The sequence below is a fragment of the Ursus americanus genome, chromosome 5 (genome assembly GCF_024610735.1).
Source record: "Ursus americanus isolate L20-20 chromosome 5, mUrsAme1.1.p, whole genome shotgun sequence".
Taxonomy (NCBI): domain Eukaryota; kingdom Metazoa; phylum Chordata; class Mammalia; order Carnivora; family Ursidae; genus Ursus; species Ursus americanus.
In genome coordinates, this window is record NC_142131.1 from 46,717,690 (window position 1) to 46,789,778 (window position 72,089).

The window sequence follows — 72,089 nt, forward strand, 5'->3', positions numbered from 1 at the left end:
GGTTCAGCTGATGGAGGGCACTGGTAGAAGATTCAAAGGGAGAGAATGGGAGAAGCCAAGCTATTTCTCCCTTTATCTGCTTTGGGACATATCTTGACCAGTGTCTCCATCTTCTCTATGGCTCCAGCTCTTTCCAAAAAGGCCCTGTGTCTGTGGTCCCACCCAAGCCAGGCCAACCCACCATTGTTCCAGCTTCTGCAGCATGGCCTCAGCAGCTGGCCCCAGCTCCTCACTCTCTGACTCCTGGCCAAAGAGCAGTAGCAGTTTCCAGCATTTTCTAATATCTGGATTGACTCAGCTCCCTGCTTCCTGCTTTAATTGCATTTCTAGCACCTTGTAAAATATTCTCCAAGTTAAATTCTTCCTATTTTCTCACCTGGTATGGTCTTGATTTTCTGGCTGGTATCTGCATAATTTGTATAATAAAATATTACAGAGTTTTTGTTAGAAACAGATCTTTCAGTTTTTAAACAGAGGTTATCTCTCTCACAAGTGATAAATTGTAGGTCCACGAGGGGCAGGGCCAAGACTTCTCCAAGAGAACTATAGCACAAAGTATACACACGAAGATGCTTCTCTCTTCCAGCCTCTGAGGTGTCTGGTACTGTCTTGAACTTGTCTGCTGGCCTGACCAGCACGACTTCTTCTCCAGGAAGAGCTGTGTGCTAGATTCTGATGGGCCTATCAAATAACCTGCCAAATGTGCAGTTTGGGCTGAAACCAACCAGCAGACATGGCTTAGACTGAAGGCTGGAACCTGCTTCATGCAACACACACACACATTCAGCAACACAAATACCCACAATCTTACACATGCATGAACAGTCATATGTGCCTATACACACCATCAAGTACTACTGTTTTCACTCACTCGTTCAAAATGCTTATTGATCATCCTGTGTGTGTCAGGAACTAGAACTGGAGCAGTAAACCAGACAAGGAAATTTCTTGCCTTCTTGGACATGACAGTGTAATGGGATAAAGAAGAGAATGAACAGGTAAGCAAAGAAAGAAGCAGTAAGTGGTAAGAAACAAAGAGGGTGCTGTGATAGGGGACAAGTGGATTGGGGGTATAGTCAGACTTGAAAAGAAACTTGGACTTGGCTACTTCCGTGCTTCATGAGTTCAGAGCCACTGCATTCACTGGATCTTTTTATTCCATATTTTTGATGCTTTGAGATCTTGGGGCCTTGCTAACCTTAGAGGTACTGCCCTTCCCAGGACTAGCTAATTCCTAGAGATAGTAAATAATTCACTTGGGAGTGCCCCTTTCATATGCAAACCAACCAACCTAGAGCCCATACTGCCAATCACCTCCTTTGTGGAACTCATACTCTGAGCCACTACACCCCTACCCTAATCACCCAGGGCCAGGTACCAGACAACTAGAGACAGCTCTTACAGCCTAGAACCAACAGAAATTATTCAAACCAGCCAATCCTGCTTACCCTGCTTACCCTGTCTCATCCGTCCCTTCTAAAAGAAGCAGTAAGGGCTCATGCCCACTTCACCCACAACACACACACCCCACCTTATCACCCTTCTGACAGATCTCATTCTTCCCTTGAGCCCCTACCCCCTGTGATGTGGCCACAGGGATCTGTGTTACAAACTGTCTTTTCAATGGTAGTCATCTCCTGATCTGTTGCCCTGAATAATAAAACCTGTATTTTATTTTATTTTATTTTTTTATAATTTTTATTTTGTTACATTAGTCACCATACAGTACATCCACAGTTTTTGATGCAATGTTCCATGATTCATTATTTGCGTATAACACCCAGTGTAAAACCTGTATTTTAAAACAGGAAATCAAGTCTTTTCTTATGCCTTTGTGATGCTACTGATACTGTCTTTCTTGCAGTGTAATTATTCAATTAATGTTTTCTCTGCCAGTACTAATTTGTAAACATCCTGAGGGGGTTTATCTTGTTCACACTTGTATCCTAACACAGAGGCTTACACACTTGATATTATTAGGAACCGCTAATCACTGCCAGGCACTACACTTTGCATACAGTATCTACTTCATCCTCACAAAATCCCTGACCATAAGAGGTTTTAGCCCACTTTACAAATGAGAAGTCTGAAGACAGAAGCAATGAATTAATTGCCAAGATTACTTAGAAAATAAATAATGCAACCAGAATTTAAGTCCTTCTTCTGATTTCTATTTCTTTACTTTTAAACAATATGCACTTCCAGTAAGCGTTGGTAAAATGAATTAATTCACTAAGAAAAATGAAATGAAAAAGAAATAAGTGCCAGTGTTTCTAAGTTCATTTGGGTTGTGCTTTTTGAATGCATTGTGTGTGTGTATGTGGAGATTAAATTTATAATCAGGAATGGAAATTCCATTAGCCTTTCAACAATGATTTACTGAGCATGTTTAGTATTTTTGGCTCTGTGGTAGATGCTAGGAATACAGCAGGAACAAAACAGGAATGAATCTTGCCTCATTTTAATATATTAAAGAAAATTGTTAGAAGCAAGTCGGTAAATCTTTTTTTTTTCTCTGTAAGAGGAATGACAGTTATAATGAAGCCAACTGAATGTAGATGCAAGACACTGATCAGGAAAAAGAAAAGAATCAGCCTGAGATTTCATTTAACACACTTCCTTTCAGCTGCAGAGGAGACTGTCATTGGGAAGTTAACGCTGGAAGTGTCAGACTAGAGCTTTTTATTTTCTCTCTTCTACTTGCTACGATAGGAGGGTCAAACATTGCCTAAACTCTTATATGGGGGAAATGGTCTTAAAATTTGCCTTTAAAAACACAACCACTTAGGGGTGCCTGGGTGGCTCAGTCGGTTTAGCCTCTGCCTTCGGCTCAGGTCATGATCTTGGAGTCCTGGGACTGAGCCCTGGGGGGGGGGGGGGGGTTCCTGCACGGTGGGGAGTCTGCTTCTCCTTCTGCCCCTCTCCGCTGCTCGTGTTCTCTCTCAAATAAATAAATAAAATCTTTAAAAAGCACAGACATACACAACCACATAAAATATAATCAAATGTCATAGCCCAGTATGTCAACCTCGTAAAGATTGTAAAAAAGCAAAAAAATCTGTTCCTGGCTCCTTTCCATACTGATTGAATCCTATTCAGTGAAAATCAGTCCTTTGTCATTTGAGGCTAACTTTTAGCCCCTTTCTAGGCACTGCAAGGAACCCCAAATGAACGTGAGCTCAGGATGATGAACCACAGGAAGTAATCGGTAAACCAAGACCAGCTTGAAGCAAAACGTGGGGAGCATCAGAAGGGAAGCTAAGTGGGGCGCCTGGGTGGCACAGCGGTTAAACGTCTGCCTTCGGCTCAGGGCGTGATCCCGGCATTATGGGATCGAGCCCCACATCAGGCTCCTCCGCTATGAGCCTGCTTCTTCCTTTCCCACTCCCCCTGCTTGTGTTCCCTCTCTCGCTGGCTGTCTCTATCTCTGTCGAATAAATAAAAAATAAATAAATAAATAAAAATAAAAATAATTAAAAAAAGAAGGGAAGCTAAGTGATTTGTCCAGGGGTTGATTTTTCAATGGAGACTGCATGAATTTAAGTGGTTCTTAAATTCAAAGATATGAATAAACAGAGAAGAAAAGAAATAAAACTACAATTTACAATGTTTCATTTTAGAAAGCAACAAAGACGATTATGTGGGCCAAAAAGAATGAAGTGTGAACAGTGTCTCTTTTACCTTTCCACACCTAGCACTGCTCATTCACAGTGCCTCACCAAGGCAGATTTCAAACAAAAGCTTTAGTTCACTATTAAACAGTGAGTTGTGCCATGTGTTCAATGAGAAGGTATGGCTAGAAAAGACTAAATGCTAATTGCCTGAATGAGACTAGCACTTAATCCAGCAAGACTTTTTTTTCTTTTGAAGTATAATTGACATGTGACATATATTAACTTCACGTGTACAACATAATGACTCAGTATTTGTATATATTGCAAAATGATCGGCACAATTAAGTGTAGTTAACATCCATCACCATACATATAGAATTTTTTTCTTGTGATGAAAACTTATAAGATTTATTCTCTTAGCAAATTTAAATATGCAATAGAGTATTATGAATTACAGTGGCCATGCTGTACATGACATGTGCATGACTTACTTTATAGCTGGAAATTTGTACCTTTTGACTCTCTTCACCCATTTTGCCCACCCTCACTCCTTACCTCTGGCAACCACCAATCTGTCAATCTGTTCTCTATTATGTACGAGCTTGGTTGTTTTTTTTTTTTTTTTTAAAGACTGCACATATAATTGAGATCATACAGAATTTTGTCTTTCTCTGTCTGGGTTACTTCATTTAGCAATGCCCTTGAGGTCTGTCCATGTTGCTGCAAATGGCAGGATTTCCTTCTTTTTATGGCTGAATAATATTCCATTATATATACACACCATATTTTCTTTATCAATTCATCTTCTGATGGGCACTTAGGTTGTTTTCAAATTTTGATTATTGTAAATAATGCCACTATGAACATGGGGGTATGTATATCTTTTTGAGTTAGTGTTTTCGTTTTCTTTGGATAAATACCCAGAAGTGGAATTGCTGGGTCATATGGTTGTTCTATTTTATTTCTTAAGGAAGCTTCATACTGTTTTACATAGTGGCTGCACCAATTTACATTCCTACCAACAGTGCCCCAGGGTGCCCTTCTCTCCACAATCTCACCAACACTTGTTATTTCTCATCTTTTTGATAGTAGCCATTCTAACAGGTGTGAAGTTCTATGTCTTTGTGGTTTGGATCTGCATTTCTCTGATGATTAATGATGTTGAGCATCTATTCATGTACTTGTTGGCCATCTGTATTTTATGTCTTCTTTGGAAAAATGTCTAATCAAAATGACTTCACCATTTTTTAAATGGATCGTTTGGGGTTTTTTTGGTATTATGTTGAATGAGTTCTTTACATATTTTTGATATTAACCATGTATCAGATAAATGATTTGTAAATATCTTCTCCCATTCAGTAGGTTGCCTCTTCTTTTTGTTGTTGGTTTCCTTTGCTGTACAGAAGCTTTTCATTTGATGCAGTCCTGCTTCTTTATTTTTTCATTGCATATCTGGTAAGACTTGCTCAACAGTGAGAAATATGGATTCTTATGCAGAGGAAAATCTGGTCATAAGAATTCATAAGCAGATTAGTGGAAGGGGAGGCAGAAAGATCTCTTAGTGACCAGGAGGACTCTGGGCTCAGATGACCACATACTGCCAATCTATGGTCCACTCCCACATTCATAGTTAATGTCACTGTCTTTTTAGGGGACCAGGAGAGCATCTGCTACACTTTACTTCCAGCAAAAATGTGAAGCCCTCACAGAAGATAGCTCTTCAATGTCCAGCATGCATTCTCCACACCATGATCTTGTCCTAAGTCTTGCTTTCCAAAAAAAAAAAAAAAAAGTCTTTCCTTTCAAATGCTCTTTGTAGAGGAATGACTTCACCATGGTACCCTGGAAACCTTGCCACTCAGGCAAAGGATCAAACTGTAGCTTATGTGAGTCTTGGGGACACCTGTGATTCTCTTGGAACCTGAACCTGAGAGGTGGGGGGCCTGTTGGAGCTACTGTGAGGTTATCTCCCACTCACCCTTCCATCTCCCCTGGAAGGCTGTCTTAAGACATTCCTCATCTCCTCCCAGGTTCTATGAGATCTAAGACCTCCCACTCTACCCCTCTCAGAAAAGAGCTACAGAATACAAAACCAAAACCTCTTTGCTGTAGTCTAGAATGGACACTCAAGTAAGAGGATACCCCACAATTCATGCTGTAGTCATCCAACCCCTTCTTGGCTGGTGTCATCCTTTTTGCTGTATGGGACAAAGAGGACAGGGAGCCGGCACTTTGGGTTTATTCTTCTCTTTGCTGTCTATGTAAGTGATAAACTGCCTGATTTAAAAGGGGTTCCTGTCTCTTCAGCAATTGAATCAATCAGGCTTAGACTTGGGGCACCTGGGTGGCTCAGTGGGTTAAGTGTCTGACTCTTGATCTCAGCTCAGGTTTTGATCTCAGGCTTGTGAGTTCAAGCCCCGCATCAGGCTCTACTTAAAGAAAACAAAACAAAACAAAACACAAAAAACAGGCTTAGCCTTGCCTTGTCTTAAATGTGTGTGCTTGATACCTTTCCAGTGAAAGACAAATAGCATGTACACCATGTGGGTGCAACCTGGAAAGGAACATGAAAACTTCACAGTACACTTTGCCAAGTTTAGGTCCTCACTCAGCATCTCAACTATAAATCATTTCCCCCATTCCAAATGTTTACACTGTGACTCTAGTCTACTGACCAGCAGTACAGTTTGCAGTGGCATTTTTACTAAGGTGTGTGGGCCCCTGGCAAGCCTGGTACAAATGTGCACTATAGATGATGTTTTCTCAACAATGTCTCCACCTTCTCCAAATCCTTCTAGTGTTGCAACTGCTCTTTTGTTCCTTGAATGCCCTTATTCTTCCTTTAGTGATTAAGAGCACAGGTCCTGGGGCTAGCTGGTTTTGGATTCCCGTCCTAGCTCCTCCGTTAAGGAAGTTATGTTCTCTCTCTAGGTATCAGTTTTATCAACTTAGAAAATAAAGCCAACAAAATGAGTTCCTTATGGGATTGTTAAAATGAGTAATAAGTTAATGCATGCAAAATGCTTACAAAAATTAGTACCTCAGAATGGGCACTCAATATATGTTAGATATTACTATTAACATCACTACCACCACCACCGTCATCATCACCTCTCCATCTCTTTTAGTTTTCCAGCCTCTTAACCATAACTTCAAACACAGCATCCACCATGACCAACAACTTCATGAACAGTACTCATGTATTTAATTTTGAGTAATATTTAGGAAGTGCTGTTTACAATCTTCTCTTTAAGGAATTCCATATTTCTTTAGCTTGCTACAAAGAACAGGAGGAGAATAGATAATCACTGTATTCTGTAAACAAATAAGGGAGGTTTTTTTGGTATACGGTTTTGAATTTGAGACAATTTCAGACTTACAGAAAAGATCTGAGTACAGTACAATTTTTTTTCAGAACCATTTGAGAGTAAACTGATGACCCGATGCTCTCTCGCTTGCAAATATTAGTGCATACAAAGACATTCTCCAACATGACCATAATCAGGAATTTAACGTTTATACATTGTTACCATCTAAGAGTTAGATCCAATTCAAATTTCATCAGTTGTCTGAATAATGTCCCTTACAGTGAAGGATCCGGTTCAGAATCATGCATTACGCTCAGCTGTCAGGTCTTTTAGTCATCTTCAGTCCAGAAGACTTCTCAGTCTCTCCTTGACTTTCACGACCTTGACATTTTTGAAGATTACAGGCCAGCTTTTTTGTAGAATGTTGCTCAGTTGGGTTTGTCTGATATTTCCTCCTGGCTACGTTCAGGTTATGGAAGAAGCCAGACTGTGTTCCCAGTGGATCCCATGTAAGTTGGGCTTGTCCCCTTACTTATTTATGTTGTTTATCTCGATCACTTGATTAAAGCGAAGTCTGCCAGACTTCTCCAGGATACTTTTTTCCTGCTGTAATTAACAAGTATTTTGTGGGAAGTTACTCTGAAACTATGTAAATATCACATTCCTAATCAAATTTTCAATTTATCATTTAAATATCAAAATGGACTCATGGTTTCCTACTTTGTTAAATGGATTATGATCCATTACTCTAAAGTTTTACTTGAGCCCCAAATTTTGAGCCCCTTCAAGCTGGCTTCTTTGCCTTTGTTGATGTCCCCAACATTCTTCTCACACTGCCCTGTTCTCTGGCACTACCAGATGTTTCAAGCTTGTGATCAAAATTCTCTGCCCCCAGCTCTGAATAAACACCTTTTCCGAGAAGTGACCCTTAGTACTTAGTATAAGAGTAATCTTGGTGGACCATTCATGTAGTAGGTTGCTCATTTCAACTGGGGTATCCAAGGTCTGATCTTATCCTGTATTCATGCCTCAGTTTACTAGCTCCATCCACTTGTATTGATGATGAAATAGAAAGAACAGTTGACGGGGGTCAGAGAAGTTTTAATCAAGCCCAATCTCTTTCATTTAATTCCTATAGCAAATCATTTCACCTTTCTGACTCTCAGCTTATTCATCTATAAAGAAGGATCACTAATGCCTACCATACAGGGTTGTGTGGATTAATTTAGATGGTATATGTTCAGTCCCTTGGTTTACAGTTGGCATTACAATAATGAAAATCATCGTTCTCATTCCATCAAATCTAGAAAAAAAATTCAGGCCTCAATCCTTGATTGCCAGAAGAAGGAACTGAGAAATAAGACATAAGGTCAATGGTCTTTCTTTTTAAGTCAACATGAGCAAAAAGTGTTCAGGTCTCAGAAACCATTTAAACTCCACATGTTATGAAAACACAGATGTAAAAATCTACTAGAATTATCTATGAATGTGCTATCAAAATCAAAGAAGAAAAAAGCTCATTTTATTACTGGTTATTATTCACAGGCAACCTATTTAGAACTGAATTCAACACTTTGAAGCCATTTGCAAAATTCTATCAGTTATTTCAGGCAGCAAAACAAACTACTCCAAAACTCCAAAACAAATTACTCCATAACAAATTACTCCAAATAATAAACCCCAGTTTATTATTTTTCATGATTCTTGAAATGACTGCATTATTCTTCTGCTTCATGGGTATTTACTGGGGCACTGGAATGGTGGACATACAAAATACTGGCATTTATGGTTTGCTTTGGCTAGGAGCTCAGCAGAGACTGTCCACAAGAAGTCTTCGTTGTCTATAAGTTCAAGAAAGTGCGTTCCATGAAACATGAGAGACTATGGACTATGAGAAACAAACTGAGGACTTCAGAGGGGAGGGGGGTGGGGGAATGGGATAGACCGGTGATGGGTAGTAAGGAGGGCACGTATTGCATGGTGCACTGGGTGTTATACACAACTAATGAATCATCGAGCCTTACATCGGAAACCGGGGATGTACTGTATGGTGACTAACATAATATAATAAAAAATCATTAAAAAAAAAAAAAAGAAAGTGCATTCCAAGAAATGAAAATTGCAGCTGTAGATGTTTTAATGTCTTAGCCTCAACAGATATACAACATCTTTTATGCTATATTCTGTGATTGCAATAAAGCCATAGGACCAGTCCAGATCTGAGGGGGAGAGGAAAAAGACTCTTTGGTGGAAGTTATTGCAAAAACTACATGGCCATATTTAATCCACAACAAACCCATATTAAGAAGGGTGTCCAAGGCTTTCAAAGGATCATATGAGAGACAGTTAACGAATATGGTAACATCAGCCTTGAGATAAGATGAATCAAGGAGACCTTAAGATGCTATTCAAATACTTGGAGGGCTATCTTAACAAAAGAAGAATAGACTAGGATATAGTACAAAATTTGAGAGTTTTTTTTGAAACGTGATAAGAAATTACAGGAATGTACCGTTTAGTATTTCAGTACCGAAATCAACAAACACTGGTTCGCTGAGGCTGTATTTACTGTAGAAAGGTTCTTATAATAGAAGAGAAGATGGATTACATCATCTTTAATACCTTTTCCAATTCTATGATCATAGATTCTAACAGCTTCCTTAACCTGAAGCTTAATTCAAGAAGAAACCATTTTAGAATTGGTGAAGCTTCTCATCTGCCATTTCTTGGACTCTATCACAAGCAGAATTCCTCAGCACAGTAAATGTTGATGCACAAATTATTTTTTTCTCTGGGTTCCATCTTTTTTTAAAAAACATTTTGGCTATAAGATAAATGAGACTATAATAATTTAAGTCAAAAGCAAATCTCCCTCATGTCCAACACCAATTTAAATACTTAAAATATTTCTCTTTTGAAATATTTAAAATAGCTTGCACTGTCTCACCAATACTTTAAAGAATGACACTTTGACAGATCCTGAGAGCTGGGGCTTTCAGGTTGACCAGCTGAATTAGATTATGTGAGATACATTACTCTGCTCTAGAAGTCCCATAACTGTACATTTTATTTCTTTTTTCTTCTCTCTCTCTCTCTCTCTTTTTTTAAAGATTTTACTTATCTATTTGCCAGAGGGAGAGCACGAATGCACAAGCAGGGGAAGTGGCAGGCAGAAGGGAGAAGCAGGGTCCCTGCTGAGCAAGAAGCCCAACATGGAACTAGATCCCAGGACCCTAGGATCATGACCTGAGCCGAAGACAGACGCTTAACCGAATAAGCCACCCAGGTGTCCCTGTACATTTTATTTCTGCCAGGGCAGAATAAAAGGAAAAACTACAGGAAACCATGGGGTTTGTGAAATTTGAAACGAATCATTTTAAAAATGGTCACCAGTGCCCTCTTCTGGCCAGTTCAGAGATGGCGCTACAGTTTGTCCCAAAAACAAAACAAAGCAAAGCAACAGACAATAGGTTAGTGAATATCTTTGTGCTAGGCACCCTGCTAGAGGAAGATAAGGAATTACAAAGTTAAAAAAGGGAAGGGAGGGCTTATCGTTTCCGGTTTTGATCTACTTCTCAGATGATAAGCCAGCTAAAAGAAACATTATCTTAAATGTAGGAGAAGGTGTGGAAACTATTACAATGGATTTGGGTGTGTGTGTGTGTATCTGGGGGAGGGGTTGTACATGGAGTGATGGCAGAGAATCAAACTGACCAATAAACTTGGAAGCCTTGCAAGTCTCTAATTCTCAGAGATTTTTACAGCATCCCTAAATATTTAGCAGTGTAGAGGGAGACTTTCAAGATTTGTAATGCCAGAAGCGTGATAAACAAGGAGACTTTCTGCAGAACACAGGCTGCATTAATATTCAATCCTCTGCATTTCTTAGCATGGATGCCAAATCCAGGACTTCCAAGACATTATCATTAACAATAGCAGATAGCATTTAGAAGGGACAGAGCTGATTCGGGTTCCAGTGTTAGGAGCCGGCAAGTTGCCATTCTGTCCCAAAAAGTAAAAAGCTGAACAGACTGAAAAATCAACAATTCTTCTTGGATCTGTCAAACTGCTGCTGCAAAATTGGACAGACAGCCAGGCAATTTCAGGCAATCACGCACTACCAGAGCAGAGGCTCATCAGTGGAAATTGCTATGGCACCCCAGTACTGGGGTAGGAAACCCTGAACTGTAATTGATGAATTGCTGGAAGCTTTGTGTGGACAAGTCTGAGAGTTAAAAACTCCAGAAGACTCCACAATATTGTAAGATTTATCTCCAGGGGCTTGACAGGATTCCTACAGTATATACAGAAAAATCCTTTGGGCTTCCAGCAGAGGAAAGGGGAAAAGGCACCATTTCAAAATGTGCCAGAGCATTCTGTTCTTTTTAACAAGGCATGCTGTTAGGGGAAACTTTTTAACTACAGCCTACCAACTGGGGTATTATCAGAGCCTAACTGATGTGGGGAAGAGAAATACCCAGCTACTACAGGCCATTTAGCCATCCTGTCCCATCTAAGTGGGGAGAACAAAAACTGAGAAACATTTGTGAAGTTCATGGTCTAGAGGTGTTGGCTCACTAGGACTGAGACCTAATCATAAGGCATAGAACACTTTCCCTCCCTCTCCTCACCACCACATTACTAAAGGCCACCTTATAACAGTCCCTTTTACCTAGTACATCATATCCAGGTATTAAAAAAAAAAAACGTAAAAACAAGGCATCCAAAGGCAAAAAACACAATGGGAAGAGATGGAGAAAGCATCAGAACCAGACATGGAAGTGATGTTGGAATTATCAGACCAGGAATTTAAAACAAGTATGACTAATACGCTCAGAGCTCTAATAGATAAAGTAGACAGCATGCAAGAAGGGCAATATAAGCAGAGAGATGGAACTCCTAAGAAAGAACCAAAAAGAAATACTAGAGATAAAAAAAAAACCCACTATAACAAAAATGAAGAATGCTTTTGATAGGCTTAGAAGTAGACTGCGCATGGCTTAGGATGGACACTCTAAACTAACTGATATAGTAATATAATCCCTGAAAACTGAAAAGAAAGAGAACAAAGACTGAAAAATGACATAGAATATCCAAGGACTTTGGGACAACTACAAAAGGTATAACATGCATTTAATGGGAATACCAGAAGGAGAAGAAAGAGAAAGGAACAGAAGAAATATTTGAAACAATGACTGAGAATATCCCCAAATTAATTTCAGACACCAAACCATGAATACAGAAAGCTCAGAGGACACCGTGTAGGATGAATGCCAAAAAACCCCTTCACCTATGCATAACATTTTAAAGAAAGAAAGAAAATCAAAGATAAAGAAAAACATCTTGAAAGAAGCCAGAGGAAAAATACCAGCTCACCTATAGAGAAACAAAGATAAAAATTACATCTGACTTCTCAGAAACCATGCAAGCAAGAAGAGAGTGGAACACAATAATTAAAGTGTTGGGAGAAAAATCCCACCAACTAAAATCCTTAGTGTATATATGTATATGCATATGTGAAATATCCTTAATGAGTGAAAGAAAGATAAATACTTTTTTAGATAAAAATTGAGAAAATTTGTTGCCAGTAGACCTGCCTTGTAAAAAGTGTTTTCAAATAGTACTTCAGAGAGAAGGAAAATAATATAGGTCGGAAACTTGGATCTACATAAAGTAAGGAAGAGTATCGAGGAAGGAATAGGTGAGGGTAAAATAAAAACTTGCATTATTTTTATTCTTAATTATCTAACAGTTCAAAATAATAATAGCAACCATGTATTTGATCATGCATATTTATGTATATGTATATATTATACATGTATTTATGTATGCTTATATATGAGTGGAATGAATGACAGTAATGACACAAGGAACAGGAGGGAAGAGTTGGGATTATTTTGTTATTATAAAGTATTCACACTACCCATGAGGTGGTATAGTGTTATTTGAAAATGGACCAAATCTTAAATGTATATTGCAACCTCTAAGACAACCACTAAAAAAAGTTTAAAAAGTATAACTGATATGCTAAGAAATGAGAGAAAACAGAATCATACAAAACGTTCAGTTAAAATCCCCAAAAGCAGGAAAGAGTAGAAGACAAAAATAAGAACAAAGAACACAGCCAAAAAACCAGAAAACAGCACTGAACACGGTAGATATTAATCCAACTATATCAATAATTACTTTGAATGTCAGTGGTCTAAATGCACCAATTAAAAGACAAAAGATTGTCAGGGTGCCTGAGTGTCTCGATTGGTTAAGCGTATGATTCTTGATTTTGGCTCAGCTCATGATTTCAGGGTCATGGAATCGAGCCCCGCAACAAGCCCCAAGTTGGGCTCCATGCTCAGCGTGGAGTCCACTTGCTCTCCCCCATTCCCCTCCCCCTGCTCGTGCTTGCTCTTTCTGTCTCTCAAAAATACACACACATATGCATATACATATATACACAAAAAAATAAGAGATTGTCATAGTGGATAAAAAAAAAACCACAACCCAGCTGTATATTTTCTACAAAACAAACAAACAACAACAACAACAACAACAACAACAAAAAAACCAAACACCCTCCTTAAATACAAAGACACAGATTAAAAGTAAATGGATGGAGAAAAACATACCATGTTAACAGTAATCAAAGCAGCTATATTAATTTCAGAAAGAACTGACTTCAAAGGAAAGTCATAAGAAATAAAGAAGAGTATTACATAATGATAAAGGGGTCAATTCTTCAAGACCACTGCCTTAAAAGTAATGAAACTTATTTCATTCCTCACTTCTATTTGCTAGCATAACTTATATCTGGGAGTTGATTAAAATTCACATAGAATTTTCACAAACCTACCTCACTGCATTCAAACTATTAATCTGTAAGGATTTCAAATACCCATTTTTCAAATGAGGACACTATGGTTAGTTGCCATTGTAAAGATCATAATATTATTCATTCAGTGTAGTTTATTCAGAGCCTACTACCAGGTGGACAGAGCACTAAGGAAATGCATAGAAAAGATTTTAAACCCATGTCTGGGGAGTTGGGATGAGTAGAAGATGGCTTCCCAGAAGAAATGAAATCTACACTAAATGAAGGTAAGTTGGTTCCTAGTGGTGAGGGACAAATTACAAATGAGCAATTATGCATTTTATTGTAACTACAAAAGGGGTCAATGAAAATGGTTAAGAGAGTTATGTGATCATTCTGCTTCCGAGTGAAGAACAGATTAGAAGATTAAAAAGCTGGCAGGAGAGAAATGACTGATTCTAGGGCTGACGCAGGCAAAATACAAGATGGCTCACCAAATATCTTACAGTGACTGAAACTAAGGAACTGAGCAGAAAACAAAAGAATTAGAGCATGCTGCAAGGCTACAGGAGCGGAAAGCACTCCCCTTGGCAGAAACTGGAACAATTTCACTAAAAAAATACACAATGTAGTACTGAATTATAACCAAAACCAACAATAAATATCCATGAAACTTTGTCCTTCTATATTGATATAAATAAATTATTGGATACATGAATAAATAAAACAAGAGAAGAGACAATTCTTCCTTAGAGAATAATTCAAAATAATTTATATAGATTCTCCACGCTCGAGGAGATGGAGCTTAACTTCCCTTCTCCCCTATGTGGGCCACATTTACTGACTTTGTGCTAAATAATAGACTGTGAAAAGGGATAAAAGATAACTCTGCAGTTGAGGAAACTAGCAAGTACTACTTGGACCAAGTAACAGAGTTTAACACCATCATGGCAAGTCATATGAATAGCACACACCCATGGTATATGGCGAGAAGGGTGTCTTATTTTTGTGATGCTCTCTCTCCCCATCCAAAATCCTCAGCTCCAGTCTACCCATGAGAAAAATATTGAACAAATCCAAACTGAGGAGATATTCTAAAAATGGCTAGTGCTCCACAAAACTTGTCCAGGAATAAGCAGGGTATATTAATAAGGAATAAATGAGAAAGTGTCACAGACCAGAGGAGACTAAGGAAGCATGACTAGTAAATTCAATATAGTATCCTGGATTAGATTCTGGGACAGGAAAAGGACATTGATGGAAAAAACAGTGAAATCGGAATCAAGTCTGAGGTTTAGTTAATAGTAATGTGTCAGTGTTGCTTCCTTAGTCATGATAAATGTACCAAGATAATGTAAAATGTTAAGAGTAGGGAAAACTGGATAAGGGGTATACATGGACTCTCTGTATTATCTTTTCAACATTTCTATAAATCTAAAACTATCCAAAACTCAAAAGTTTGCCTAGGATAGTAAGAGGTAGTGAGAGCAGTTAGGAAACTGTTTCAAAGAGTAAATAATGGTCTGAATTAGGGAAATAGACAGACACTATATCAGAAAGAGAACAGAGTCCATATGTTGAAAGTATGCTCAACATGACTTGGTGACTGTCAGGGGACAAAGGTAAGTGGTGAGGTACAGAGAGGAGACAGAGAATACACTATTGGTGAGTGGTCAAACCAACTCATAAATCCAGGTCCTCTGCTTCTTTGACCATTTGATGCACACTGTAGCACACAACAGAGCCCATCTGAAAGAACACAGGGAAATGATCTGGGCATGGGACAGAGTGGTGGAAGAGGAATAGAAACAGGATGTAGATTAAAAGATGAACTAGGAAAACTGGTGGTTGGTTAGATCTAGGGCCACAGAAAAGTAGCCACAAAAGATGCCTCTAGGCCTAAGATCCAAAATAATGATGATGCTCTCAAGAAAATGGGAGAAGTCTGGAAAAGAAGGATTGACATAAGAGATAATCAGATTTGTTTTATCAAGTATGTCTGAAAAGATTTCAAGGCCTCAGTGGAAACACCCCATGGTAGAATGAAAGCAGGTAGAGTCTGGTGACGTATACTATGTATCTAGAGATGTGAGAAAGACTAACAAAGGATCATTAAAACCAGCAAGAATGAATTCACTAATAAAATGTGAGAAGTTAGTTTAAGAGCAGTAGGGCCAGGGGCACCTGGGTGGCTCGATTGTAAATTAGGCGTCTACCTTCAGTGAGGGTCATGATCCCAGAGTCCTGGGATAGAACTCAGCATCGGGCTCCCTGCTCAGCGGAGAGTATGTTTCTCCCTCTTCCCCCTGCTCTTGCTCTCTCTCACTCTCTCTTTCTCAAATAAATAAAATCTCTTTAAAATTTGTTTTAAAAAGAACAGTAGGGCCAGAAATCAAAACCTGTTCCATTTATTTTAACTTTCTTGACATCCTCTTCCTCTTGCTCTGTTTGTTCCATACTCATCCTGTACTTCCTTATTTGAAATGTGGTCAGTTGCATATTGATCTTCTGTGCCCAAATACAAGCTTCTACCTTTGGCTATAAAAATTTTTCTTTGTTCTCATATGTCATAAAAATATTTTCTTTTCTTTCAGTAAACATTTATATTTGCCAACTGGAAGGCTTCCTTCTCCCCTGCTTAAACTCTTAGTTAATAATTCCTGTAAAGGAACCAGTGCCAGTCTGGGAGAAGGCAAAGCTGCTGGAAAGTGAGACTCAGGACTCTGTCAATAGGGAAGCAAGAATGGGAGGTGTTCACAACCGTGCTGGGTCTAACGGAGGTGGTCTGCAACACTGAAGGCTTACTGCTTAAAAAAAAAAAAAAAAAACTTAAGATAAAAGCAGTTTGGAAGTTTTCTATAAATTAAATACACAATATGGAAAGATTTTTACCAATAAGAGGGAAAAGAAATGGCAGGAAGTTGATCCTAAGTTTAACACGAGCTGGCTGAAGTAGGGCAGCAGTAGTAATAATAACCATGTATTAAGCCTTTAGTGTCATCCTCTTTATGCCCTGTGACAAGCCCATGAAGTAGATATAAGACCACAATCTCTAATTCATCATTCCAAACCCTACAGACTTCTGAGAACTGGAGGTTTTTGTCTGGTTTATTTTGTAACTCATTTGATAGCAAAGCCTATCAAGAGATGACTTAAGGCTATTTATTTTCTTTATATTTTTGTTTTGCTGCAGAATTACTACTGTGTTTGACCAGACAGTGCTACCCTAGACACCATGGAGTTTTCTGTAATAAACAGTATGAGCATCAAATGACTTTTCTAAAATTGAGAAAATATCTGAATTCCAAAACTCATCAGCACCAGGGATGTTAGAGAAAAGACAAAAAATTGAGGGTCATAAATGTGAAATTTTGCTGAGAGTCACACAGGTAGATCTGAAATTAGGTTGTTCTTCAAAGACTGGGCCTTCAATTATTATGTAATGTGCTGGAAATGTTATTAACTTAACAGGTGGCACCAGAATTTATCTTGGGGAAACTTCCATCTTTATTGGGAAAAGACCCTGAAAAAAATGATCTAGGTGTGGTATCGAGGACCTACATGTCACTTGGCTCCGTTTTAGATAAGAAAAGAAACTGGTTGTTTTATTCTTAAGTGGAAGGGGTAGAAAAGAAGAAAAAGGAAAAGGAGCAACCAAATATTTGCGGGCTTGGCTTCAGCTTGGGGGTGAACTGACCGAGAAAGACTACATAAAAGCGGCTCTAAAGGCAAACGTTGCTAAAGATTCTAAGGTGTGGTTTTTTCAGTATTTTGTTGTCTGGTATGTGATGTTATCTCTTCCGCCATTTCTTTGTAAATTTATTAAAGTATACTGTGCTCTCAAATGGTTAGGGTGAATGGATTTTTCCCATTTTATCGGGTACCTTTTTTTGTTGTTGTTTCTTTATTTAAATTCTAGTTAGTTAACATATAGTGTAATACTGGTTCAGAAGTAAAATTTAGTATCAGGTACCTTTATATTGAACAGTTGTGCTTGACTCCGGAGATGAAAAACAAAAGGTCATGACCTCTAGCAGTTTAGTAGAAGAGAGAGAGAAAAAAAGTGAAAAAATTAGAATTCCCAGTTTAACATTCTATACTAGAAGCATGCATAAGTGCAGGGTTTGCAAAGATAAAGGAGCAACTCCATCTGCCTAGCAGAGTCTCGTTATTCTTCCTATGGATCCTCAAGTGCAGCCAAGCCAGAGAAGACCATCTCCACACAATACTGAAACGTGCTTCTTTAGTAACTGTTATTTGGAAATCCACTACTAGGATCCCTAATGCTAGAAATTTCCCTCTTGAGCTCTACAGTTGCTTTTGCTATTTCTTAGCAGGACAAAAATACATTTTCTCAAGGTGTTTTCTTCCTTTATTACCCCAACAGGGATACTCATCACCTGTCTTTTATGTGTTGAACTCTAGAAAGCTCTAAGGAGGGTCTATGACATTATTTTCTTGCCACTCTGGTGAATGACTAAAGGAACTCAGAATTTTGAGCCTGAAAAAAAAAAGTATTTAGAATGGGCCTGACAGTTGTCTTCATAAACCTTTATTTGAAATACATCACTTCGCACCTTAAAACTCCTTTTAATCCCATGTCCACCTCCAGCAAAGACTCTTATTTCTCACTCTCTTCAGAGCAAAACTTCTTGAAACAGATGTTGTTCTTTGTCTCCAACTCCTCACATTTTGTTCACCTTCCAACCCACATATCCCTTCTGCCAACACCTAACATATAATAAGTCTATACATGTATTTGTTGAATGAAAAACTACATCAGTTATAAAATTTCAATGTGCTCTGAAAGCAGTGAGATTGAGGTACTTCCCCATCTGGCTTACCCCAATGAAGTGACAGGCTGAGTGCCAACAAAAGAACAGACACAAGAAAAGAAACTTAGCAGCATCCTATGAGGCGGGGAAAGAAGTACTTACATTTTGTGTGATGAAGTGAAAGTGCAGCTTTGAGTCAGAAGATAATTAATGAGATTTTAGACCTAATTACTAGAGTTTTGTGCACTGAGTGAGCAGGAGTGGAAAGGTGTGGGGGAGCTAGCAGACCTCAGGCCACTGCGGTGGTCAGACGGTCCTGGAGTAGCCTTCCAGGTAGTTCTTTTTCGAAAGCACAAAGACAAAATGGAAACATGCTGAGGAGGGAAAACTTGAAGCACTATCAAATGAGAAGTAGTTGATGGACTGGATTATTTGGCAGAAAGAAAATTTAAAGTGGACTAGAGATGTTATTAACAAACATTTGAAGGAGGATCATGGAGATAGTAAAGTAGAATTATTCTGAAGTCAAGGATTAAGATAAATTAATTGAAATTCCAAGAGAGGTTTCAGCACCAGTATAAGCAACTGCTGACCCTGATCTATCACCTGAAGGATTTAAGCACTGACTAGATAGATGCCCACTAATAGGTGAGATTTAAACACAAGAGTTAAAGTTGGAACAGATGAATGTTCTTCCTAGTCCTGTGAGGAACATAGTTATTCCAGAGAACAATTGGAAATCTTGGAAAGGCATGTTGCCACCTGACATTTACTTTGCCTTAAAGCTGTGTTGATAATAAAATAGTATTTACATTCCCTAAGGTTAACTATGAGGTGCTTGTGATGATGATGTTACCGGAATCATGAGGAACTTTGAATCTCAGTACCTCATTGACACTTATATTGCAAGTGCTCATCTCCACTATTGTCAACATTCTTTGACTACCAAAAAAGCAAGCCCAAGAAAGAGAAGAATATTTCAACTCCAGTTAGAGTCTTAGCAGCATTAAAGACCTATTTCAATGAGACCAAAGTGGTCCAATAGACAGGTCAGGGTGGATTTTCCAAAGCCATAGGATGGGCCTCTACAAAGTGAAGAAACATCATCCAATAGGAAAGACAAGAATCATACAGGGGAAGCCTGCATATACTGTGCAAAACAGTAAACAAAGTTAGTGCATCTATGAGGGCCAAATAGGTGTTATATAGAAAACCACATTACATATAAAGTTCAGTATGCAGTCTTTTCAAAAAACAGTGCTGGAATAATTGGATATTCACAGGTAAAGAATGAAACTGGGCCCACTGGATCTTAGACCACTCACAAAAATGAACTCAAAAGAGATTAAAGACTTAAATGTGAGCTTGAAGTCATGAAACTCCTAGAACAAAACATAGGAACATAGTTCCTTGACATGGTTCTTTGTAATGAGTTTTTGGACATGACACCTAAGGCACAAGCAACAAAATAAAAAAATAAATAAATGGGACTACATCAAACTAAAAAGCTTCTCCACAGTGAAAAGATAATTCTTCTTTTAACAAATATTTACAATATTACAAGTCTTTACAAACCATGTATCTAATAAAGGGTTAATATCCAAAATGGACAAAGAATTCATGCAAGTCAGTAGCAAAAAACCCAGATAACCCAGTTAAAAAAATGAGCAAAGACATTTCTTTGTGAATAGACATTTCTGCAAATGTCTGTGAAGAGATGCTCAACATCACTAATCACTGGGAAATGCAAATGAAAACCACAATGCAATATCACCTCATGCCTAGTATAAGGGCCATCAACAAAAAACCAAGAGATACTAAATGCTGGCAGGGATGTGGAGAAAAGGGAACCCTTGGGCACTGTTGGTGGGATGGTAAATTGGTGCAGCCACCATGGAAAATAGTATGGAGGATCTTCAAAAAATTAAAAATAGATCTACCATATGATCCAGCAATTCCACTTCTGGGTATTTATCCAAAGACAATGAAAACACTAACTTGGAAAGATATCTGCACCCTCATGTTCACAGCAGCATTATCTATAATGGCCAAGACACAGAAACAACCTAAGTGTCCACCAAAGGATGAACGGATAAAGAAGTGGTATATACATATATATATATACACACACACACTCAGCCATAGAAAATGAGGAAATCCTACCATTTGCAACAATATGAATGGACCGTGAAGGCATTACGCTAAGTGAAATCCATCAGACACAGGACAAATATCATATGATGTCACTCACATGTGCAACCAACCAACCAACCAACCAACCAACCAACAAACTGAAAAACAAGAACACGAACTCATAGAAAAAAAGATCAGACTTGTGGTTTCCACAGGCAGGGAAGGTAGGTAGGGGGAATCGGAGAAAGATGGTCAAAAGGTACCAACTTCCAGTTATAGAAGAAAGGTGTTAGAATCGATCCTGAGAGTTCTCATTGCAAGGAGAACATTTTTTCTCCTTTATTCTTTTCTTCTTTCTTTTCTTTTTCTTGTATCTATATGAGAAAATAGTTGCTAACAGAATCTATTGTGGTAATTATTTCAATTACAATTATTATTGTAAATATATTTACAGTATACGTAAATCAAGCCATCATGCTGTGTGCCTTAAACTTATACAGTGACATATGTCAATTATTTCTCAATAAAACTGGGGAAAAAACATGGTGCCTGGGTTGTTCAATCAGTTAAGTGTCTGCTTTCAGCTGGCTCAGGTCATGATCCCAGGGTCTTGGGGTTGAGCCCCACTTCGGGCTCCCTCTCCCTCTACCCCTACCCTCCCCACCCCTTGCTCATGAGCTCGATCTCTCTCGTTCTTTCTCAAATAAATAAATAAAATCTTTTCAAAAATGGGAAAAGATATCCCATAAGGCATATGAACAAGGATAGAAAAAAAGAATAGGATACAGAAACTTACCACAATTATGTGACCAACTAGTTTCTGACAAGAATAGCATTGCAGAGTGATAAGGAAAAATGGTAATTTCAATAAACGAAAATGGGTTGACTATCCACAAATCCATGTTTAAAAAACTGAATTTTGCAACCTACTTACATCAGCCACAAAAATTAATTACAATGGATTGCAGAGCTTCTAGGATTACATAAAATATCCTCACAATCTTGGGGTGGGAAAAATTTTCTTAAATATGATACAAGAAAGACTAACATTAAAGGAAAAGATTGCTAAACTGGACTCAAGAACATTTTTTCCATCAAAAGATATTATTAAGAGGATTAAAATGTAAGCTACTCAGTAGAAGTTAACTATAACACATATATCTAAGGAAACTGAAGCTGGCAGAGTAAAGAGACCTTGCAAAAACTTCAGACAGATTTTCAGTAGCAGGTGCCTGGGTGGCTCAGTCGGTTGGGCATTTGCCTTTGGCTCGGGTAGGGATCTCAGGATCCTGGGACAGAGCATCGCAGCGGGCTCCCTGCTCAGTGGGGAGTCTGCTTCTCTCTCTCTCCTCCTGCCCCTCCACCCCCTCAAATGAATGAATAAAGTCTTTTTAAAAAAAAAGAAAGAAAGTGGGGCTCCTGGGTGGCACAGCGGTTAAGCGCCTGCCTTCGGCTCAGGGCGTGATCCCGGCATTATGGGATCGAGCCCCACATCAGGCTCCTCCACTATAAGCCTGCTTCTTCCTCTCCCACTCCCCCTGCTTGTGTTCCCTCTCTCGCTGGCTGTCTCTATCTCTGTCAAATAAATAAGTAAAATCTTAAAAAAAAAAGAAAGAAAGAAAGAAAGAAAGCTTTTCTGCCCATGGACTCCGCAGAGTAAGCATCATTAAAATCTCCCCTCCCACTGACGTCATGTCTAAGTCAGTCCCCGAAAAGCCTGAACAGCTGCGGAAGCTCTTCATCAGAGGTTTGAGCTTTGAAACAACCGATGAGAGTCTGAGGAGCCATTCTGAGCAATGGGGAGTGCTTACAGACTGGGTGGTAATGAGCGATCCAAACACCAGGCGCTCCAGAGGCTTGGGTTTGTGGAGGAGGTGGATGCAGCCATGAATGCAAGGCCACACAAGGTGGACAGAAGAGTTGTGGAACCAAAGAGGGCTGTCTCAAGAGAAGATTCTCAAAGACCTGGTGCCCACTTAACTGTGAAAAAGATTTTTCTTGGTGCCATTAAAGAAGATGCTGAAGAACAGCATCTAAGAGATTATTTTGAACAGTATGGGAAAACTGAAGTGATTGAGATCATGACGGACCAAGGCAGTGGCAAAAAGAGAGGTTTTGCTTTTATAACATTTGATGACCATGACTCTGTACACAAGACTGTCATTCAAAAATACCATACTGTGAATGGCCACAACTATGAAGTACGGAAAGCCCTATCTAAGCAAGAGATGGCTAGTGCTTCATTCAGCCAAAGAGGTCAAAGCAGTTCTGGAAACTTTGGTTGTGGTTATGGAGGTAGTTTTGGTGGGAATGACAACTTTGGTCATGAAGGAAACTTCAGTCAGTGAGGTGGCTTTGGGGGCAGTCAAGGTGGTGGATATGATGGCAGTGGGGATGGCTATAACAGACGTGTAATGACGGAAGCAACTCTGGAGGTGACAGAAGCTATAACGATTTTGGCAATTGCAACAATCAATCCTCAAATTTTGGACCCATGAAAGGAGGAAATTTTGGAGGCAGAAGCTCTGGCCCCTATGGTGGTGGAGGCCAATACTTCGCCAAACCACAAAACCAAGGTGGCAATGGTGGTTCCAGCAGCAGCAGCAGTATCCACGGCAGTAGCAGAACGTTTGAATCACTGCCAGGAAACAAATCTTAGCAGAAGAGGAGAGCCAGAGAAGTGACAGGGAAGCTACAGGTTACAACAGATTGGTGAACTCAGCTAAGCACAGTGGTGGCAGGGCCTAGCTGCTACAAAGAGGACATGTTTTAGACAATACTCATGTGTCTGGGCAAAAAACTTGAGGACTGTCTTTGTGACTAACTGTATAACAGGTTATTTTAGTTTTTGTTCTGTGGAAAGTGTAAAGCATTCCAACAAAGGGTTTTAATGTAGTTTTTTTTTTTTTTTGCACCCATGCTGTTGATTGCTAAACAGTTTGATCATGACCTGAATAAATGTATCTTTAAAACAAAAATAAAAACAAGAGACCACTAGAGAGCTGACAGACCTGGTTAAGCATCCAACTCTTGATTTTGGCTCAGGTCATATCTCAGCATCCTGAAACGGAGCCAGGAGTTGGGCTCTGCGCTGGGCTTGGAACATGCTTAAGTTTTGCTCTCTCCCTCTTTCTCTCTCCCTCTCCCTACCCTATGCACGTGCTTCTCTCTCTAAAAAAGAAAAAAAAAGAAAGTCATGAAGTTCCGCAAATAATGAAAAATAAGACGGGAGTGTTACGATATAGCTAAGTCAGAGATCTTCACATGTCAGGCTAAATATGTTAGGCTCCATGTCACTAGTTTCTGTCATTTCTCTTACCAGTCAAACCTTGGGCACAGGATGTGAAAATCAACAGGTGCTCAAGCAACATCCCCATTCCAGCAAGTATTATCAGCACCCATTAGAACAGTTCTCTTAAGTTTTGTCACCACTCTTTATTCAGGTGAGTAATGAGTCCTTGAAACAGAAGGGAGTAGGTCATAGTATGTTTGCTGAGCTCCTGAAGACATGCACACAGAAATATGTACACAAAGAAGAAAAGAAGACAGATGGAGAGATTTACACAAGGTTAGGCCATGTAGACTCACTAAATATGACTAACAGCCTAGCAGGGCAGGAGAGTTGTTCCAGCCAAGGCCTATCCCATCTCATCCCTCAGGGCAAACAATATTTATTCTGTCAAGACAGCAATCATATAAAGCCTTAATATATTATCCACTTATTTCCAATCCGTGGAAGAATCATATTATTACCAGCTAGTAACGATTATTCCAGTGGAAATGGAGGATAATATTTTTGCACAGTATTTATTTGCTTTTCTGCATTTATTTTTCACACCAAATGAATATATCATGACACACATTTTTGTAGCTGAGGATTTACCCAGAGTAACATCACAGTTGAAATGGCAGACTTGTAACTGCCACCAAGTGTGCCTCTTCATGTCCACTGCAACTTACTACCTCCAAAGAGCCACTTCCCATCACAATTTTAGGACTAGTCTCTAACAGGAATTTTCTCCTACTTTTATAGCAATTAAGAAAACAAGATTGTATGAGGGCACAGGATATTACTGTACTTAAGTGGTTTTCAAAATGCAAGTCAGAATTGGTGAATTATGAGATAGAATATAATAGAGGGCACCGAGAGTCATCCCATATAATAAGGCTACGTTTTGTTTCTTAACAATTTTATTGGTCTACACATATGTAAGCTATAACACAAAATTTATTTTTTGCTTTGGGTACACAGTCAAAATATTTAAAAATCAAGGTTTGGTGCAAAGAGCCCAGGGTTTGGCATGAGACAGGTCTAAATCTGAATGTTATTACTGCTGGTATCATTACCTAAAGAGTTCCTGCAATGAGATCCCAGCAAATTCCCTTCTCCTCAGACTGCTAATGAAACCAATGAAAAATACCTTCTCTCAAATATTAACTCCCCTCACAGTGGCTATTAGAACCTTATTACTGTCAACCAAACTGCTACTTAAATTATGAAAAGAAAACTATGAAAAGAAAAAAATTTCACTCATTCAACCTGTATCTATCAATGCTTAGCCTAAACTCCATAAACATAGAAATCAAAATCTATTTCCCTAGCAGTTAAGCCAGGGCTTTTAAATATGAGGAACTCAGCAGGTATCTGAATTATAACGATGGCTAAATAAATAAAACACTGAGTGAACCAGTAAGTGACTATCTGTTGCAGGCGAGAGAAACAGAAATGAACAAGGCATAGATCTGGGTCTTCAAGAAAAGAAGCATACGCATGTACTACTTTATTCATGTTTTCAGCAAATATTTATTCAGAACTTTCTATTTACCAGGCACTCGGCAAGGTACTGCAGTTACAAAGCAACCATATTTGCTCCCTAAAGGGAAAAGGATATTACATAATACTCATATAAACAGCCATAGAATAAAATTAAAGTGTGATGCAGGGTATCATGAAATAATGTAACAACAAGCCCTAGTGTACATGCCGAACAGAGTGAGGAAAGACTTGGAAAAGCAGCTCCATGAGAAAATTATATTTAGCCTGAGTTTAGGAGGTTAAAACCTAAAAACTATTTTTTCCTGTGGAGAGTAGCTTTGAGGAAGAAATAACAGTAGATACTGTCTTGAAGGAAATTTCAGAAAGCCAAAGGGGACTTCAAAAGTTAATCTACATCTCTCAAGGCCAGATTTACCCTCAGGGAGGGACACAGACAATGATGCCATCATCTTTGATATGTCGGTATAAAATGATGGAAGCATTCAACATTGAGGTTATTTCAGATACAGATTCAAGAAGAGAACTTGGTAATAAATTAAGTTTGGAAGGTGGTACAAGGTAAGGGCAAAAGGAGGCAGTAAGGGGAACACTTAGGTTTTGGCTGAATCAACCTGTTGGAAGGCAGAGAAGCAAAGGGGAGACTGAAAAGTGTTTGTGGTGAGTGATCAAAGTATTATATGGGAGATGTCACATTTGAAGTGCCCATAGGATGTCCAAACAGTCAAGAAGGCTCTTAATACCTGGTCTGAAGATCCAAGCGCAGACCTAGGAAAGAGATACATATCTGAGGATTTTATAAAGATATAATTTAAGTGATGTGAATGAATGAGTTCACCTAAGGAAAATGAAAAGTGAGACATGAAGAGGGCGCAGGACCAATACGTGAGAAACTCCAAGTCTTCACTCATTAGAGGAAGAGGAGGCAATAAGGAGGACGAAGATGATATGGGAATGCAGAAGGTATGAGGAAATGCAGAGGACTATGAAGTTATGAAACCCAAGAAAATAAATTATATCGAGCGGCAAGTAGGTTAAGCATCTGACTTTTTTTTTTTTTTTAAAGATTTTATGTATTTATTTGACAGATAGACAGCCAGTGAGAGAGGGAACACAGGCAGGGGGAGTGGGAGAGGAAGAAGCAGGCTCCCAGCGGAGGAGCCTGGTGTGGGGCTCGATCCCAGGACTCCGGGATCACACCCTGAGCCGAAGGCAGAGGCTTAACAACTGAGCCACCCAGGCACCCCAAGCATCTAACTCTTGATTTTAGCTCAGGTCATGATCTCGGGGGCCGGGGATCAAGCTCCGAGTCGGGCTTTGTGCTCAGTGGGGAGTCTGCTTGTCTCTCTCCCTCTGCCACCCCCCACCTCTTTCTCTCTCTCTCAAATAAATAACTAAATCTAAAAAAAAAGAAAAAAGAAAAGGAATGATATGGAGTGTGATCAAGTGTAAAGAATTAGAGGTGAAAAATTGTCCATGGAATTAATTGATTTGAATTAGTGACCAAAACAGTAAGTTCAGTGGCAGTTGAGAGGCAGGAGGAAGCTAGGATGGTGAAGGTTGAAGCATAAATGGAAGATGGGGGAACCAATCATACACAGTTTCAATAGTGTGTTATGTGTTGCATTCAACCACATTCAAAACACCACGGCAGGCCAGAATAAGCAGATGTTTTCCAATAAGAAACAACATTTGAAGTGAATCTTAAAGACAGAGGAAGAATTCACTGATGCATAAGGATAAAGAAGAACATTCTGGTGAGATGGAACAGCATTATAAATTCTGGGAAAAATAACAACAATGAAATTATAGTGATGGCTAGTATTTCTAAGTGTTTACCATGTGCCAGAAACTGTTGCAAACACTTTACGTGTATTAAGTTTGCCTGAACTACAGAGTCAACCTCTTCCTTCCACTTCCACCATCAGCTCTTGGATGGACTAGTACAGGAGCCAAGTAGTTAGTTTTCCTGCTGCTGCCCTTGCCTTCAAGTTTATTCTCTTAAGCAGATAAAATAACCTTTTAGGATGAATGCCATATCATGTCATTCCTGTGCCACAGCTCTCTAATGGCTTTCCCTTTGGTTCCAAACCAAAGTCCTTACTACAGACTACCCAGCCCTTCACCATCCAGGCCTCACTGCTTCCTTTACCTCACTGCCTAGGTTGTCCTCCCATCAGTATGCTCCAGCCAGATTATCAATCGCCCTGGATGTTTGTCAAACAGGTCAAGCAAGTTTTTGCCTAAGAGCCTTCACCCTCACTGTTCTCTCTGGAGTGCGTGTTCTTGGATATTGTCATGGTTCAATTCTTCACTTCCTTCACATCTCTGTTCAAACGTCACTTAACCAGCCAGGCCTTCTCTAACCATAACAACTATCTCCTGATCCTCCAGCACCCTTATCCTTTTTATCCTTTTTCTCCATAATATTTATCACAATCTGATATACTTTATAATTATCAGATGACTTTCTTATTGCCTGTCTCCCCCAACTAAAATGCAACGGAGGCTCCACGAGGGCAGGGACTGTCATTTTTACTCACTGATGTATCCCCAGACACGAGCACAGTTCAAGACCAGGGAGGAGCTGAGATTTTACCCTACTTGGAAGCTAACGAGTTAGCCTGCCACAGTTAAAGGGATACTGGCAGAAGACACAGGCTGCTGAGTCAGAGACAAGGGACTTAATTATTCAATAGCAACAGCCAGAGTGCCAGTGTCATCTGGTTTCCCAAGCCCCAGTTTCTACAGGGTGACATGACGAGCAAGGACCGAGTGGTACCTACAGAGAAAGTGCACTGTGCTCCATGAGAAGGATGCCATGCTTTTTAAAAATCCCTGATCTTTTTTAAAGGGCACCACGCCCGCCTAATCTTTGCACTGGTGAGAGATATTATCTTTATTATAATGAACAGGAAACAAACCTCCCCTGTGCTCCAGAGAGAAACATTACTCCACCTTCCAAGTCCATTTGTTGTACAAACTCTTGAAAAGAGCAACTGAGGCACAGGCAGTCAGTGCTTCTCTTCACAAGACAGGCAGAAACCCAAGAGAGAATCGAAAACTGTTTCCCAATAACACGCGGTAGAATACTAACGCTTGAATGAAAGATAAACACTTTGAGTTAAGTGCTATTATTATTTCAGATCTCAGATGAATAAAGTGAAGCACAGCAAGAGTGAACCACCTGTCCAAGAATACAGAGCTAGTAAGTGTCTGGCGAGCATAACCCAGCCCCGGAACACTCATATACACCTTAGGGACCTGAGCCCTCTCTAACTCCAACCTGTCTGTCAGCTAGGTTGGAGTTAGTGACTTTGTGAATGAACGACAGAACAAAAGAAAAGAGAAAGAATAAAAAAGGGAAAAGCTGAAGGAAAAGAAGAAAGAATAGAGAGCTATTTTTGGATATCCATACCTGTTTATATATCCAGAGCTACAGAGTACAGAAACCTTCGACTTCACCTTACGGATGAGACCATTGGGGCTCCCCAAAGTCACACAGGAAGTTAGGGGGAGAACCAACTAACCAACCACCGGAACTTTTCTGACAGAGTCTTGGCCTTCCACACTGCAGGCCTGTGCTGTTTCTTTCACCTTTTTTACGCAAGTGACATTCCTGAAACTTGAGTCCAGGCTATGCTACAGAGTCAATCAATAAACAAAGATCTGTGACAGGGCAGGAGGTGGAGGCTGGGCGGCCAACCTAACTATATAACCCTTCCAGTCCCAGGGTTCTGAAGAGAAGTGGTAAGTTCAACGCAGTTTTCAACTGAGCTCTGGATACAGAACTTTCAGCCATGAAGGTAACAAGCGTCTTTCTTCTCAGTGCCTTGGCCCTGTTGAGCTTATCTGGTAGGTGCCTTTGCATATTTTTCTGATGTGAGTAAAACCTTTTTGACGTGTTGCATTACTGAGCTCATTAAATTCTAGACTTAGAGTCCAGTCTTGGCCAGATCTTTTGGTCCTAATGAAATGAAATAAGGTCAGGGACCTATTTCAAAGGGCTTCTTCAAGCACAGAGGTGCCTTGCTGCTTCTCATAAAATTTAGCTAGGAAGAGCTACCTCCTTACCTAGATCACCTCAGAAATTCTCGATATCAAAATCGACTCTCACCAACATTTCTTCCTTTGGATACTGTCAAGTTAGTTCCTCTTCCCTTCAATGAGCTCATCCAAAATCACCACCCCCTACATAATGTCAGCAAGACCTGTTATTTTCTAGGGAATAAGGATGGCAATTTTAAGTATATATCTGCAAATTCAAGAAATGTGAATTGGACTAATAATTAGCATAATGTAACAGAGGGAATGACTCTTTGGGGACTGATGGTGAGATGTCAAGAGAGATGTCTGTTTTGTTTTGTTTTGTTTTAAAGATTTTATTTATTTATTTGACAGAGAGAGACAGCCAGTGAGAGAGGGGACACAAGCAGGAGGAGTGGGAGAGAAGGAAGCAGGCTCCCAGGGGAGCAGGGAGACCAATGTAGGGCTGGATCCCAGGACCCTGGGATCACCCCCTGAGCCGAAGGCAGACACTTAATGACTGAGAAACCCAGGCGCCCCAAGAGATGTCTGTTTTTAACATTACTTACTAAAGAAGACTTACCTGTAATTGCAAGTTAGTTTTGTGTCACAAGACCTGGTTAGTGCTAGTGGTAACTGTTTCACAGATTTTTATATAAAATCTCCATATCTTCATCTATACACTGAGTTAAAGATACTGACACTTCTTACATCACTAATCCTAAGATCAAAGTTCTAGTAACCAGTTGTGATAAGGCAGTGAACTTTCAGAAGATATTTGCTCTGTGCCTGACACATTTCAAGCAGTAAGTAAATCACTTCTATTTTCAAAGAAATGGGTCAACTTTTCACAAAATGCCCAATTAAGATACTTTGGTCATAATCAAACTTCTGCTTCATTTTCTTGAGGCTTCAGGAGGCAGGGAGTGATTGGACACTAGTGAGAGACGTCCTTGAGAAAAGGCAGAAATAAGAAGGGGTGGGGTGGGGCACCCGGGTGTCTCAGTTGATTGAACATCTGACTCTTGATTTTGGCTCAGGTCATGATCTTGCCCTGTGTCAGGCTCTGTGCTCAGAAGGAAGTCTACTTGAGGATACTCTCCCTGTCCCTTTCCTCCTCCTGTTCATGCTCTCTCTCAAATAAATAAATCAATCTTAGAAGAAGAAGAAGAAGAAGAAGAAGAAGAAGAAGAAGAAGAAGAAGAAGAGAAGGAGGAGGAGGAGGGAGAGGAGGAGGAGGAGGAGGAGGAAGAAGAGGAAGAAGGGAAAGAGGAGGGGGAAGAGGAGGAGGAGGAGGTGGTGGTGGTCGTGGAAGAGGCAGCAAGAAAGTCACAGCCTTCAATGGAAGGGGAAGATTTTGAATAAGAGCAGATCTGGCTTCTCCCATTTAGTACCTGACCTCACATGTCTCATTTATGTTTTCTAGGTAACACTAGAGCTGGCTTGGTGGGAAGAGAGGTAAAGACAATTTTGTACTTATTTATCTCTCAGGCTAGAACTGTTTGCTCCACTCAATGCACAGTCAAGCTGTGACATTTCAGTCAGGATGGGTGTGCGATACTAGTGAGGCTTAACCTGCTAAGGGTGGAGAGTTACAGTAGTGCCCCCAGAGGGGCTTATACTGAAGGACAAATGTACCGACACACAGGCAGTTTCCACGTTACCATATAATGCTTGCTGTGAAGGCATTTTGAATGTTCTGAGGCCATCTAGTAGGGCAAGGATTTGGGGTGGCATTCTTCTTAACTTCACTCCAAGCAGCCCTTCCTCCTTAGAGCCAGTTTGACCATGTTGGCACAAAGTTCTCCCAATCCCCAAGGTGGAGCTCTAATTTATAATGAACAAAAGAAAATAATAAACTAGTTTCTTCCTCTAGAAAAATATTCTATATCTAACTTTTCTTTTTTTTGTTCTGTTTTATAAAGTAAATTGCAGTAAATCTGAAGACCAGAGGAGGAAGTGTCCCTCTTTTCATTTATATCTAGTGACGAGATAAATGGCAAACCAAAAGGGCACTGAGTAAATAAATTATTACACTAATGATAAGGGTTTAAAGAAATTCTGGTACCATCTGGAACCAAGCCTGGTTAGATCACAGAATGTGCCCCTAAGTGAGATATATTTTGAGCCATGAAGGGTAAGTGAATGCTAGCAAAATATAACCGGTGGGTAGAAGTAGTAGAGTGAAGTGGTTAAGAGCCAAAGCTCAGGACCTAGGCCAACTGGGTTTGAATCCTGGATCCAGAATTACCAGCTGCATGGCCTTGGGTGATTTAATCTCTTTGTGCTTCACTGTCTTCACTGGAAGAAGAGTATAATAAACAATTCATAGGATAGTTGTAAGGTTTAAATAGAGTAATACATGAAAACACTTAGGAAAGTGTCTGGCCTATGACAGCCATCCCGTAACTATGAGTTCTTACTGATATCCAGGAAACAGACTGTGCAAGGACTCCCAGGGCAGAAAGCACCTGGTGTCATCACATGACTAAGAGAAGGACAGTGTAGTCACACTGAACCACAGTGCGAAAGGAAGACATGCCCATGGTGTGGCTGACCTGGGAGGAACCAGCACCTGCCATCATTGTAAACTTGAATATGATCTCACTCACCTTATTTAAACCTCACAACACCACCATGAGATAGGTATGGAAGTGATAATATCCTTCCCATTGTGCAGATGAAGTGATTGAGGCTGAGAGACACCAGGAGATTTGCCAGTGTCTCACAACTTGCAAACAGCAGAGGTATTACGTGCAATCAGGCATTCTGATTCTAACCTTGGATTCTTCCCCCAGACACTCAGTATCATTCTGCCCATCATAACCATGCTTCCATCTTTAAGCTGACCAACTCCAAAGAAGTGAAAACCATTTTAGAGATTTTGCTATACACTCAAAGAATGCTAAATGATGGAAAGTGATTCTGTTTAATTCCATTTTTAGGCTAAATGTAACAGTGAAACAACTGCATGTACCAAGATCTATAATCCTGTCTGCGGGACTGATGGAGAAACTTATTCTAATGAATGTGTGTTATGTGTTCAAAATAAGTGAGTACAAACTTGAATGTCTTTTAAAACATATTTTTAAGCTAGTTGTCTTCAAATTTTCATATATCTTATCTCTCTAAGTCCCAATCAATATACCAATAACATTAATCTTACCATAAGAAAAGCAAAACATCTCGTCTTTCCAAAAATAATTCTCAATCTTTCTTTCTCATTATATGTCTGGTATGATGATCTACAGAGATGTGCATGTGTTTACGTGTGTGTGTTGTGATAGAAAACCATAGTTACTGTGTCAGGCATTGGGGAAGGCATTGAATATTCACAAATCTATGAGGCAGAGAATACTAAGCCCATTATACACATGAATAAATTGAGACTGAGCTTAAATAACTTGCTCAAGATCAACCAGCAGTAAGTGACAGATGTGGGTCCAAATCCTTACTCTTTCAACTATGCTTTAAAGTCAGGTACCAGACTAAGTATTTGTGAGACACAGAAGGAAGTCCAATATATCTCAAGTCTCAATTGGGTTACACTCAATGCTAATACAGTGTAGTCAGTGGAAATAAGTGCAAAGTGCTCTAAGAACACACATTAAAAATAACTAGTTATGCCTGCTAGGATTCGGAAAAGTTTGGAGGCTTTGTCTAGGCCATAAAGAAGAAGAGAGCTGCACTCCAATAAGAAGAAGAATCTAAACAAAAGGGAGAAAGGTATTAAAAACATGGTGCTAGATAAATGTGTTAAGGAAAGGATAGTGTAATGCAGGAGGAAAGTGTTTGAATGGTTCTCAGAATTAATTTTTTCAAAAATCACTTGTATAATAAAAAATCAGTAGATAGTCTAGATTTTTAAAAAGCAAATACACCCAAAATACCTTTAAGTTTAAAAAAATCACAGTGGTGTCTGGCTGGCTCAGTTGCTAGAATATGTGACTCTTAATCTTAGGGTTGTGAGTTTGAGCCCCACATCAGGTGTAGAGACTACTTAAAAATAAAATCTTGAAAAAATCGTTCTTGGTGATGGTAATGATTGTGTTTACTAAAGCCCTCAAAAATGCAAATATGAATTATATGGATCAGGTGACCAAAAACATACTTCTGTAACATTTTTATTTATGGAGATGAGAGCCAGCCTCAATGAATATCATTTTCTGAAGTGATCATAGGTAGGTGCTGGGAATCAAACTCAGGCCATCAGAGAAGCAGATCTGCCACGAATTTCCTATATTACTCAGCTCCTGAATACCTAACGTATGCCCAGCATTGTGCTTGTTTCCTCTGCTTTCCTTGTGCTTATGAGTAAAAGAAAATAGGTCAAAAGTGCAAATAAGGTAGCTTCTGGTAACTTGGGACAAGTGCCATTAAATGAGGTGTGAGGAAAGTACTACAGGAGTGAAGGAGAGACACAGATTCCTTAGTACTGAAAGGGTCAAGAAAGGATTCATGAAAAGGATGTCAATTAAATAGGGCTCTGAATTTTGGCAGCACCGCAAAGGCATTCCAGGTTAAATAAAGGTGTAGAATGATCAAAACAAATAAAAGAGATTCCACAAGTAGCCCAGAAAACTAAGTTATTCTTAGAACTGATTTAGCATCAAAGACTTTGATTTAGACTCAAACGACTGCATGCATTTCCATTATTCCATAGTATAAATTCCCAATAATATAACCTCTCTTCTTGGTCTGCTTTAAATCATTTTAGAAAATCCTCAGTGTTAGCAAGGATTGTCGAAATTGGGCCCCAGGGAGAGAGATCTAATATCCTCAAGTTTTAGCACCGAATATTAGGTGTTTCACTTTGTGGTGAATTTATTTGTAGAAAGATTTGTAAAAAGAACTCGAAGACACTTGTTAATTTTCTCATGACCTAGGCTGTTGACATAAAGGTCAAACATCATATTTCCATCCAAGAGGAGGAGAAAGCAATATAACAACCTTGAGATTTAGAAATTTTCCAAGTGCCAAGACCAAAAGGCCCAATATTTAGAGTGAAATATTGGGAAAATATGAGCATAAAGCTGAGACACCCCATTCCTCAGCCTTTAAAACCTACCTGCCCTGCTTACTCATTCTATTTTTTCAAAAATATTTAAATATGGGAAGAATGTTTGAACGCCAGAAAATGTAACTTCTCTTCCTGTATTTCTCAGATAAGTAAACAGATCTAGGGGCGCCTGGGTGGCTCAGTGGGTTGGGTGTCCGACTCTTGGTTTTGGCTCAGATCATGATCTCATGGGTCGTGGGACTGAGCCTAAGTCTGGCTCCACACACAGCGGAGGGTCTGTTTGAAGATCCTCTCCCTCTGCCCCTTCTCCCACTCTCTCTCAAATAAACTAATTGATTTAAAAAAGAAAAAGAAAACAGCTCTAGAGAGAAAATGTGGCTTTTCCTTGTGTAAAATACAATGTACCATACCACCTTTCTCTCTACTGCCCATTAAAAGCCCCCCAAAAATACATTGTCGAGTTAACTAGAACCAGGCTCTGACCCTAGTAGTTGGGTTTTGAGATGGGTGGACAAAGGCTTGCATCTCTTTGATCATTATGTGCTTGTCAGATATAGTCAGTAAGGACTTTTTTCTGTGTCTTCTTAGGGAATCTGTACTGGCAAATTGTGTTCTACAGACCAGACCTCTCTAGTAGAACTTTCTGCAATGATGGAAATTTCTACATCTGTGTTGTCTAGTATGGAAGCCACTAGCCTTGCCACCAGTGCTTAAAATGTGGCTAGTACAACTGAGAAACTGAATTTTTAATGTTGCGTAACTTTAACTGACTTGAATTTAAATAGCTAAATAGGGATGGTGTCTTCTATATTAGACAACACAGCTATAGAAGGTAAGTCAACTTGCGTACTGTGTTTAGATGTTTGTGCTATGTATGCTAAACAACTCAGATGTAAATATTATGCATGGATAATATTTATGGAACAAGAAAACATTAAAAACTCTTAAAATGAAGAATCATCCAGGTCCAGATAAATACATGCGTAGATATATGGAAGTCAGATGTTCTCAAGTAACAGAAAAATAGAAGATTTTTTTATAAACCAGTATTTTCAAGGAAAAGATGGTTTAAAAAGAGAGAGAGAGAGAGAGCTCTGAAAACAACCTTATGAGGCACAATTACAGTATGTAAGAATATTTAGTTGACAGAAAAGAAAACTGGTTTGGGAAAGGTGGTGTGCTGGGGAGCAGAGAGGTTTTTATCTGGAGGGGAGGATGCTCAGAGCTGGCAGGTATCAGATAGGTTATAGATATGATTTCCTTCTGTGAGATCTCACAGGTTTAAACCCCAGAGTTCTAAGGCAAAAGATCAGTCGATTAGGGGCGCCTGGGTGGCACAGCGGTTAAGCGTCTGCTTTCAGCTCAGGGTGTGATTCCGGCGTTATGGGATCGAGCCCCACATCAGGCTCCTCCGCTATGAGCCTGCTTCTTCCTCTCCCACTCCCCCTGCTTGTGTTCCCTCTCTCACTGGCTGTCTCTATCTCTGTCAAATAAATAAATAAATAAAATCTTAAAAAAAAAAAAAAAAAGAAAAGAAAGTTTAAAAAAAAAAAAAATCAGTCAATTAGAACACCCTATAGTAGCCCAGGCACCAGCTAAGATGGAAACGTTGTGGCTAGAACAATGATATTAGAAGAAAAAGAAGCAACGATGAATTAGAGATTGATTTTAGAGGTTTACTGTAATGCCACAGTAGATCTGTAAACTCTCTAAGGACAGACATTTTTCCTTTTTGTTGTATCCCTATTGTATGTAAGAAATAATGACTGTCAGTATTTGATGAATTAATGAATAAGTGAATAAATGAATGAATGAAAGGCAGAGAAATGGGAATAAATCTGAAACCTTTCTATTTTAAATAAAGCTGATTTTTTTCATTGTTTTTCTTCCACAGTCACTTGTTTGTCAGCAAAATTTAAGCTGATTTTTTTTTTCAATCTCTTCTACAGGAAGCGCCAGACCCCTGTCCTCATTCAAAAATCTGGACCTTGCTGAGAACCAAGGTTCTAAAATCCCCTGTGGTCACCACAATGCCTAGCAGGCCTGACTGTTGAATAAAATGCATCTAAATACTTCCTGTTGTTCCTGTATGCTTTTTCCTCAAAGGCATGTTTGATTACACTGCGGTCAGGGGACTGAGACAAACTCCAAATAGACCAGATTTTATAAAATACAGCAATTCTGAAATCTTGGACAATGTTTCCATGATGATGTTTTTTCCTTTCCCATTTCTTTCCTCACCTACTGATGACTGTCTCAGGAAATGTGATTACAGATATTAACTGACAGGACTGGTTGACCATGAGGACAATAATCCCACAGAGAATTGAACTAGCATCAGAAGGAATACTTGGAAAACTCTCAGTCCAGAAACATGTTATCTGTTAGCTTTCGCTGACTGAAATAATTTCTTTAGGTTTCCTTGGGATTTAATAGAGCATCTATTGTACGAGGACTCTGTGTAGTTGATTTGGCTGTATATGTGAGCCACAATAACTCTGTAAGGTCATCCTTGTCTTATGAGTCAACTTACAAAAGTTAAGTAACCTGACTAATAGCACTGGCAAATAAGGTAGCCAAGTTAAGTTTTTAATCCAGGGTGGACTCAAAAATCTAATGCTTCGTCTAAACCACAATCACCTCAGATGGATTATTCCTTGCCTGTTTCTTCTGTAGGAACTTTAGGTAACTTCCTCATATTAAAAGATCCATGTGCTTAGGGACAGCAAATAAGGTAGAAATAAGAATTACCTCAAAACAAAAAAGTATCTATAATCACTAATAAAGAGATGGAAGAGCAGCTTCAATTCTTGAGCCCTTACGAAGAACTAGCCAAGAATGGAGAAGTGGATGGAGGCCTAAAAAAAAAACCTGCGAAGTATCTGGTGCATCAAAATCTGTCCAACACAGTTGCCTGATAGCCTTTAAGGTTTAGGATAATTCCTTGTCGTGTTCAGAATACGCGCTTCCTGAAGCGCTCATCTGACCACTAGAGGATGCTGTGGTCTCCTGAGTGACTCAGCCAAACCAGAGCCTAACAGCTCGCCAGATACCATGTTAACAGACGTTACGGATGCAAGATGGCTTCCTGCATCTCGTCTGTGATGCTAAAGGACACTTGAAGGACACCCTTAATATTAAACAACTTTGCCACATTAAACGGAATTTAAATCATTGAATGCTAGAAATTGTCGTGTCTAATTGGACCATTTCACAAGTCTGGAGAGAAGAGGTTTGAAGGTCACAGGTAGAAGCAACACATAAACCCAGATTGTTTGCCTTCAATGGTTCTGCTCCTTCTCGCTCTGACCTGTTAAAAGGTAAACAGAGGCAACACACATTTCTGCCTGGTCATATTTTTGGAGCGGCCAACCTGACAGCTGCCAGGCCAAGTTCTCAAGACACAAAACAAGACAAACAAGAAGGGAAAGGATCGATAAATAATAGTACCTAAAAGCAAATTCATGAGTCACAATTCGAAGGTCTAATGTTGGTTTTTTGTTTTTCGGGTTTTTTGTTTGTTTGTTTGTTTTGTTTTGTCTGTCAATCTGGATTTTGAAAGGAAGGGACAAAGGGAAATTTTACCTTCCTCTATGGACCAGGCGCCGCAGATGGAAGAGCCTCCTTTGATAAGAATTCTTACCCTTTGTCGGCTTTGGCCAGTTTTTCCGGGATCCCTCGTGCAGACTCCGGAGGGAGCGCGATGCCCCAGCGTTCTGGTCTTGGTCACCAGATACTAGATGAGGAAAAATAATTTCCCCTCCAGCCTCAATGGCGAGTGCTTGGCTGAGACGCCCTTTTCTGTAGGGCACCTCATAAACGGGTAAGCTTACCTAGGATGGAAGTTTACTGGGGCCACTGTAACTCAAGATTATCTTCGGTAACGTTCACCTGCTCCTTCAGCTTCCAAGCAAAGTTCTCACAGCAGGCCTCGCACGGGACCCACTCCGGCCTGGAACCAGCGGGTTTTGAAAGCGGACACAGTCCAACCCTGAACTCAATCCGGGTTCCAAGCCGGACCCAGTCCCACGCCGAACGGAGTCCCCTTTCCAAGTTGAACCCAGTCCTTCCCTGGACCCAGTTCAGTTTCTAAGTCGGACCCGGTCTGACGTGGGACCCAGTCCGGTTTCTAAGCCGGAACCAGTGTGAGCCCGAACTTCGTCCGGTTTCGAAGTCGGACCCGGTCTGACGTGGGACCCAGTCCGGTTTCTAAGCCGGAACCAGTGTGAGCCCGAACTTCGTCCGGTTTCGAAGTCGGACCCAGTCTGACGTGGGACCCTGTCCGGTTTTCAGTCAGACCCAGTCCGGCTGCGGCCAGCTTCTGGATGCAGTTGGGACAAATGGATGCTCCAGTAAAGCTGAGAGCTCCTAAGGTAAAAGCTGCAGAGCGGGGATCCCACAGGGATGTACCACGACCTCTGGAGGCGGCGAGAGGCGGCGAGCGGCGGCGAGCTCGAGGGGCTCAACAGGTACCTGCGCCTGGTTGTTCGTCGCTCCTGAGTTCCTTGGGTCCCTCTTCTGTCTCCAGAACCGTGAAAAGATAAACTTGAGGGGTATTACAGTTTCAAGAGTTGCTGTGGACAAAAACGAATTCCAGTCGCGCAACCTCCAATCTAGCAGATAGGCGCTCCCAGGAGCTGCACAATGTGAGAGACGTTTACAGCCCGAAGGGAGCGGGAACAAAGACGTTACTTCACTAGACAAAAAAGCAGGTTGGTTACTGCAGGGTCACTTTCCTTTAGGGGATGGCAGAGGTCTATCAGGCAGATGACCTAACTGTGCTGGCCAGGGGATTCCTGATGGGCTGACTTAAGATTCCATTTCCGGGAGCGCGGACCGTGTACTTAAGCCTTGGTTTGGCGGTGTGGGGCTTAGCCTAACAGACTCCATTCTGGGCCTGTTGCCTTGCTTTTAACAGGAAGCATGTGGATTACTGTGTTTATGTCTGGTGGTTACTTTTTAAAAGACATATTTGCAAGAGGAAATGTGTTTAGAAGAAAGAGACTACCAGAATTAATAAGAATTTGAAACTTTGTCTTATGATAATGGCTGAAAGAAGTAGGAAAATTTGGTCTGAGGAAAGGAAAACCCTCAGGTATCTGGTAGGTCTTTTCAAACCATTTGAGAGAGTGTTAACACCATGAAAGCTGAGACTGCCTTTTTTCATTGCTTGGAGGAATGAAATTGGAGGACAGTAACATCTAGGAGGTGTTGATTAATATCCTTTTTGTTACATAAATGATTGGGGGAAAGGTATGAACATGTTCTGATTGGCTGCAAAGCAGAATTTAGACTAATTGGCTGGGGATTAAAGAAGGCTGATTTGGGATCAGTAAGAAAGCATACACTAGGATGGTTAAGATCAGAGGCTCTGGTTTTTAGTGTTTGGGCTGGAACCCAGCTTTCCCACCATCTAACCTCATGACCTAGAAGAAGACAGAATTTCCTCATCTCTAATATGGGCTGAATAATAACAGTTTCCCAACAATTAGCACCATGTCTGCCATACAGTAAGTGCTGAAGAATTATCAGCTGTTTATTATTGTTACTATTATTATTATTCATCTTGTAATCCTTTGAACTCACTAAAAAGCTCTCCTGGTACTTTAACATTTCTCTGATAGGAGGAATTTTGCTTCTTCAAGTATTGCATTATTGAATTATCAGCGGTTTAATGGAAGAGATTCCTCAGCTCGGTACAAGATAGCACTAAAATCTCTCTGCTTTTAACTATAAAAAGTTTTTAGAATTACAAACCACACCGCTCCAAATAGGAAGGTAACTGACAACAAGTATTATGGATGGAGTTTTATGGGTGGGTTTTGTAGTCCCTACTGTTAGGTCTCCATCCTGGGGTAAACCTAAGAACTGTAGCTCTCATTAAATGCAGAAACACAATTATAGGAAGACTCCAAGAAGGCATGGTTACAGGGCCCATAGATTTTTGTAGTTTCCTTCACTGGTTTCAGAGTATTTGAAATGTGAAGCTGTCAGAGGGGAATAGTATATAAAAAAGATTTTTGTCTCATTGGAGAACTACACTTGTTTGAAACGAAACATTTAAAAAAAACCTGTACAACCTCCTGAGAAATAGGGACATGACTGATATTATAACTTTATTTCCATTTCTTTGACCCAGTTTGTCCCCTATAAATCCTACTTTAATCCAACGAAGTAAAAATACAATTGATTTGCATGATACAGGATGTAATTACATAAAAAGATACAAAGCTCTTACCTTTCAAAGCCTCAGCACTACCAACAATTTCCTTTGCTTTTTTCTCATTGTTTAAGTGGTAGCTAACTTTGAGCTCAAAATATGGAATATATATTAGTTAATAAAATGATGTTCAGGAAGAAGGAATAACATAAATCTGCTTTTCAACAAATCAGTATTCACTGAAAAGTTCCAAACAACAAATAAGGCTGGTTGGGGATCAAAGCAAAAGACAGTTACTTGGGTGGTGTGCTGTTTGTGCTCTTGCCTTTTTTAGGTGGCAATAGGTAACCCATTCTCCTCATAGCATGTACAGTCATGAATAAGGAGTCTAAAATAAAATTAATACTATTTTTTTTTTTTTGGCTTTTCATTATTCCCTCCTGAAGGAAGCAAAAGAAATAAGAGAAATTTGGGGATTAGGAGTCACCAGGGAAAAACGTGTAATTAGAAACAGGGAAGTAAACACAAACAGAAAACACAGAAAAAGTAAAAACATGTACCTGTGAAAGTTAGAGGAGGAAAAAGTAGCAAGAGCCATGCATACTATGAAAAAAAATTAGACGTAAGCACGTGAATAGAAAGAATGAGAAGCAGAAAGAGAAAATTTAGTATGTTTTATAGTGAACGTGGATCTGGAAGGCCAGAATCTTAATATATTTTGAACTGTTCGTGTTGAATTTCAGCTTTTTAAAGCTTCTTTGTTTGCTGAAATGAATTATATGCGTTTTTCTTTAAAACTTACAACTCTTTTTGAAATAAAAATTTTTGGGAGTTCTGGAGACTTTTAAAACCTTCAAAAAATGTCTTAATAGAAATTAAACCTTAAAGATGTTGCCTCAGGTGAAAGTTAAAAATAATAAAGATCATAGGGGTTAACTTGTATTGAGTGATTCTACATGCCAGTGCCTACATTAAATGCTTCCCATGAATTCATTCTCCCGTTGAATCCACTATGAACTCTGAGATCCTCATTTTAGGAATGAGAAAATGGAGATTCTCATGGACTCAGGGTTAGAATTAGTCAAAGCGTACAGCTCCTTGGCTTCTTCGTCATGTTTAACTGTCTATCCATCTCTCACCACTTGCTGCTCACCGTCTTGCCTTCTGTAACAGTTAGCACCTATGACTTCTCTCAAAATTATTACTCCAGGTTTTCTGAATCTGCCATGTTCTCTGGCCTCTGCGTTACTTTTCTGACTGAATTGTCCTCATTGTTTTACCTCTCCATGATTCATATACACACATACACACAAAAGCACACATCATTCCCACACACTCCATTTGTCTAAATTTTTCTTGGCTTATCAGAATGCAGGTATCAATTCCTCTGACGACTCTTTCTTAATCACCCTATAACTCCTGTTAAGGGGCCCCTGCTTTTTGCTCCTTTTATGTGCTTGTCAGTTTCCAAAATGTCTTTCTAAGAACTCTTCTGCTTCAGAAGCCCTGGGCTCCCCAATGTTTTCTAATTTTTGCTCCTTTCTTGGCTTTCTAGGCCTCCCGAATACTCTTAGGTATTGGGAGGGGGTCACTAAATATGTTTCATAGCCAAACACTGTTTCCCTTTCCCATGCTCACCATGTCTATGCTCGCTGGAGAATCTATGGTATCTAGCTGAGCTACAAAGTGAGGACCAAAGAAATTTTCCATGGAACTTGGACAGTGGAATACATTCCTAAAGCATACTGTCTCTCAAATCCAACCTCCTCAGGAATTGCTGTCACTAAGCCCAGCATTACTTCTGACGTGGTTTAATGTACCTGACTAAATGCTCTGCTTTTCCAAAGTTACTCAGCCCATCTCCCCTCCCAACATACCTTGCAGTCTGTCCACGTTACAATACCAACCCTTCCTGAACCAGCAAATGCCTCCGAACCACAAAATAGTTACGCTTTGATGAAAAAACGGTAGTAGCTACACATTGTCTACTAAAGAAAGTTCTGATTTAGCTTAGTGTTTACAAGCCCTCAGGAATATAAAACCACATGTGTTCCTGCCTTCATTCTAGGCATTTTTCCCCCATGAAATTGCCTTTCTGCACTTTTTTTTAACCTGTCATTTTTAGCTATTTAATAAACATCCCACACACAAGTGCTATCAGTTAAGGTAGTGATTCTCAAACTTTAGATCCTTAAGGGGCTTCCTGCAGAGCTTCTTTATAATTTCAATGTCCAAGTCTCGCTTTCCAGATATGTGGCATCAGCTGATTTGGGGTGGAGCCCCCTCACTTGGAATCTCACTCAGTTGTTAAGTCTCCCGTAAATTTATCCTGCCTTCTCAAACTGTTCTCTTCTTTTTTTTTTTTTTTAAGATTTTATTTTTAAGTAACTTCTACATGCAACATGAGGTTCAAACTCACAACCCTGAGATCCAGTCACATGCTCCACCGACTGAGCCAGCCAGGTGCTCCTCAAACTGTTCTCTTCTAAATTCCTGTAGTAATTTTTTAGTTCCTCTCTTATTGTAACGGTATACAGTCAGCCTTGAAATGTAAGAAAGTGCGTTTATGTTTGCTCATTTCTTTTTTTTTTTTTGAGAAACAGTGTGCACGCACAAGAGCAGGGGGAGGGGAAGAGGGAGAGAGATTCTTTATTTTTATTTTTTTTTTTAAAGATTTTATTTATTTAACAGAGAAAGACACAGCGAGAGAGAGAGAACACAAGCAGGGCGAGTGGGAGAGGGAGAAGCAGGCTTCCAAATGAGCAGGGAGCCCAATGCGGGGCTCGATGCGGGGCTCTATCCTAGGACTCTGGGATCATGACCTCAGCCAAAGGCAGAGGCTTAATGACTGAGCCACCCAGGCACCCCAGGGAGAGAGATTCTTAAGCAGGCTCCATACCCAGCATGTAGCCCAACTTGGGGCTCAATCTCATGACCCTGAGATCATGACCTCAGCCGAAATCAAGAGTCAGAAGCTTAACCAACTAAGCCCCCCAGGTGTCCCCATATTTGTTCGTTTCTTTGTTTTAGCTTCCCAAGGGGAGTAATTGAGTTCGTAAGTGTCTCTGTATCCTGCATTATACAACCACAGAACATTCTCAGTACACTGGCTCAATATATAATTAAATAAATAAATATTAATTTTATGAAGAATCTGAGGACCTTGAACATTTTTAGGAGTTGACTTTTCTTCTTTCATATTTTGTGACAATTCCTGTTTGAAAATTGTTGCTTGGGGAAGAAACTTTTCCTCAACCAATTAGACTTAGTGACTGAGACCCAAAAATTAAACTGATACGTAACCAATTAACAGGAGAAAAAAAAAAATTCATACATGTGCATATGGAAGTTGACAAAAGAAGTAGGTAGCTCACTAAATGGTTAACTTTATAGACTTGTATGCCCAACTCAATAGAGGAAAGAGAGCAGAAAAAGCTAGTATGGAAAGAACAAATAGGTTTCTTTAGGAAAGACATGGGCTTTTAGGAGTAAAGAGAATTGAAAATTTGCCATGTTTGTCATGCAGGTGTGAGTGGTCTTTCCATCTTCTTCAGGACCATATTTATATTTATAGTAATATACTCTTAATTATTCCTCCTCCTAGTAGACCTTCCCCAAAGAGGGAGTTTACGACAGCCTTATTTCCCAGAAGTTGCTGCTTTTAGTCAGATAAGAGAAACAATGAGAAGCCTTCCTTCTGTTTTTGTTTTTTTAGATTTATTTTTTTAGAGAACGAGCAGGGGTGGGGAGGGGCAGAAGGAGAGGAAAAGAGAGAGTCTCAAGCAGACTCTCTGCTGAGCATGGAACCCGGCCGGCCTGGGGCTCCATCTCACAACACTGAGATCAATGACCTGAGCTGAAATGAAAGAGTTAGACACTTAACCGACTGAGCCACATAGGGGCCCTTCCTCTGTTTCTGTTGAATCTCAGATGTCTTTAGCTTAAAATATTTATCATACCAACTCTGGAATTCCTAGTGGGTCCCTAAAATGGAATCACATGTTTGAAGAATTTAATTAAATGGTCTGATTAAATGGGGTTGTGATGAAATTTTGAACGGTAGAAAACTAAAAAGAAATGAGACATTCTTATAGGAAAAATAATGCCTTCATTAATTAGGTGGCTAACTTTTTATTTTCTACTTGATTGAATATTGTGTATTTATATTTTTGTGACCTTCGAAAACCAATTTAGGTTTTCTTTTAAATTAGGTATATAATATCTGACATTGATTCTGCAGTTGTAACTACAGTTCTACTGTGCTGCAATAATTAATGAACTATGTGTTTTGCTTTCATTAAAAGATACTCCCACTATCAGGGCATCAGAATCTTTCCTTGTCACAATGCAAAGGACTGTTTAAAAACCCCTAGCACCCCTCCCCACCCTACCAAGTTCATTGCAGTATTATCTGCAACAGTCAAGACATGGAAATAACCTCTGTCCACTGATCGATGAATGGATAAAGAAAATGTGGTGCACACACACACACACACACACAAATATTATGTGGCCATAAAAAATGAAATTTTGCCATTTATGACAATATGGATAGACCTTGAGGACATTATGCTAAGTGAAATAAGTTAGAGAAAGACAAACACTATATGATCTCGCTTATATGTGGAATCTAAAAAACAAAACAAAACACAAGCTCATAGATACAGAGAACAGATTGATGGTTGTCAGAGGTTGAGGGGAGGAGGTAGGCTGAATTTGCCAGGAATTATCTGTTCACAGTGTTATTTCTTAGGTATTTCCAGGAGTGAATACCAACTAGAAATTTTTTTCTGAATCGTTACATGTGGAATAAAGGATATTTATCACTATAATATTATGATTAGGGAAAAGTAAAATTTTGTCCTTAAAATTTTCTTCCTTAAACTGAATGGGACTCTCGTACTATCCTTCCACCACCTCTTACCTTCATCAGCCTTAGGTGAATAATGTATGTGCTTTTGCCTCTGTTCCCAGTAGAAGAAAGACGGAAAAGGAAAAAAGCAATTGGTAGTTAGTAACTGAAGACATTGGAGTATTTTGTAGAAGGACCTTTCTTAACCTCCATAACACCTGGTAGTTGTTGATTAGAAACTGAAACCAAAAATGGAGCCTATTTATTTGCCTCATATTATGACATGTGACCTGTAATACCAATAAAACTATTAATATTTTAATATTTTGTCAAAATGCTCTAATTTGTCAGGGGTTTTTTGTTGTTGATAAAATATATGATATAGACAGTAATACTTAGGCACTATTTTTACATTGTCTGTCTTCCTTCATCCTTCCTCTCCTGGAACTTAGAAAATAGGCCCCCCACTCATATCTTTACTCTTGCTAAGTAGATGAAGTTCATTTTTGATAGGGAGTGGGTATTCATTGTCGTCAAATAAGCAACCCAATCTTCCTGACCCCTAAGGGACAAGACCATTCCTTTCATTCTCTCCCATTCTCTCCCATTGACTCAACAGTCCTCTTAGTCATCATCCTATAACCTGGGATTCACACTGCCTTCTCCTGTAGTAGTATGTCCCTCTTATAAGGACACTCTTCCTAATCTCTCCCTCCCCCTTATATCACAAGGTCATTTATATCTACTCCTTTAAAAATAAATCTAAATAAGACCTTTTAGTCCCATTTTCCAGGTGAGGATATTGAACTTCAAGAAGTTCAGTAATTGCCTACTGCTGAAGAAGAGCAGGATAAGAATGCCTAACTATTTGACTCCTGTTATACCATGCTCCTTCCTCTATACATTAAATATTGTCTCTCGATGTGAGTTACAGTAAAAGAGATCAGTTCATCTCTACATGTACCATGCATTTTTGGTAGACAAAGGTACAGCTCCCACAAAGTAGTAGCAAAAGTATTCATATGTATTTATCTCAGGTTTTGATTCTTAAAAAATAATTTAAAAGCACTATTATATTTTTTAACTTTTTTTTTTTTTTAAAGATTTTATTTATTTATTCGACAGGATAGAGACAGCCAGTGAGAGAGGGAACACAAGCAGGGGGAGTGGGAGAGGAAGAAGCAGGCTCATAGCGGAGGAGTCTGATGTGGGGCTCGATCCCATAACGCCGGGATCACGCCCTGAGCCGAAGGCAGACGCTTAACCGCTGTGCCACCCAGGCGCCCCATATTTTTTAACTTTAAAAACAGTTTTTTGTCTCTGAGTATTTTCTCAGCTAACAGTTAATAAACATTCCAATTTTTGACATCAAAAAGAATTCCCTTAAATGCAAAGATGGTAGGAACCCGTGGCCTTCAGAATAGAATAAGAGCTTTTACTTCCTCATATGCCTGCTGGGATTCAGCCTTTGCCTCGTGCTAAGGTAAACTGCAGTTACCCTGCCCTTTCTCCCTCGCATGTTAAATCTACTTCATTTTACTTGGAAAACGTTTTTATTCAGCTCATTGACTACTCTCTCCCACTACTTTATTCTTATATGGATGGAGGAAGTGGGTCAGTACCCTTCTTTTGAGCTCTGGTGGCTCTGTGTGCATACCACTTCTATAGCATAAGTCATGTTTTAGTTAACCCTTTGTGTGATCTGTATCTCTCATTAAAGTTCCGTAAGAGCAGAGGACATGTCTTATCCATACCTTTGTCTTCAGGGGGCTCAATAAACACTATAATTATTAATCTTAACTTCTTTAAATAACTCTTACTATTACAGTCTCCCCAAAACTACAAATCCATAAATTAATATGAAATCTTACCCTTTCCAGACTGAAAACAAATTCTAGTTAAACACAAGAGATACATAGATTCTGTTATTCCAGATATATTTTGGTGATAAAATAGGTACATAAAATAAAATTTATTAATTGAAAACCATTTTTATGTATTTTCTTGGTTCCTTCTTAAAATGATGTGAATTTTTTTTAGTTGACCGTAACTCAGTGTGGTTAGTTTAAAGCTGTCTCTGGCTGTAGGAATGAAAAGTACACCTTGGTCAACATCATGGATTTTACTGGGCATGATCTGGTTAACTCCTCTGTTGAGAATCCACTCTACTGTTAGAAGTTGATGCTGAGTCCCTGTAATAACATTTCAGAGGGGACCAGACTGCTACTTAGTGGCAAGTTGGTTTCATTGAACCCCTTCCCTAATCAAAGGGGTAAGTGATTTGTCCTTATTAGAAGAGATAGGTATTCTGAGAATGGATTTCTCACTCCTGCATGCAGTGCCTCTATAGGTACCGTTGTGAATGCTTTATTTGGCGTCTTAATATTCCACATAACATTGCTGCTGTATTTGTTTCCTATTGTTGCTGTAACACATTACCACACACTAAAGGCTTAAAACAGCCCAAATTTATTCTCTTACCATTCTGGAGGTGTCAGCTGGACTGGTCCCATCTGGAGTCTCTGAGAGGAGAATCTGTTAACTTTGCCTTTTTCAACATTGAATGACCTGTTTGCCTTATTTGCCTTATGGCTTCTTTTTTCATCTTTGAAGTATACCACTCCAGTCTTTTCTTCCATCATTACATCACCTCTCCTCTCCTAAACCAGTATGTCCCCCTTACAAGGACGCTTGTAAGTTCTGTAACTTAATCACATGAGTAAAATTCCTTTAGCCATATAACATAACACATTAATAAGTTCCAGGGATTAGTAGGTACACATCTTGGGGTCCATTATTCAGCCTACTACAACCACCAGTGAATTTATGCCACAGAAACAAAGTGAGTCATTGGGGCCACACTCACGGAATTCACTGATCTTCTGATATACTTCATCACCTGGAAACACTCAGTCCTATTATCATTAGATGACCTTCTGAAGACTTAATTACAGTACTTCCTAGCAGATAATACCCTCCAGAGGTGTGATGCTCTCCTTAAGAATGTGACATATGCTTTGAACCAGCAGTCGAAACAAATTGTTGTTTCAGTCATAACCAGAATAGACACCTTTGGAAAGCAAGGGACAAAAGTATGTTAATGACCAACTTAAATAATTTTGGTTTTCCTGGGGGCGCCTAGATGGCTCAGTTGGTTAAGTGTCTGCCTTCGGCCCAGGTAGTGATCTCAGGGTCCTGGGATTGAGTCCTGCACTGGGGTATTGCTCAGCAGGGAGTCTGCTTTTCCATCACCCTTTGCCCTTCCCCCCCTCTTGTGTGCACTCTCTCTCTCAAATAAATAAAATCTTAAAAAAAATTTTTTTTTGGTTTGTCCAAATGAATTTAAACTGTGATTTTTTTTTAAAGGTTTTAATTCCCGAGAGACAATGTTTCCACCACATGATATAATGGTTTCATTGAACTGGAAGATTACACTGTCACCTGGCCATTTGAGGATCCTGATGTCACTGAGACAACAAGCAAAGCAGGGTCCTTGATCTCTATGATTAAGGGAAAGCAGGATGCTGCTCCACATTGGGGACAGCGTGGATTATGTCTAGCCCCCTTGGGTTTCTCCAGGGTGCCTCTTATTTCTTCTAAGTTCAGTAACTCAGTTAATGGAAAACTAAAGCAACCCAACAAAAACAATGACTAAGAACTTCAAGAACTGAGGTTTGAATTACCCCACCAGGTAAAGAATCTTAACCGGATGAGGTGCTGCTTGAGGTCAAAGGGAACCTAGAGTGAGAAGAGTAAATTACAGTTATTACCATAGACTCAAGACCAGCTAACAACCATTTATAGAAATGATGACTTGTAGCAGTTACATATGATTTCTTTCTTACATTCTTTCTTTCTACATAATTTAGTATTTAGATTACAGGATATCCAGGGTGAGAACATTCCTGTTAGTATGCAAAGTAGCTAATTGTGTTAGGTAAGAGTACCATATTGTTGTGATTGTTGTTGAGTGAAGTTTAAGGGTAGAAGAGAAGTGAATGAACACTGACTAACCAATGGGGTAGGGGTAGACCATTTAGATTCTTTGTCTACTAATTGTCAGCTCTATCCCCACTCCTCAGTACTCTTTTCTATAAAATTGGTAAAAATGACAACCCCAAAACTGTATTTCCCAGGTTCCCTTGACACATGAGGCTACGAGATACAAAAAGGAGGTAAAAGGAAAGCCATTTTATTTTCTGTTTTTGATGGTACATCAAGAAATGGCAGCAACATCAGTAGGAGTGTAGTCTTCTGAGTTCCTGCTTAGCTCTGAGGTGTGCATGCAAACAGAAGCAGCAGCCATGCGTTCAACAGCAGCAGCAGGATTATAAGCTTTTGTATCCCTGCTCAGCCGCAGGGGGCAGTTTCAGTATCAGTGGCAGCACCTCTAGCACCTCCAGCAGGAGCAAGCTAGGCTGCAGTCCAGGTTCGATAGCAACTTCTAATTTCTAGATAACTCTTCTCTCTTCTGTTCCTTCCGCCCTTTTAAGAGCATTGTAACCAATTCCCTGCATTAAATACCTCTTCTAAATATTTAGAGTAGTCTCTGGCTTCTGGGCATGACACTAACTGATACAGATATGAAACTCCAATTTATAAAATCTGTGAGAAAACAATTTCCCCAAGTTGTCTCCTCTTTCTAGTCACTATTTCCTACCCTACATTGGAATATTGTTTGGGAAATTGGGCTGATCATCTCAGCCAGGGGAACAGTGCGGCATGGCTGAAGAGGATGGCTAAGCAAGATATTGGACCAGGCAGAAGGTGAAGGATCAGGTCGTATCTAGAGATGAAGCTGCAGTGTTGATGGATTCTAGAATAGAACTACTACTCGCTCCCCTTCTTTCCTCTCCTAAATCAGAATCTTACGAAGGAAAGAGCAAAAGGATAAAAAGTCAAAGAATATGCTGAGTCTGTGAGCCAGTACAAAGAGAAGATGTCAGCTGGGGAAGGAAGAAGTATACAGGAGATGCTCCCTTCTCCTCATGCAAAGAGCCCTTATCCCTACTGCTACCCCTACTTGTTCCCCTGACAGCTACTGCTAATGGGAAGTCTCTCGTGAGTCCAAAGACATAAGTGCCTAGATACTCAGCATCTCTAGGCTCCTCCATGAGACTGCTGCTGATCATAGGCAGAACCAAGCAAAATGTCCTGAGCCTGGAGGATTCCTGGATGGGCTACTCCTTTTGTTCAGTAGATAAAATTCTGAACACCCTAGGACAGGAGAAAAGGCCACTGTACATGGAAAAAGAAAGCACAGCCGTCAAAGGAGACAAGGTCTAGCGATGGAGGATTGATGCCGATTAGCCCCCTGCCTTCTGTGTAGACAGCAGTGAGAACAAGGCTTCTTTGAGGTTGGACGAAAGAAACATGTAAGGCATGGGGAAACATACCTAGGCATCAGGGCAAGTTGTCTGCAAGGAAAAGATTATCACTGTTCTCAAAGATATCCCTGTGCTAGATTTCTCACTTGTTTCATGCCCCTACTACCAAATCCTACGCCAGTGTAACTGATGTCCTTACTTCTCTCATTTCTACCTTCCTCTGATCTTGCCTTTGTTTTTATCATGTGTAGCTAGAGTTCTCTTGCAAGACAGTGAAACATATCATCTCTACCAATTGTATCTATGAGAACCAAGAGGGATATTTTGTCCACCTAACGAGGAAGGAGGCTTATTAATCAGGATTTCATAAACCTAGACAGTGTTTTCCTCTCAGAGATTCAAATAGTCAGTGGCCAGAGGTTACTTACCTGATATAAAATACTTTAAACCAAGCATAACAGAGAGGCTGGTTTCAATGATGTAAGTTTTAAAAGAGAGAAGAGGTAAAATTTGGCCTATTGTAAGGGATTTGTGTAAAATACTCTGAGTGTCACTGGAGCAGGCAGAGACCAAGGCTGGGACAGAGAACAAGGCTCCCTAACACTCAGACAGCACCTGCTTTTTCATGACAACACTGTTTGGAGGTCATTTTCAGGTGCTAGGCAAGGAAGTAAGGAAAAATTCGGCACTGTAACAGTATCCCTTCAGCAATGAGAAAGTCTGTGCTTTGGTCCTGGGAGAGGAAATTGTGAACTTCCCTAGAATGGATGGAAAGAGAAAGCTGGAGCCGACCTCTCCATTCTGACCTATGCATCCTTGAGAGTCCTGTATTGTGTGACATGAAGTTTCTCTTAGAACTCAGAAAAGCCATCTGGAAGACCTGGTGCTCTTTATGATGCCTAGTGTGGCCCTGATGCCAGCCACTGAGGTTATGTGAATTATACATCCATCCTTTCAGAATAAAGTAAATTTCAGGGCTCATTTGTTTTTTATTCCCTGAAAAGGAAAACCAAGAGTTGGGCGACAGATAGAAATATCTGCCTGTATCTTCCTGGACTTCTGATTTCTCCCCTTTGACAGTCACCAAATCACCACCTGTCTAATTCCCCTTGGAAATGAAGGAATAGAGAGGTGTGTATACTTTAGTTTTGCCCCCTGATGCCTCTACATTCCAGAAACCAGTTAAGCATACTTCAAGATTAATAGTTTGAAATTAGCTTCAAGTGGACGAGGTTTGCTAGGATGAGTTGTTCCCCCTGAACTGGGAAAGAACACTTTAAGTGTGAGAGAAGGAAAACCACAGGTGTAAGGGGTGTTGAGGATGAGACTGGGCAGAAAGTGTAAGGTAAGGGTCAGAGCAAAACCAAGTCAAACATTAGGGTAGGATTTCCCAGGGCTTAGATCATACCAATATTATACCCATATGATGGACCATTTTTAGTGTTCCCCTCCTTCCATCCCAGCTAACTCTCCAATTCTCTTTGCCAAGTCTCTGGTTAGCCTAGGCACTCACCTGACCCAGCTTGTAAATCTTATCTTACCCTTTTAACCTGCTGTTTTCTCAACATTTCTGGCTGGATGTATCTTTTGCCCTAGGCGGGCCAGGTTTTAAGACATGTCCACCTGTCTCCCCAGATCAACTTAATTTAAATGGGTACATCCTCTTTGCTGCGAACAAGAGGGTTTTTTTATTGATGTTTCAGGAAAACTGGAATGGAGTCACTTCCTCTAAGATAGAGCGCTGCATTTCTTTACTCAAATCCCCTAGGAAAGAATGATTGATGAGCCAAGGTTTGCATTTCACTATATGTAACCAAAGGAGTCTCTGTTCAGTGTGTACTATGTCTTTCAGTATGTAGTCAATGGAAAATATTTTTTCCAGCTTTTTCTTTTGGAAAATATATTTGGTTGAAATAAGAAAGAGCTATTTAAATGCCTCTTTTATTTTAGTATTAATACTTGATCACAAATGAATCAATTTTCAGTATAAAAACTGGTATTTTATTTTATTTTATTCATTTTTAAAGATATATTTATTTATTGGACAGAGACACAGCGAGAGAGGGAACACCAGCAGTGGGAGTGGGAGAGGGAGAAACAGGCTTCCCGTGGAGCAGGGAGCCCAACGCAGGACTCGATCCCAGGACCCTGGGATCATGACCTGAGCTGAAGGCAGACGCTTAATGACTGAGCCACCCAGGTGCCCCAAAAACTGGTATTTTAAAAAGTCATTAGGTAAATACAAAATCACTGACTTTCAGCACTTACATCAAGGATGATCCATATATTGAAGTGTATGAGAATTTTAAAAATCAGAATACTGATTCTCAGACCTTAAAGACTAATATAAAAATGAACAGGAGTTTCCAAGTAGATGACTTCTTTCTACAGATTGGTGTAGGGTATTCTATATGATTATCTGGGTCCTGCAGTAAACCTGCCCTTGTGGTAAACTTGTTTTTGCCACATTTGCTTACTTTGACTATTTGATTAGTCTTCTTCTCACTGTCCTTTTTATGTAGGCTACTTTCCTAAGGGAACTCTCTCCCATTCCAGAGAACGTACTCCTGATGCTCTTTACTTTACCATACTTGAGGTATTTCCTTTTACCAAGGATGGGCAGAGAATCACATCAGTACCCAAGCAGTGAGATTTGTGAGAGGGGAGGATGGAAAGGCAGGGTCTGGCTGTTTTTAAACTCCCCTACATAAGTGATCTCTGTAGGGCATTTGAAGTGTACTTCCTTGAAGAATAATTACATCATAAAATTGATCAACAGTGAAAATTGTTACTGGACCGGGTATGGGGCTAAGAAAATCCCCCAGCCATTCAGCTCAATTGAGCCCTCCTGTCATGGGAGAACCATGGAGTAGGACTGCAGGAGTCCAGCGGAGGAGACAGAAGATTGTATTTCATTTCTTACCTCTTCTAGCTTCTGCTTTACTCATTTCCTCTAAGTGTGCATTTTCTTTATTCAGTCTTTTCCTGGCTGGCTTTATCATTTTGGGAGAGTCAACAAATTAGAGGAAAGAAACTCTGAAGGAGAAGGGACTTTTCATTAATATTTAGGACCCTGTTTATTCCCCAGCCTTAGAAAGCAAATTAAAGAAATCTCTCCTGATGATACCAAAACCAGGACTGATTCAAGCAAGATAGTCAGTCACATATAAAGCTTTCAAGCCCCTCCATATTTAATATTAGTCCAGTCTTTGGGCAGAGGAGGGGATAATAGATGCCTATAAAGGCACCTACTGAGTAAACATTTTGTGATTTCAGTGTAGAGTATATCCTGGAGCACAACCAAGATGTCTGATAGAAATTCTTGGGGAAATACCAGCTCAGGCCACAGAGTCAAATCTAAATATTACACTAGGGATTGACATGGGAATTTACATGGGTTTACAATGCATCTCAAAGCTTAAGAAAACATGAGCTAGAATACTAGGGGCCAAAGAAGAGGAGAGAAAGCACAAGGAATATATATTGTCATGTCATGATAGAAATTAAATGAATTACAAATATCTGGATTCAGAGACATATTGTGAAATGTTCGTTTTCTAAGCAAGGAAGAACAGAAGGAAATGAAGCTTAAATATGTTTTCTCGAGGAAGAACAGAAGGAAATGAAGCTTAAACATGTTTTCAGTGTCACCTTCTTGGGGGTTTCTCCTTGATACAGGAAGCCTATTCAGGGCAGCTCTAACAAGGGGACATTTGATTGGCCCAGAAGGACTGCTGGGAGGGAGGGGCCCAGAGGACTTTTATAAATTACCTCCAGGGAGAACCCTTAACTCCAGCCTCTAGTGCAAGTGATGCTTCAAGTGGTTTAGCTGTGAAGACTGAGAGGGAAAAAGATAACCAATAACAGCAACTGATTTGGGGGATTCAGCTTGAATTTTAGGTGTATATTGATTGATTGTTTTACATCTCACTTTCCTGACAAATAGTAACCCCTCCCTAAATTAATGAAGAAATAACTAGATGGGGCACCTGGCTAGCTCAGTCATGGAGCATGCGACTCTTGATCTTGGGGTCATGAGTTCAGGCCTGACAGTGGGTGTAGAGCTTTCTTAAGAAAGGAAGGAGGGAAGGAAGGAAAGTGGGAAGGAAGGAGGGTGGGAGGGTGGGAGGGGAGGAGGACTAGAAGATTAATTCCTTGAAGGAACACCAGGAACATACATGAGAGGGGCGTAGAAATGAGTGTCCCATTGAACTCAAGTCCCACCCTCCACCCTAGTTTCTCAGATATGCTCCGGCCCCCACAGACAACACCCACCAGTACTGGAGAGCTCCTAAATGGCTTTATGAGGCTTCTCCTTTCCTTGTTCTCTTAGGCCTACCTATACCAGATCCCTACGACAAAGGAAGGGCAGAAATAACAGAGTTAAAGGGTCTGAAATAAAACCCAGCCTTCTTTATACTTCTGTCTGATTCTATTCATGCTGAAACTAAGAGCCGAGGGAGAATGGGGAGTATGCACTGGAGGTACGCAGAAAACTTTTCCTGGTGATTCCATTTGAGTTGATTTGTTGCCCACACTAGGCTATGACCTATAGAAACTGTCCAGGAATTGAGGCCCTTTGAAGGGACAATAGAGCAGAGACCCTGGAGAGCTCACCTATTTGTGGGTGATGGAAGATAAAGTCCCCTTGCCAGAAAAATATATATGTATATGTATGTTTTTTCCTGGCCTATAAAGACCCTTCTTAGACAGCTACTGGGGAATAAGAAAAAGCTGCATGAAACCATCCTTTATTGATACCCTCTCAGGCCTATTTGTGCTGCTTTTCCATGAAGCCAAAATACAGGAAATTCTGGGAGATGAGAATGATCCTTCCTTTGCCCCTTTCTTGTTCAGCAGGTTGCAGCACTATAGCCAGAGTGAAGTAGTCTGGGAGAATGCAAAATAGTTTAGGACATAGAGTATGAATCTTCATTTCTCTGACATTCAGTTAATCTCTTCCCATCATTCAGCCTGTTAAAGCATTTCCAAAGTTTTCATTATAAAAGACTTTGCATTCATTCTAAGGAGTTAAATTTAGCCCATCTGGGAGGAAGGGGTAGAATTAAATAATTTCTAAGTGTCCCTGTCTAACTTTGGAGACTCTGACTTGTCATGGCTACCCACAGTGGAGTGATGAAACCTGAATGAAAACCTGGCAGACAACAGCAAATAATGGTGGGGTATCAGGCTCAGACTCAGGATAATTTGCTTTCTTTTAATTGAGCAGCAGAAAACCTGGACATGTATACCTTCTTAAAGTATTCTTCACAGACTGGGTCTCTTATGCCAAGAACCGGGTCATGAAGACCCCTCCTAGACAGATCTGACAGACTTAGTGGAGGTTGTAAGAACCAGTCTCTTCCCCTGATGTCTCCTGACTGCATTTCTCTGCCATTAAGCATGACTATAAAGTAGGCAAGAATCTCAAGGAATAAGGACACTACCCGAGACACAGAATCCTGTTCTTTCTTGCCACTCTTCTCTACATGTTAGGGCTTGAGACGATGGGGAAAAATCCTTGGGAAATTAGGGAGCACAATAGAAGATGCAATATGAAGCTTTATTCCTCCCAATTCTGCATTGCTGAATTTGCTCTCAAACTGTACCTATAAGAGCCCACGCCAATTCTTTAGTATTAAACAGAGGACACCACACAGTTTGCTGATTTATAACTTGATGATAGTCTTCCAGAAGGCATCATTTATTAAAAATAGTAACAAACATCTCAGCCTTGAAAGTCAAATTTGGAGAGATTTGGTTATGCTGTTGGGAGGGAGAGACACTTATTATTCAATGGGAGGATCTTACATCTAATAAAGTCTGGAGAAAAGAAGCAGATGATTTCTAAACAGTCTTCGTTGGAGAGGGAGCTTATAATACTTGATTCTCAAGTAAAGGCCCAACACTAGTGCTATGAAGAACTTGCTGAGAATTTTATAGAAACTTCTCACCACAAGAATAAAGCATATAGCTCGTTTCCTATGGGATGAAAGTATCCCCTCTAAGAAAGGATACTAGGAATTTTGAGCGCTTAATGGTCAGAGTTCTGCCTACTGAAGAAGCAACATGAAGCTCCCCCTCCAAGGCTGAGTCTTTCATACTGAAGTATAAGTCACGAAGACATCTCCCACAAACCTCTGAAAGGTTAAGAGACAAGGAAGCACTGTCTCTCACACCTTGTCTTCACCCTTCAATACTTTGATTTGTGTTATTAGGGCTGGGACTATGCAAATCCCATTGCTGCTTGACCAATCAGCCAATTCTGCCAATCGGGGAGTGCTAGAGGGAGACTAGGAGACTATAGGAGAGAGAAGGGACTTGTTCTTTTCCATTTGCATCCTGTGTACTTGAGGTTCTTGGGAGCATCACTCCAGCAACACTAGGGGGAAAAGAAGGGGAAGGGGGGAGGAGAAGGGTAGAAAGAATCGGAGGAGAAAGAGGGGGAGGAAAAAGAAAACTAACAGAGATAAGTTCCAGACATCATGTTCTTTCCCCTAAATACTTCTGTGCATATTTTCTAAAAATAAGGACAATTTCTTTCATAACAAGAGTTCAATTATCAAAATCAGAAAATTAACATCAATATAATTCTCTCTAATCTATATACCCCATGCAGATATTGGCAGTTATTCCATTAATGTCCTTTATGGCAAATTGTTTTATTTTGTTTTGGTTCCCCAGGATCCAGTCCAAGATTCCACAGCATTTAATAATTATCATGTCTCTGGTCTTTAATCTAGAAGGTTTTCTCAGTTCTGTTACCTTGTCTATTACCTTGATGTTTTTGAAGAGTGCAAGTCAGTTATTTTGTAGAATGTTTCTCAGTTTGGGTTTGTCTGCTGTTTCCACATGGATTAGAATTGATACATAATGCATTCAAGCAGAAATACCTTCAAAAGTGATGCTGCATTGTTTTCAGTGCATCATGGTAAAGAGGCACATGATTTCTGTTTGTCCTCCTCTTAGGGCTTTTTTTTTTCTTTTTTTAAATCTCGAGTTCTCTTTTTTTTTTTTTAAACATTTTATTTATTTATTCGACAGAGATAGAGACAGCCAGCGAGAGAGGGAACACAAGCAGGGGGAGTGGGAGAGGAAGAAGCAGGCTCACAACGGAGGAGCCTGATGTGGGGCTCGATCCCATAACGCCAGGATCACGCCCTGAGCTGAAGGCAGACGCTTAACCGCTGTGCCACCCAGGTGCACCTGTTATTCCACTTTAATGTTTATAACAGTATAGAGTCATGGATTCTAATTTTATTGTATGGATTATATTTTATTACTACCATTATTCATTTTTATGCTCCAGCTTTCCCATATTTTGCTAATGGAAGCCCTTTCAAATTGTCTCCTTTGACTTTTGAAGTGTCCCATCATTCTTTGAGTACTTCCTTATTTTCTGGTATGGCAAGATGTTCCAGCTCATTTTGTACTTTACCACCCCAGCCTCAGAGTCAGCCACTTCCCCAAGGATCCCTGGCTTCTTTTCTTTTAATGAAATTTGAAACCATGATTTGGATAATGGTGTGTCATTGCTGCTAGGCCCTCTCCCCCCACCCTGCATCTCACTACCAACTTGCATTCACACAGCAATCTACGAGAGTGTCTGTTTCACCACAACCTCATCAACAGAAGTTGTTTTTATAATAATCTGATTTCATAAGATAGTTTCCAGTGGTGTGTTCTGGTCATAAAGGCCAGACTCACAAAGATCTAGGAAGGGGCAGTGGTCATTATGCCACTTAAAAGTATATGCCTTAGGAGCACCTGGCTGGCCCAGTTGGTGGAGCATGTGTCTCTTGATCTTGGGGTTGTAAATTTGAGCCCCACGTTGGGTGTAGAGATTACTTAAAAATAAAAATCTTAAAAAAAAAAAAGTGTATGCTCTGTCCCAGCCTGGAGGCACAGGGTGGTTACTTGTCTCCAAAGGACTCCCCTTGCTGTAGCTGTGTATGGTTGAAGTTCTACCTGCAGCTTTCAGTACAAGACAGGCTAGGTATTTCCTGGTAATCTCTGTCTACCTATCCCCTTATATATGGGAGATATAAGAAGGGCCAACATAAATCAGAGTACAAATTACAGGAGTTTATGAAGCCCTGTCTGAAAGGCTTTCCCTGATATTAGACTTGGATTATTAAGACTCCTGCTGATTCTGGAGTCCTCAGGAGTACCTCAGTGAAAAAAAAAACCCTTTTTTGGATTTAAAGGCTACACATAAAAACAAAGACAATTAAGAGTAGAAAGGAATGTTGGGAAGGTGAGTATATGACATAAAGCAAAGGGTTGTATTACTCCTCTTTGTCTGCCCTCAATGCTAAGATTTTTGGCCAGAGTACAAAGTGACTAAAAGGAGAAATAGGATAAGATAGTTAGCATGAGGGGTGGCTCCGTTGGTTAAACATTTGTCTTCAGCTCAGGTCATGATCCCAGGGTCCTGGGATTGAGCCCCACATTGGGCTCCCTGCTCAGTGGGGAGCCTACTTCTCCCTCTGCCATTCCCCCTGCTTGTGCTCTCTCTCTCAAGTAAATAAAATAAAATGTAATTAAACAGAATAGAATCTTTAAAAAAAAGACAGCATGGGGCACCTGGGTGGCCCAGTCAGTTAAGTCACTGCCTTTGGCTCAGGTCATGATCAAGTCCCACATTGGGTTCCCTGCTCAGTGGAGAGTCTGTTTCTCCCTCTACTCTTCCCCTCTGCTCGTGACCTCTCTCTCTCTCTCTCTCTCTTTTTCTTAGATAAATAAATAGAATCTTAAAAAAGACAGCATGAAGCTATATTCCACTTGATTCTGCTGTGGCAGATTTGTTCACCAGAGTATATGTGTGAAAACCAATCCCAGACTGTTTAGTGGTGTAGGACACAGAATAGATCCATGACTGCCCTATAGTTCATATGAGGTCCTGCCAGAAGGCATGATTGAAAAGATCCTGGTCTTTACGGTTAGACTGAACAAGTTCTGGGGATTATCCTGGGGCAGGGTGAGATTCAGTATTTTATTGCTGAATTTCTAATCAAGCCAAGAGTGGAGGAAAGAGTCAAGCAAGATGTGTTTCACTGAAGAAGGCTTTTCACTGGAAAAGGAAAGGTAAATTCTGGTTTTCAATTGCAGCTGCCATGCACAGCCAGGAAGACTGAGGGTCTTGCAGGGACCTTGATAACGTCTATGAAGTCACTTCTCTATTGAGCAGTGAAGGTGAAGGGGAGATACCCTACCACCAGGACACTAGGAATGTTGGTGGCTCATCACTCCAGTATGTCTTGAAAGAAAAGAAGAGAAACAGCATCACGATTCCTCTCCAAGTTTGGTCTCCCAGACCAAGCTCTGGACTAAAAAATTGCCATCCTGTACTTTCGAATTTTTAGTCTCAACCATTTTCTCATCCTCCATTTTATAAATGAATCTGTCTGACCTGGGAATAGGGAGCAGAATGGAAGAAGGGATGGAAAAGGATTGAGGACACTGGATGAAGCAAACAATTATTTGGTGCTATATTAGCTAAAGCTTAGATTAAAGAAATCTGGGGAGCCCAGGAGATGTTTTTAGCCAACATATGAAGCTCTTTTTTCTTGGTCTTATATCACTTGCTCCTAAAATCCTGATCATAGAGACTTACCCAGGTATATCTGAGGAACTGATGCTCAGAAACTAATACTCATTCCAGCCCTTGGTTCAAGAGATAACAAAGATTGTCATGATGACCTACAAAAGGCCAGGCCTGTGACTTAGTCTAACTTAGGTCATAGAGGCCATGGTTAGGCATAAAATATTCTTTCTGGCATGATACCCCATACTGAGGTCTGGGAAATGATGACTTCTCCTCCTTCAGGGAAGATATATGAAACAAACCTACACCTGTTCTACGATATCTCTGCGTAAAGTCAGACCCAGGTCATTTTCCAGAAAATTCTGGGAAATTAGGACATTGCATGACATAAAACACTTTGCTATTCCTCTTTGACATCCTCATGCTATTATGTCTTAGGGCCAAAATAAAAATGGTTGGAAAATGGAGAAAATATTAGGAGCCTCATCACCTCTGATTCACAGTTAAGTGTTTTAATCCAAAGTAATTAGGTATTAAAACAAGATAGTCACTATCATCTCATTGTATCAAAAGAAAGAATAAAGTTCTACTCTTAATTATGAAGGCTAGACAAATCTTAAGAGTTACAGAGGAATTTGTATGAAGTTCAATATGCCACATCTCCTTTTGCTCTCGTATTTAAAGATTGTCCCATGTTACAAAGGCAGATTACAGCTTGCTGGGAATCTAGTGAAAATAATCATTAAGCAATGTGATCTATTCTTCCTGTCTGGGTCTCCAGTTACTTAGTGACTATGGATAAAATAAAGAAGGCTTGGAAATTGAGCTGTTTGGCGATGTAGAAAGAAGGGACACTTTTTTCACTCAGTGTTAATTTTCTCCCTACATAATGACTTTATTTATTTATTTTTTAAAGATTTTATTTATTTATTTGACAGAGCTAGAGACAGCCAGCGAGAGAGGGAACACAAGCAGGGGGAGTGGGAGAGGAAGAAGCAGGCTCATAGCAGAGGAGCCTGATGTGGGGCTCGATCCCAGAACGCTGGGATCACGCCCTGAGCCGAAGGCAGACGCTTAACCGCTGTGCCACCCAGGCGCCCCTACATAATGACTTTAAAAGCCACATCTCGGATGATACAGTAGCCTGAAAGGAGATGTTAAATTCACTATTCATGGCACTCTTAGGCAGAAACCCTTTCACAAGTTATGAGGATGGTCTAACCGTAGTACAGTCTTCATTCTGCCACTGATCCTCTGCTCTCATATTGAAGGCCAAACACCCAAAATTCAGGAAAAGGGTCTGGCCGAATTTTCCATAATATTAATGTAAAATCTAAATCTACCTAGAGTTGGGATGATATAAGTGACCCCTCAGGGGACCTCTGAGGCGTAAAAGCCATGGACTGTCTGTAATGCCCACAAGCATGGCTATCAGAACTCTGTAGGGAATTGGGGCTGCATTTGTGTTAGGCTTTCTAAGAGGAACTTCCATTGAAAGGGGCGCTAGAGAAGTAGGAGCCACAGAACTTACAGTTCTATGGAATAGGAGAGGCGTGATGTCCTTTCTCTAGGCTTGGTTTCTTACATTGACTCTGGGCTATGAAGGCCTCTGCCAGACCACACTAGACAAGTCAAGGGAAACTCATGAAGCAAAACATCTTCTCTTCTCCCTGTGCCTTCAAGAAATTCTTTTTTATGAATAAGACAAACAGTGAAATTAATAGGCGGTTTGGGCACGAGCAACTTCTCTGAATAAAAATCTATTTTTCTACCCCTGTGCTACTGCACTGTATTGTGGAGGTGAGGAAGCATGAAAAATCAGCCAAATGATGGGGACGTAGCATGATGCTGCACTGCATGTCTGTAGCTCACTTTCAATTTACCTGACCACAAGGAAGATGTGAGGGGTTGGAGATGAAACCTAAAAATAACTGCTTCTTGTATAACCAAGATATCCTGACCCCTGACTTGCCTGGGAGAATGAACGACCCCTGACCTATTCACGCTGAAAGGTCATATTCCTGCCAAATACACTCCCTAAGCCCTCCACATCTTCTGTTTTAATATTTCTCTATAAGTCACCAAGAGGATTATTACGTGTGCTCAAGAATCAGTGTAGCAGCCTCTGTCTTCGCTTCTCAAAACCAGGTCTTCCTTGTTGTCACTAAACATATAGACCCTGCTGCTTCTAGATGCTTCTGACATGTGGTCTGCTGTGCTTCCCACCACTCTGCACAAGGCCGCAACTCCTCCATGGAGCAGTAGTGGACCAGTTCACCCTGCCCACTGATGCCCTCCATCCTTGTCAGGCAGACATGCTTAGCAGTCCCTTTCAAAGTAGGGAGAGTTCACTTGCACCTCTGCCTTACGCTCTTTTAGGGGAGGGGAAAGCTCTTTTCTCTCCATGTAAAGCTCTTTCAGTGAGGTTAGAACCATTCTCTCTGCCTCCTTTAGAAGAGTTGGCAAAGCAAGACTGCTTGAGCCCCAGTGTGCGGAAGTGTTGAGTAGGATGGATCTTTCTGTTTCCACGCAAAATACAGAAGAGCTGACACCACCCCCCTCCAACCCTAACCCACTCGCAGTGTGATGAGGTCCAGGCTGATGTAAGGCCCAGGGCCACATTCCACCCACAAACATTGTTTTCACCCATTCTCCTTTTTTATCCTATATTTTTAGTTATTTATCTCTCTGCCATAAATATAGTTGTAAAATGGGAGAATTTTGTGAGAGATGAAGACATTGCATGAAATGAGAACCCCCAAATTTAACTTTGCCAGGAAGAGGCAGTGGGCAGACACAAAACATCTCGAAGAATTCCTTAAAAGGTTTTGTTCTCCTTGGCATGTTGTGATCCAGTCGATGAAGTTAAAAAATAATCTGGCAAGACCTAGAAAGGTTAGAAATTCCATTTATTTGACTTCAAGATCATACCACTGTGCCCTTAACATCCTGTGTGAGGTCTCTTCCCAGGACAAGAGAAGAGGTTAATATTCATTTCATCTGTTGATTCAGGTGGTACAAGGGCTGGCTAGTATGACCTACAAAAGATCGATCAGAAGCATAGTTTATTCAGGGTCATAAAAATTAATCCTTTGCATAAATTCGTATCTCAGGGCTTGAAGTTCACATGAGACTGCATAAGTTAAACCACTCTTGTCCTCTCATTTCTGTTTAGCCTATAAATATCTGGCTTTTCAAATGCTCTATGGGCCAGTTTTAGCATCTTATAGGTCCTCTGATTAATTAGCTAATTAAAATAAAATCATTGATGTGTACCTTTTGCATTTGCCCGAGGGTCCCAATTTTATTATTTTGAAAGCTAGACATCAACAAGAGTTAAGAGATTTACAGATTTATTTGAGAGTTGGTTTGGGATTTGTTGAAGACTGGGAAGTTTATTATAAGGAGAAACAGATGCTGAGAAAAGTGAAGGAGTTTGGAATTAAGATAAAAGAAAAGAGGCTTTAAAGAGTTAAAAGGAGGAAAATGGCTTTCCCAAAATTGAGCTCCCCCTTTTTAGATTTGACCTAGCCTTCCCTCCATCGTCCCCATTCTAGGATCAAGCCCATCTGATCCATAATGGGAGTCTCTGGCTTTTCAGCTTTGAAAGGCCCCTTAGCTTGTACCAGTGGCTAGAACTAGGGGCCTGTTAAGCAAGAGTGCCTCAGGAGGTGGCAGTGGGCAGACACAGACATCTCTAAGATTTCCTCACAAGGTTTTGTTGTCCTCAGAGTGGGAGTGGGGGGAACCCACAGAACTCAAATTCCTTCACTGTGCATTTTTCTAACATGGAAGTGTTAGCAAGCTCCAGGCTCCCAATTTCACACTTCAGATCAACTGTAAGAAACAAATCGAATAGTAATAAAATGTAAATATTTAAAGAAAGTTGGCTCATAAATATGAGACAGACCAGGCAGTCTGTAAACTCCACTTACAGACAACACTTTTCTTCTTTCAGTGCCTCTGCACCTGGCACACCTGTCAGATGAAAATAAGTCCTCAGCTGTTTGAGGTGTCTAAAAGATAATTTGGGGGGAGGTTGAGTTGGGAGGAAACATTTTCTAAAATTTGAGAGCTGTAAGCAAATGTTTGGGGCTATAAAGGCTTTCATAAGAAAGGTTCATATGTGGAGGTGGGTATAACAGAACAGCTAGAACTCACAGAGACTTGTCTACATGCCAGGTGTGTGCTAAGGTTTTTATAAACATAATTCATTTAGATCTCTATTTAGTAGGCAAAGGCGATTTCTACCCTAACTTCCCTAGCTTCGTAGAGGAGGACATTGAGGCTGAGGGAGGGTATGGTTACAGGGTCTCACAGTTAGAAGGTGGCAGACTTGGGGCTGTAACCCAGGAAGAAGTCAAACTAGTTGTGGTAGAGAATATGGTTTAGATGTTCAGGAAGCTCAGAGTAGAGGAAGGCCATTCTTTTTCTTTCTTATTTTTTTTTTTAAGTTTTTATTTATTTATTTGTCAGAGAGAGAGAGTGCTCACGCACAGGCAGGGGGAGTGGCAGGCAGAGGGAGAAGCGGGCTTCCCACTGAGCAAGGAACCTGATGCTGGACTTGATCCATGAGCCAAAGGCGGAAGTTTAACCATTTAACCGACTGAGCCACCCAGGCATCTGAGGAAGGCCATTTCTTGATGGCAATCCACTTTTTCAGATTTAGGGGATTTTCTGAATCAAAATTATGGTATTCTTCCAGGCTTCATCTACCCTTCTCAGCCAAGTTGCTTCCATTGCCATGAGCTCATTGGTGACATGTGCAACGCATAGATTGGTCATTAATGCCAAATTCTCCAGAGCTCTATGCCTGGGGAGGAAGGGAGGAAAGGCCCCCCAAAGTTGGGCACTTAGAACCCTTTCATGTTTCCCCACACTTTCCCAGAGTCAGAGTGCTGAGGCCTTTCCTCCCTATAGAAGGGACCAATGTGACCTCTGAAATGGAAGAGATAGCTGTCTACTTAGAAAGGATCTTGCTGTCTCCCTCTCCTTCAGCCCCAGCATCCAGTCCACCAGCAAGTCCTCACAGTACTACCTCTAAAACGTATTTATTCGAAATAGTGCAATTTTTTCTATGTCCACTGCTACTACCTCATATTCCCAATATCACTTCCAGCCTAGATGTCCACAGCACCCTAATTCTATCCACTTTTACCCACTACCAGTTCCTTCTCCACAATACTTTAAACCAAATTTAAACTCTTCAATGGCTCTTCACTACATTTACAAAAAACTCCAATTACCTAACAGTGGGCTACAAGGTGCTGCATAATTTGGTTCCTGCCCGCCTTCCCAACTTCCCTTCTTGCCACTTTTCACCATGCTCACCATTTCCAGCTATACTGACCTTCAAAAGTATTTTGTATTCCTGGGTGTCTCTCTTCTCAGAACTCATCCTTCCATGTGAACCTCTCTTTTCTCAGCTCCTACATGACTGCCATAATCCATACTTCATTTCTCAGTTTAAATGCCGCCTCCATAGTGAGTCATTCCTATTCTCCCTACCCCCATTCTTTATCTTCCTCTCTGGTTCATTGCTTCATAACACTTGTGAAAATTTGCTATTTTTAAAAAAAGATTTATTTATTTATTTTGAGAGAGAGTGCACCTATGAGTAGGGGGAGGGGCAGTGGGAGAGAGAGAATCTCAAGCAGACTCGATACTGAGTGCAAAGCCTAGGTTAAGAGTTGATCCCAGGACCCCGAGATCATGACCTGAGCCAAAATCAAGAGTTGGATACTTAACTGCCTGAGCTACTCAGGAACCCTACGAAAATTTGCTATTGTTTTAGTGGTTTGTTTTCTTGCTCTTTGGCTGCCCCACCCACTAGACTGTAAGCTCCATCATGACAGTTCACTCTGGGATGCATGTGCTTTTTGTGTTACGAAACGCATGTTCTCCACTCTTAGTGCTGGGTGTAATAAGATGTTTTGAGTTACTAGGCACTGTAAGAATTCTGAAAATTATGATGCCTCCCATAGACAACTAAAAGTAAAAACTATGCTAAAATTAAAATGAAACTTGCATATATTCTGAAATCAAACCATCATATCTAGATTTTCTGATTGCAAAATTTTGGAAAAGGCCACTGAAATGGAACTTTTCTCACTTCTTTGGTGTCCCTGATTTGCTGGTAACCTAAGTCCATGTGTTGTCTGCCATTGGGTAATATACAACTGCCCTGGACCTGAAAGGGAAACACTATTTCATGCTTCAATATCAGAGCAAAAGTTTATATTATCATGTAAATCTTACTTAATAAATCTGTAACGAAACAGTGGTCACTGTTAGCATTACACCTCTTTTTCCACTGTAAAAACAGTTTATCTCTTGGCCTCCCTTCATTCCTTCTCATCCCACACAGCCTGTCAGCTCCTTAGCTATTGACAAACTCTAACTCCTCAAATAAATTAACAGAAAAAAAAAAAAAAAAACCACGATGGAAAGAAGTTGTGTGCTTATGTGCGTGAGTGGTTGGGGGGAAGGAGGCAAATTCTTTCAACAAACACATAAGGGCCCATAATATACACAGATACCGTGCTAGGTATCAACATTAAATAAAACGTGAGTAACTTGCTTGTTCTTGCACATTTCAGCACCTGTGTACATTTCCTTCCCTTTTTCTGAAACCAACTGCCCCTACCTTACCCTATTATCCTCCAGTAATATCTTCCTTGGGCTCCTAAACTGTTAGATCTTCCCTTTATATGCTGTCAGAATTCCGATGGTTCTCTGTTGTAGCCCTCAACATAATTTAATTATGTTTAATTATATAGTCTGTCTTTCCTTTTAGATTATTAGCTCCGTGGAGAGAGTGTTCATGTTGTCTTATTCACAGCTATATCCCTAGCACCTAGAATAGCACGCAGTAACAGCTAGCAATAAATATTTGTTAGGTTGGCATAGCAATAAATGAATAAATGAACAGTATATTCCTGTCCTTAAAGTGCTTACAGTCAAGTAGGAAAGAAAGACAAAGAAAAAACTATTTGCCCTTCAACATCATGAGGTCAGCAATAAAGACATGACAGGGGACAATGGGAACATCACTTCTAATGCTAATCCTGGTCTCCTTTGAAGACTCCCCAGAGAAGGTGATGGAGAAGTGATTAGGATGAAGAATTGGGGCAGGGAAGGCACAGCCAGAGGAAACAGGGTGAGCAAAGGCCAATGTGTCCACCTTCTATGCAGGCATTTGTTCATAAGATGGTTGGCCTTAGGAGTATGGAGTTCATGGGAGGGTTCTAATATTTTTGCTTACTGGTAATATTTTTTTAAAGATTTTATTTTCTTTTAAATATTCTCTATACCCAGACTTACAACACGGAGGTCAAGAGTCACATGCTCTACTGACTGATCTAGCCAGGTGCCCCATTACTGGTAGTATTGATAAAGGATATGCAGTGAGGTCCAAATGATATCTTTTTTCTTAATGAATTCAGAAAGATCCTGACAGCTTACATTTAATGTTCTCTGTAAATACATAATATGTTAATAATCTCTTACGGAGTACACAAAGAATAAACATTGACTTCTGACTGTGACTTCTCCTTTTTGTCCCCTTTTTGGGGGAAATCAAGACATTGGCCAATCTCTGAGATAAACATCTCTAGAAACCCTCATGGTCTGCTGAAAGCTGGTCTGCAGTCAAGTTCTTAGAATAACCCTGAGTGATCTGAGTGTTTTGGAAACATCCAGAATAATATGCTATGCATAACCATAATTATTTAAAGTGATATTTATAATGATATGAGCTACATATTATCTATTGTTTATTGCATGCCAGGTACTTATTAGCTTTTTGCAACAAATAACTGTGATCTTCAGAACAACTCAGTGAAGTGTAGGTACTGCTAGCATGTCATACAATGAAGAAACTGAGGCATATAGAAATTAAGCAGCTTGCCCAAGGTCATTCAGAAAACAAATGGTGAAGCATGAACTCAATCCAAAAAGTCTGTCTTCAGAGCCTACACTTTGCAGCTTCCTCCCATGCTGTGGTTTCTCCTGAAAATTTAATGTCACTTTTGAAGCCAAGACCCACACCCTGTACTTTTTCAGACATCTCATAGAATCCAGAAGTCAAAATTGGAAAGGTCCCAGAAGAGGTAGATAGTCTGCTCACTGTTAGTACTACTGGAGAAGACATTCTTAGAACAAAATCAGTGTTTCTCAAATAACACCATGCATACCACCGGCAATATGCTAGATAACTTTGAATATGCATGAGCAAACGTTTCCATTTCATAACTATGTATATTTAAAATATGTATCAGATAGACATTATGCTAATATGCATTATGCTAATAAGATAATTTGTATAATTATCTTAGTTTTTAATTTTGAGCAATATCAAAAATATATGTGGACAAATAATATTACAACAATAGCCTATATAGCCATGATCCAATGCAGACGTTGTTGATATTTTATTTATTTACTGGTTTATTCATTCAACAAATATTTATAGAGCACCTAATATAGGTCAGGGACTGTTCAAAAACAGATAAGCAAACAGAAATCCCTGCCCTTTTGTAGCTTACATTCTAGTGGAGAGAAACAGATAACAAAAAATGTAGAAGCACAAATAAATAATATAGTATATTAGAAGATGACAAATACCATGGAAAAGTAGAGGATGATTAGAGAGGAGGTGGCAATGGAGAGAAGGAATGAAATTTTAAAATTATTTAAAAAATTACAAATAAAGTTAGTGTCTGTTTTAGCCTCCCAAAATGTATGATTTTGCTTTAAGTTCCTATCTCTGAGAACACTCTTTTTACCATGCTTATTTTTATTTATATTCTAGTGAAGGCAGAGACAAATTTCATTTTAAAATAACAAATAAAGTAGATAAAATAAATAGTAAATAATTAAATATTTGAAAAAACTATTATTAAATAATGATAACAGTGCTTCATGGATATGGCAAAAGGTGGGAGAGCATTTGAATGACTAAACTGTTTGAACACGAACACTGTTTTCTCCCCCAGTTGATTCTGCCTGTGTTGATGGGAGGAGAGAAAACTGGAATGGCTCACCCCAGCCAAGTGAAAGATGAAATTCTCCCTCACGAGGCCAGTGGGGAGGGTTCTGTCACCCAGACATGTCCGAGCTTCTACAACCCACAGCTTTCCTTTCTGCTTACGTACTTGACCATCTCTGTGGAGACAGCAGAAGGTGAAATACAGAGAAGAATACCAAAAAAGCAAGACAACCCATTCCTTCCTGTTGCATGACTACACTTACGTGATGCTGGTGTGGAAGTATGTGCAGGCAGTGTGGTTGCTCAGTCTCTGGTGGGAGGCAGGAACCACCAGCTGCACAGAGCAGGATGCAGGCTTCCCTTGGGAGAGGACCAAGAGGTAAGGCCAAGGATGGTAATGAGGATGACTGCAGCCCTTTCCTTGACCACCTAATTATCTTCAAGTTAGTTTTGTTAGAATAAGGCCCTTGCATCAAGAGTGACCCCATCTAGGAAAAAAAAATCTTACATTTTAATATTGATTACTTAAGAACAAGTAACAAATAATCATAGCTACCATTTATTGAACAGTTACTGTGTGCTAGACACTGTGTTAATGCTCTACATACATCATTCTGTTCAATTCTCACAATGACTCCATGAGATTCTGTGATTATTTCCAAAAACATTGGTTCAGGGAAGTTAATTTTTGTGTGTCAAGTCATATCTATAGTAAATATTGGCACCAGAAATGGATCCCAGGCTGTCTGACTCTGAAAATTACATTAATCCTATTTGAACTTCTAAATAACCCTATGGGTTAAGAGCAAAGGGTATCTCCATTCCATGGAGAAGTGGCAGAAAACTGTAATGATTGGGTGGGGAGCAAATGTTAGTATTAGAAGAGTCAGAGTTTTAATTGTGGCCCTATCATTAATTAGCTGTGTTAATTTGGGAAATTTCTCTGTCCTTTAAGACTTAGAACATGCTCAACTGTCGCATTTTAGAGAACCTTTATTCTTTCAGGCTCTCTGTCTTTGCCATCAGCAGCAGCAACACATCTATCATGTATTGTTTTCTCACCTTAATTTTTTGCTTTGTCCGAATTTGCCATGCTATTCCCTCGATCCCTTGAATTAAGGGGCAGCTACAATGTACCACTACTGCTACTACCACTACTACTGGTAAACATTTATTTGCATGCTTAGTACATGCCAAGTGCTATTAATGCATTATTTCATTCACTCTTTACAACTATTGCATTTGGTAAATACTAGTGTCATCTATAATTTATAGTTAGAAACAACTCACAAAGAACTTGGAACACTGCTGATTTCACCTTTTTTCTACCTACTACCCTGACTACCAGCTGGCTTGGGAACTCCAAAAGGGCATCCATGAAAATGGTGTCCATGAAAATGGCTTAGAATTTTCTGCAGGAAATTTAATACTCCAGGAATTTGACATTACAAAGGTTTGGAACTATCCACCAACAGGTTAGTGTTCCTGAGAACCGTGTAGTTGCTCAAGAAATTTCTGTTCCAACTTCCTTTTCCACAGGGGAGTGCCAGATACCTCCAAGTCCTATTCAGAGAGAGAACTGGAAAAACAGTGAGACCAAGTGACTCACTTGAGAAGAACAAGCAGAGTAGTGCTAAGAGATCAGACTTATTTTATTGTAAAGTCCAGCCACTTACTTAGCTTTTTAACAACCTTGAGTGACATTGAGTAAAAGATGTTATCAAGGACAACATATTTGGAGTAATTATAATTTCCGAGTGCAAGATATGATTTTCTCCATTTGTTATTATTTTTTTCTGATGGCAAATTTTAATACATTTTGTTGGAAAACCATAGTAAGTGCAAAAAATAGCTAAGTTATTTTCTATGTTTAGTCTTGATTTCGACTACATTTAAATTATTCTCTTCTTGTGCCTGTACACCCTTACCCCATTTTTCAAGACCCAGAATCCAGGTGGGAGAGACCAAGAGCATCCCAGAGGGCAGCAGCACAAATTCACTCCCCTCCAGCCCCTGCAGCTCGTTTCACCCATTTCCCCTCCCCCTTAGTCTGGTGGCTCACCATTGGTCGTTGCCATGACAACCAGCAGCTGCCGGGACAGGCAGCCTCTACCGCAGCAGGGGTGGGGCTTTGGGGGAGGGGGCAGGAGAGGAGGAGCCAGAGGAGGTGTCTGCTGCAAGTTCCTGGCTGCTTCTGAGCTCACCCCATCCTCCGAGAGGGAGGAGGCAAGTGGTGATGCCGCTGCTCCTGCCGCCTCGGCTGCTGATGCTCTAGTGAGGCTGGAAGGGTGGTTCCTCTTCACACCATCGCCAACCAGAGAGCGAGGGAACAAAATCCCAGCAGCAGCTGCTGATGTTGGGTTCGGAGGCTGTATCCGACTCGGACACAAGGAAAATGGATTCAGTTTGCATCTTTCCCTCCTTTCAACAGCTTCTCCGGGTCTCATCATGGTAAGTAGGAGACTATGGAGCTATCTTCTTGGTTTAGCTGCCGGTTAAAGGACCTATGTATACATTTGTGGCCAGCACTTGAACAATGACTCCCTCGGAGTAGGAGAGAATGATGTGGAGACAGAGATGGGGATGGAGAGAGAGGAAGGTTGCCAGGAAGAGAGAAGTAAGAAAGCATCCGCTGTGTTTAAAAAAAAAAAAAATGGTGTTCTGATTTTATCTTGAACTGGCTTAGAATGCAGCCTGAGCCACTTGGTTCCTTTCCTTCCAAGCTTAGCTGCAGAATCAGGGGGTGGAAAAAGAGCCAG

At 40.1% G+C, this 72,089-nt stretch overlaps 1 protein-coding gene and 1 pseudogene across 1 annotated transcript; both read left to right on the forward strand.

The window, feature by feature from the left end:
• Positions 1 to 22,327: 22,327 nt before the first annotated feature.
• On the forward strand, positions 22,328 to 23,319 carry LOC123790521 (heterogeneous nuclear ribonucleoprotein A1-like; annotated as a pseudogene).
• A 5,807-nt stretch (positions 23,320 to 29,126) lies between these two features.
• SPINK1 (serine peptidase inhibitor Kazal type 1) lies at positions 29,127 to 36,527 on the forward strand. Its single transcript, XM_045795067.2, has 4 exons — positions 29,127 to 29,264; positions 30,862 to 30,893; positions 32,381 to 32,487; positions 36,405 to 36,527. Exons 1-4 carry the CDS (start codon positions 29,210 to 29,212, stop codon positions 36,448 to 36,450), a joined length of 240 nt encoding a protein of 79 aa, XP_045651023.1. The 5' UTR covers positions 29,127 to 29,209; the 3' UTR covers positions 36,451 to 36,527.
• The last annotated feature ends 35,562 nt before the right edge of the window (positions 36,528 to 72,089 follow it).

Excerpts from the sequence above, each read along its gene's own strand:
- SPINK1 (XM_045795067.2), top strand. The coding sequence starts at position 29,210 with ATGAAGGTAACAAGCGTCTTTCTTCTCAGTGCCTTGGCCCTGTTGAGC. Across the intron at positions 29,265-30,861 it reads GGCCCTGTTGAGCTTATCTG|GTAACACTAGAGCTGGCTTG; the intron begins GTAGGTGCCTTT and ends TATGTTTTCTAG. Across the intron at positions 30,894-32,380 it reads CTGGCTTGGTGGGAAGAGAG|GCTAAATGTAACAGTGAAAC; the intron begins GTAAAGACAATT and ends TTCCATTTTTAG.